We start from the raw sequence: 52023 nt of genomic DNA, 5'->3' as shown, positions 1-52023 counted from the left end.
CAAGCTTCTGATACAGAAAAGGTCTCCAAATCTTGATGTGTTAATGGAAATCAGTTCACATATACATTAAAACTGAAGCTTTTTGTCAGAATACAGCCTCTTTTTCCTGGCATGCTACTGTATATTGCCATATATAAGCATGGATAAGCTACAGCTAATGCCTGAGATAACCTGGTTGTGTAGTCCATGTGGTTTGTCCAAGACCATAAAATTAGCAGTTCTCCCCCAAAACCTGAGGGATTAATGTGAAGATTATGCAGATTTACCTCTTCCTCCTCTGCAGTATGGTGGTCCTTCCCTGTCTTCTTCAAAGAGATTAAGTATTATCACTCTCCCATCACGCAGGCAAAAGTGGTTTGGCATTTGAATATTGCACCTGCTTTTGCTTCATCATTTTTTCTCATGGAACATTGCCATTCATCTGGACTTCTGGCTTTAAGCTTGGCCTGAGTTGAAACTTACATTGTTTCTCCACTTCTCAATGTTTGCAATGAGCCTTCTTAGGCAGTAAGCAGCAGAAGTGAGGGTTGACCTGATCTGATTTGGAAATACTGTCAGGTGTGATACTTGAGGTCCCTTCTGCCCACACAAGGCAACATCTTCTAGCTGGTCCTTCCTGTTAGGTGACCTGCTTGCTTAAAGATGACCTCTGTGCTTAAAAGCATTTGACAAGTGCAATGCACACCTGAGAGTAGCACAAGGCCCACATACAGCCTCTGCAGAAGAAAGCTGCTTATTTGTTTTGAAAATAGAGACTACTGCTTAACTAAGGATATTTCAGTCACTTCCATGGCAACAGGCTCTGAGAGACAAAGCAGGTCTTCATCAGAACACACAGCAGCTTGAAAAGAGAATGGAGATAATTTTACACAGCAGCAATATGAAGTTTCCATTAATTTTTGAATTTTACCTGTTAGTTGGCAGATGATTTAATCAGTGAAGTAATGGCTATTCTGCTAACCATTTATGAGCAAATTGGCATTGATCTCTTTCAGTTGTCAGGCATCCCTTGTTTTTGTAATGGCTGGGGATCTGCCAGCACAGTGTGGTGCCCCCTTCCCTCCTCTGCCCACACAATCTGCCAGGTGCCTTGCAATGATAATTGTATTTAAGGGGGAGCAACATTTGGAAAGTATGGCCTAGTTCAATGGTACTGGAATTTTTCCATGGAGAAGTCAAAGGAATCTGTAGCAAGTTACATCCATGTTTGTGATTGAATATAAAGAATATGAAAGTAGTTGGAAGTGAGGAAACGTGGTTGATGCAGTCTTTTTGTTGTCCTCTCCCCCAGGTTTTTTTAACTGGTTCTTGAGAAACAGAGCAAGCCTTGATAGATCTTCACAAAATTATAGTTCTTTCTGCTTTTGCTCGTGGGTGTGTGACTCCAGAATTCCTGAAAAGCATCTGGGAAGAACAAGTGTCCTGATTTTCAAATTATGGGCAAATAGTGAAATTTTATCCTCTTATTTTATCATTGCATCCTATTTTGCCTAATGATAGCATCAAGATTGTAAGAACATAAAGTACCAAATTCATAATCTCTTGTTGCTCATGCTTTCAGATGATGTGGCATTTTTCAATGCAGGTAATTTTGAGAGCTAAAAAGGAATCCAGTTTTAGAGCAGAAACCCCACAATACTATTGTAGTCCTATTAAGAACTACTTAGCCATAAGGTAGCTGCAAAATCCTTGATTTTGGCCTGAAAACAAGGTCTCCTTGAAAACTGCTTCCTCAATTATATTCTTTCAGTTAAATATGTAGACCTCATAACAGAAATTTTTGGCAAACCAAAGGCTGCTATGGAAGCCACCAGCTCAGCAAACAACAGGAAATATTCTAGCTAGCTAGCTGGCTATCCATCTATCCATCTCTGCATCTGTATATCTCACAGAGTGGCTCGGGTTGGAAGGGACCCCAGTGGGTGTCTGGTCCAAGCTCCCTGCTCAGGCAGGGCCATCCCAGAGCACACGGCACAGGATTGCGTCCAGATCGTTCTTGAATATCTCCAGGAGGGAGACTCCACAGCCTTTCTGCACAACCTGTTCCAGTGCTCAGTCAGTGCAGAGTGAAGAAATTCTTCCTCATATTCAGGTGGAGCTCCCACCCACATGCCTTGTTGTTGCTCAGGCAGAAAAACTGCATCTCTGCTTTGCTGTTGCTGCACCTAGACACACAGAGGCACAGCAAAACTCCAAGTGTCATCATCACTTGCAAGGAATCTTACCATCACTTAGTCTGTCCTCAGACCTTGCTTCCATGTAGCACTCCCATGAACTTCCCTGAATATCTGCTCTAGTATCTCGTTAGTTTTCATGTTAGGAACAATTTTCATAATTCCACACATTCAGAAAATCTTATTTTCTTCAATTCTTTCACTGGGATTTTTCTTGGCTGTAAGAAAATCTGATCCTTAGATGCCTAATACATATTTTTCCCTTACACAATTTGCTGAGATGAAAAATTCTAACATTTTTATTGTATATGAACTAAAAAAAAATTAGGAGAATCTCTGTAAACAGTCTTGTATTCAAAATATTTTTTTTGAATGGTCAGAGTGGAAAAGGTCACACATATTTAATCCTTTGCTCTTCCTGCAGGAGAACTTTGTACTTCTCCTTCACCCTTTAAACAAGTAATCCCTCAAGCCTGGTCAACATTAGAATCTCAGGACAACAATATTAATTGTTATATTTCATTATCTGAAGAAGGAATGAAAGTTATTTGCATTTTTGTTGGTAGATTAGAGACAAATGATAGAGCATTCAATTTTTGTGAAGCCTGGATATTTTCAACAAGTTAGTGAAAGCAGAGTCCTTTGAAAAGCCAGAGCTGAAAACCTTTCTATTTCTCCTGAAGTAATAGTCTTTGCCTGAATGTGACAAAATTCTCACTGTGGTTAAATGAATTGTGAGGATTCTGTCCTGTTAAGCAGGGAAAGGAACCATTTTTAATTAAATTTTTTTTCATAGTTTAGCCTGCCAGAACTTTTCTGTAGGTTAGCCTGCCAGCAAGTCCACTGAGGAGCAGAGAAAAGAAAGAGAGCAGAGAGACAGAAATGACAGGGCATACTGAAAATGAGATGAAAAAGGAAACACAGGAATACTCCATTCTTCCTGTGAAAAAGTTGCTTCTGGTACTGCAAAAAAGGCTCAGCTCCACTGTCCAGAGACAGGAAAGCTGAATATATGTAATAATTACAGCTGGATGAATACCATGGATAGTCATTCATATTCTAAATGGATTTGCTTTGATTGTATTTATGTAATCTTTCTTGTTTGGTTTTGGTAGATAGTCTAGTGAGCTAGTGGTAAGCAGTGGCTAACAATTGATTAATGTAAACTCCTTGGATATACATATGAGCTTTAACAATATAGTATGAATAATTCAGAATCTTTAGCAAAAGAGTTGTAAACAAACATGAAGTACTTCCCCTGCCCACCATTCCCCCCTTCCAAAAAAAAAAAAAAATCCTTCTTCTTTCTTTCCTTTGGGGTGTGATAAGACACACAAAAATATATGTTAGTGAGGATCACTGAGAATTTTTAACAAAGAAATCTTTCCTTTTATGTACTAACAGTGCACTGTGCAGCCCCTAAATAATCCTAGCAAATCCTCCCTAAGTGATCTTCTATACTTATAAAGGTTTGAAAGTTTATTACCTTTAGAATTCTACTGACCATTGCAACAGCAGAGCTTATGAGAAACTTTGAGTATTAAAAATAGTTGCTCTTGTTGCTTTGTTGTAAGTTTGAATTTGGCACATTTGTTACAAATACTTTGTGTACTTTCTATAAAATACAGTTCTACTACAATGTATTAATAGCCTATTTTCTGTGAGAAGCTTTTATCAAATCATACTACAGCAAATCATGGAGAACCACTGCAAAAAGAAACCTTGCCAAAAATAGTGTAAATGCATAATGAGTTAGAATTGAGTGAATTAGTAGGAAATTAGGGAATCTTGTATACAGACTTCTAAAACTCAGAAGAAGAGTGCAATGTGTGTTCTGGGTTATACTCAGCTATAACTCACCCTACTGCCAGAATCTGACACAGCCACAGTTTGCACCACATCAGTCACTAGCTGTAAACCAAGTATGTTCAGCTACAGAGATTAGTCAATGTTAAATTGCATGAGGAAAGGAGTTCCCTCACTAATTGTTATATTTATGGTCCCACTGCCGGAAGTATCGATAACAGTGGGCATGGACTTAACAAGAATGCTGTTTTGCAGCTTAGTCTCCTCTGATTGTGACTTTTAATTGGGTTGTTGTTTTGTTTTTGTTGGTTTTTTCTTTTTTTTTGATAAGAGATGGGCCTTAATTGCAATGGCCCTTTCCACAATTCCTCTGACTTCCTGCACGAGTGTGCGTGTGCCTCTCAAAGTTTGATGATGCCACTCAGATTCAGGGGACACCACCAGCTCTTTTGCAGTCTGTTTTCAGGGAACAGGGCTGACATGACTCACCTGTGTCTCAGAGAAGGCAGCCAGGGTGCAAAGCAGACTGCTGAGGAGACCCATATGTGGCAGTAACAGCACAGCCCTGGTGACACTGCCAGGTCTTTTTGTGCAAGTGTCTGAGCTTGCTGAATTTGCTGTGTGGTCTGTCAAGAGACAAGACAGGTAAGGAAGATATTAACAGAGTTAATGGCTTTTAATAAGGCTGTGGGCAGCACAGGTCCCTTTGCCTCCAAGGCTGAGCAGCAGGGCCTAACTAATACTAGTTAGTGCTGGCCAGCAAAAAGCCAGTTGGTCTACACAGCTGAGAAATTCTGAGCCAGGCAGTTTTAACACTTGAATTGTTGCTACAGATGTACTCATGCTGATCACTTAAATAGAAACTTAATTGGCTCAGCCATCTGGAAAGAAGGCAGGATGAGGGAACTTGCTCTTGAGGGAGAGTGCTGAGGGACTGGGCAGGTTCAAGAGCTGTCAGGAAGGGGTAGCAAAGGATCAGGGCACAGAGATGGGAACCTTTGGCTCAGAGATGGGAACTGCTTCAAGGAACACAGAGCAGCTGGCCAGCCCTGACAGGGACAGAGGGAAAACTGTCCACGTCAGAGGGCTGTGCAGAATTTGCTCTGGTCAGGAAGCCACAAAACTAGCTAAACCAGCATCAGAAAAAAGGACTGTTTTGGAGATGGAGTGGTCCGTGTAAAAAAAAGGTAATATTTATTTATTTTATTTTCCTAGCATATCAAGTAGTTGATAATTTTCTATTTGAAATGTTAGCTGATTCACTTTATGTTATGATAAAGCCTATTTATTTTAGGGAGTAGTCTGTTTGATTGTTTTTTAAAGCTTTCAAGCCCCTCAGTTGCCTTTGAGTAGACGTATAAGAGAGTGGATTACAGAGGCCACTTGAACACTGTGGGAAGCTTGCAGTCTCATCACCCCGCTGTGATCAGCTATTGCCCAGCCTCACTAATACTAACTTGAGCCTGGTTGAAGACCAAATTGTTTTAATACAGTTTATTTCTCTCCTTGGTTGCTCTGCAACCAGCAGCAGCAGGTTTCCTGTTGTTAGATCACCCTGACACTCTGCAAAGGAATGTGGAGGCATTGAACCTTGTGACAGAGGAATTTGCAGACTGCTTGAGTAGCCAGGAGAGTTTTCAGAATCTGACAGAAACTCCCATTAACTTCCCACTGTCATTGTTCAGAATACCTGGGGAAAGTGGTGTTTACCTGCATAGCCACACAACATATTTATCTTTTAAAAGACATCATGACCACTCTGCATGCTTGGCTGCAGTGAGTTCACAGTACTTACTATCTGCACATAGCTACTGCAGAAGGACCCAAAGTGAAATGAGAGCCCCTTGATAGGCTGTTAACACAGCAGCAATCTCTATTCCAAACTGTCTTGACCTCAGCAGCCAGAAGAGACTGGTTTTGAAGGTCAAGCTATCAACCCTGCTCTGGACCAGGGCTGCAGAGCTGGCCTCTGCTCCCCACGGGCACCTCTGGGCAGGCAGGAGGAATGTGCCTGCTTGCCAATGATTGCTATTAGCTAGCAGCTGCCTCTTCTCAGGGAAAAGCAAGGAGCCTGGTGAGGTTGTCCTAGAGGGAAAGCTGATTGGAATGAGCCAGCATTGAGTTGTGCTGGTCTTATTACTGGAGACAGAAAAAGGGAGTTGTATTGCCCTCATCAGGAGTTGAAATTGAAAGCCCAAACAGTTGGTTCTGTATCAATTTGGCCCTGAGTACCATAGCTGAGAATGTGAGTTGTTTTCAAGAAGTATTTCCTTTGTGTTGATAAAAAAACTGAGTTCTACTGAGATCTTAAACTATTAATCCAGTAGAAAACAGTTTTCACAGCATAAGGGAAGTTGACCAAAAGTGTTACGGTTGTTTTTTTGACATGAAAGTTACTGTGTCACACATCAGGAAAGTAGAGGAAAGGATAATTTTGTTGAAATGCAGGCAATTTGTTTAAAGTGTATCCAAGAGTTGGCTGAGAAGCTAATTTGAGCTACTGCTGTTTGCTCTGTTAAGAGTGCAGCCCTTGGGAGCCCAGTGCTGCTGTGCCCTGCTACCCAGCAGTACACAAAAACATCTCTTACCCTGAACTATATAATTCTGTCTTCTTCATAAGTAAAGTTATTATCAGGCAGGATATGTTTTAGAAAAAAGTGACCCTGTTCTGAAAAAGTCAGGATAAGGTACAAATTTTTTGTGGTATTTTTAGGTACTGTTCCACTATTGTTGGATGAATTTCATTTCATTGTGGGGAAGAGAACGTATACTGGAATTTGCTTTGGAAGAACTGGGAAAGTAGGAAGTTTGCCAGGATATCTGAAACTCAGTCCTAGCATTTGAACCTGTAAATCTTTTACAGAGCTATATATATGTAAATTGGCTGATTGTTAATCTTTGCAAAGATTAAGAATAGAGGTAGTGACCTGAAGCTAGGTTAGAGGGGACAGTGATTGATGTCTCTCCATAACTAATTCCAGTAGGGAATTCCAGATTGCCATACTTTACATATTTGTGCTGTTGTATCTCTGTCCTCAATGTTTTTCTGGGACTTGGAAATATACAGCTGATGAAGCCTTTCATAGATTTAAAAAATATACTGTTAATTTGTAAGACATAAAAGATGTTTCAGGTTTTTTTGACCCATAAGGTATGCTCTTACCCCTTTCTTCTTGATTTACACCCAGTGGATCTGGAGATCTGACTTCTCAGATGTAAGCAGATCCTTCAGGCAAGTGGGTCAGTAGGGCTGGCAAAGGTTTTGTGTATCCAGCCCACAGGAGCTGTTAATATACAAACTAGATATTTTAATCTAGTTTCATATCAAAACTAGATTAAAAGCAAAAAATTCTTGCATGTTAGAAAATTAAGAGGAGGAACACTTATTTCAAAGGCATGAGGTGTTTCCAAAATTAAATTGTTCAGCTGATATTGGCTTTGGGAGCAGCTGCTGGGAATGTAGCCTGGCCATCTGAACAAGTTTCTATGCATTGCTGTCACTGCTATGAAAGAATCTATGGTCATTTATTCCTGCTTCATGTCTACCACACGAGGCTAATAGCTGACGTGTTGCAAATCCATCTCCTAAATTTCTCTTGGAAGCTCTTGTTGAAGAGGCCTTTGCCCACCACTGCATGAGCCCATTAACCCTGGAGGCTGGGGCTCAGCCCCAGGGACTGAGCTGGCTGGCTTGGAGCCAGCCTGCTCCAGGGTTATGTAGGAGGCTCAGAATTACATCTAATAATAAAGTAATAGCATCTTTATGCATTTTTTAATATATCCTCTTAAGTTCAATTAAGAAATCTGGTTCTTTCCACAAAAATGGCATGGCCATACAATATTAATTTAGAGCTTTCTTTGAACCTGAAAAAGGTAATTATTTCAGAATAAAGGAGAAGGGGATGGTGCAAGTCAAACCTCATGATTAGTGTTCCCTGATCTTTCATGCTGTTAGAATTTAATACTGAATCAAATTCAAATGAAACAAATTAGAAGAGCCTTAAAATATGGTTCAGTGCAACTCTGGACCTGATCTCTGAGCTTGATCTATTTTAAAATAAATATTAATGGTTAAGAAATTACTGATTAATATTTTTCTCTTCTGTATTACTTTAATAAACACATACGGAAACTGAAGTGGGATTTTTAGTGTGATTTCACATCTGAATTTTAGTCTTTATTCTCTGGAATATGTTTTCCTTGAATACCTATTTTACTTTACTGTTTATTAAATGACAGATACATATATGCTCTCTTCTTAGGAGGCTGATCTTGCATCCTACAAGAAATCAATTTTGTAAGAAAAAAACCTAATTGCAACATGGCATAGAAGTCTCATGTTGCCTAAATCATGAGACATTAAGGGGATTGCTCCCCAGCTCAATGAAACCTCCTTATCCAAATTAAGAAGGATGCATACTAATTTGTGCAGATTAATTCTGTGGATATGAGAGAATTTGCACTTGGTCAGTTTTCATCTCATGACCTTTTAAAAAATAATTTTTCAGGTGATTTTTTTTTCCTGCCTCTCCAGTACTCCCTCAGAGAATTCCTGTGAAAAGAAGTAATCTATGGAAATACATTATTATCAAGCAGAATTTACTCTTCAGAATTGAGCTTTCTTTAAGGTGACAGCAGTGGGCTTTTGGCACGGGCAATGTAAACTATGAGACAATGCAGATGCAGAGAGAAATATCCCAGCACTGCTTCTGAATTTACAACTGCTCTTAAGACATGCTATTTATGACATAACTACCCTAATATTCTATGATCAATTTCTGTAGGTTGTAAAACACATACACATGGATATAGGCATGAAGAGGAGAGAAGAGACTGTTTTCATCACTTCTACTCCACTCTGGTGGAGGTTATTTGGCTGCAGACTCCTCTCATTGCTGCAGTTTCAGCCTGAAATTTAAATTTGTTAACAGGAAATTGCTTCAGCCCTGCTTCATGAGGCTGGAGATGTGAAATGTGTACTAGTACCTTATCTTCTTATTCCAGCAGAAGCTTGAGCCTGGCCCATTTTCCTTGTTCTGCCTGGCTTGGGGCATGTTAGGAGCCCACACTCACTGCCAGTGAAGTGCTCGGTGTCCTGGCAGTGTAGGAGACACACTGCCAACCCAGGTTTGGAGAGTGTTTGATAGGTCTTGACAGAATGAAGAAAAAGAGGAATATGTACAGTGAACTCCAAGGCTTCACAAGTCAGTTTTGTTGCAATTTGAGCTTGTTTGCAGCAGCAAAGGGCAATGGGAGTATGTGTGGTTTGTTTTGATGGTAGACATCATAGAAGTTTTTTATGAAAGTTAAGATTACAAAGAATCCCTGAGTAAATACATTTGTACCTTTATTGTCCAAAATCAGGGTAAGATTAGGAAATAATGTTTTGAATAAGACATTAGACCAGCTTTGATTTGGCTATGAAATATTCTCAGGACCTTACAGAAATACATTTCTGAAACAATTTTATTGTTGAGGATAAACTGAAAACTGAAAGTTACAAGAGAGACACAGAGTGACTGAAAATTTAAGAAAGGAACAAGGGAAACAGAACTGAAGTTTGGCTAAATATATTACTGTCAATGAGAAAAATGTGGATGTGGTCATCTAGCAGTTTGATAAACTTTATTAAAAAAAGAGTACATAAAAAGACTGACAGAAAAGATTTACCCCTGAACTCAGAAGTCAAACTAGGAAGTCAAACATTTACACATTTTAAGATGCATTTATTCACATGGATTTTTTTACATGTGGAGATTTATTACAAACAGATTTATTCAGAAGAACAAAGTTTTAATGTGAAGTTTTGGGTCAAGGTGGGAGAAGACCTAATAATGAATTCTAAAAATCTCCAAAAGATAAAATAAAATTATGTAGAAACCTGATTAACAAAATATCACCTGGGGGAAAAAGTGAGAACTTACAAAGTATATTAATAAAATGGAAATAGAAATGTCTTTTACTGAAAGGAAGCGAACCGTTAAAATCATTAGTAATTTAATAAAAGAAGAAAAAGTAAGATTACATCTAGGAATGATCTGTTTAGAATAATTATGCCACTGAAAAATTGCATATAGTTACATCTATCAATAAAAAGGTCCTGCATAATTTTGACAAACTATTCAATTTTGTGTTTCACCAGAATAAATTTATCCAAGGAAATGAATTTGAACTTTGCTCTAAGTCAAGGATAATAGTTAATGGTTTTGGCTGATTATCATCTTTCCTCAACAATAACACAACCCATCAAACATCTTAGATAAAAGCCAGCATGGTTGATGACATTAGCATGTCATCATCACACAGACAACATCAATTATGAGAAGCATAACTCTAGCATTTCCAATTATCTGTCATCACATGGAATAATTAAAAATGAAAAAGCTAGCAAATGATTGGGGAAAGGATTTAAATCTTTTTCTTTCTCATGTTGTGTCTCAACAGACATCATTATGGTATTTCTGACTCACATTTTGTTTGATGAAAGTCCACATAAAAGATTTTGCTGTCATGAAGGGAAATCCCATGCAAACAAAGACACCTTTTATAGTGCCACTGTAGGCAGAATTTTTTCCTGCTGCTTTTGCATTCTGTATAAAAGCAAACAGAGAATAGTTTGGGTTGGAAAGGGCCTTTGAAGAACATCAAGCACATCTCCTGCTGATGTGGGCAGGGACATTTTTTACTAGACCACGTTGATCAAAGTTCATCCAAGCTGGCCCTGAATGTATAGACTTACAAAAATTAAAACTCTTACCTGGGAGTTATACCATGCAACTAATTTTAAAACAAAATTCCTCCTCCAAAATAATAAAAATCAGAAGTATAGGATGGTGTTTTATCAGAGCACACCTAGTTTATTTTCAGCTCAGATCGTTTGCTGACAATTGTGGACTATTTTCAGACATATTTCTTGAAATTCATCACCAAGCCATTGTTTTGTAAGTTTGAGGAATATTATTAGCACTTCTTGAAACGAAGTCTAACAAATCTGTGTTAACTCTACCACAATCTCTAGCCTTGCATGAGGAATGTGCACATTTCAGTGGGATGAGGTCTGAAAATATCTGGGCTCTTAGAGAATTAGATCATGGTCCACTTCTGCCTTTATAGCTGCTCCAATGTGCACATGAACTCTCCCAGGCTGTGAGTGTGTCACTTCTAGTAAGAAGGCTTGTCCATGCAGATCCACTGCAGGTTAAACTTTGGGTTCACACAGCACCAACTTCACATCATTCAACAAGAATAAACATGGAGCTGTATTTTAAGGAGGCAAAAAATTGTTAAATGATAAGTTAGGCCTATGAATACTTCTAGGTTTGTGTTCTGATTTTGTACCGGGGCACACGACAACAGCTCAGAGGACGTCTCTTACAGAATGGTATTATTGCCTGTTCAGTGGATGAGCAGAATATGCAGGAAGATGAAAAGCTTATGAAGGCTTCAGGGTTTTCCCAGCCCATGCTGGTAATTGGCAAGGGAAGTTTGCCAGACATGACAGGCGTCAGTTTCCAGAAGGCATGTGTCTGTTGTCCTTAAAAGGAGCACATTGGACACCAGGTACAGGAGTCTGAGGCATTCAGTGAAGCCTCTGGAATGAGGGTGGAGAAAATCATTGGGCAAACTGGAAGCATGGCAGCTCCTTCATCCAGAGGACTGAACTTACAGAGAGATCCTGGCCAAGAAAATAACATGCTGTGGAAAATGAGTTACAGTCTTGCCTGACAGGTTTCCAGGATGGGTTCTGAGTATGTGGAATTCAACTCACCTGGTTAATGTCACGCTCCAGCCAGGAAAAACTCTCAGCAGAACTTGTTTGCTGTAGGTACAATGTCTCATTGATGAAGTTAAATTGCTTTCAGCTCTGAAGTCAAACTGCTTACAGCTGCTTCAGAGGTGAAGCGAAGCATTGTCAAGGAGCTGTTTGAGAGAAGCAGATGGATGTAGAGTCAGCTTCTATAGTGAATCTCGAATAACTAAAATTTCTTAAGCTCTCAAGGTATGCTTCAAATATGGGAGACCCATCTATAGGCTCTTTATTGTTTTAAAATCCTCATTGTTTCTTTGTCTCTTACTTTTTTCATGAATAGGAAGTTTACATGTAGTTTATGTCTTGGAAATTCTCCTTTGTGTCACTAGGCAGTGATTCCAGTGGGAAGTATCACAGGAATGGAGTACCCAGAATAAATGAGAATATTGGAGAGCCTCTGTGCTATCTAGCATCATTGGAAGAGAGTGATTCGCTTTAGAAACTTGGAAGAATATATAGTGATTTCTGAAGCACTTGAACTGAAGAACTTGAACTGATTCCAAGAAAATGGCTCTAAGTACAGGTCATCTTGAAAAATCACCATACTAAAGTATTTTAGGTACAGTGGGTTTCTATTCAAAGTGAGAAGGAACATGTTTACAATGAATAGTGAACTTCTTGCTCATTAAAATTTTCAGTGTCGAGTAATTGGATTTTATTTCTTTTCAGTTTGTTTGCTTTAATGCAGTAAGGAATGTGAAAGTGTATTCAATGTGTCAGGTTCTTTCCATTCAGAAATACAGACTGAATGTAGGTATAAAATGTATTTCTCCTCTCATGATATGATGAAAATTGATTTAATCTGGCTTTGGGGAACTGCTTCTCCAAAAAGTGTCAATAATCTCTTTCAAAGAGGAATTTCTCAGATATTCTGTAGTGTACAAAAGGAAATGCAAGGAATATTATGAAAATAAATGGGGTTTAGTGTTCTTTTACCATTGCTGTTTAGTATGTCAGGCCAAAATTATAGGAATACAACACCCAAATTATTTCAGAAGCCTTCAAAGTCTCCATCTTCAATCTGCAAATAAATATCACATATTATTCAGAATTTTATGCTATTGAAATTCCCATAAGGTACTTTTGTTTTGATTCTTTATCTCCTTTTCCATACAAACCTTATTGTCCCTAACAGCATTCTGCTAAGCTTAGATGAATCTGTTCCTTAGGAGATTCTTTGAAAAAAGAAAACATACAGTTTAAAATACAATTACAGTTCCATAAAGATTTACTAACTTAGTTTTTAGAGCATTTAGAGTTGTTGGAGCAGTTGTCTGTTATTGTCTTGGATATGTACTTAGAAATTGGAAACTTCAGGATGGGACATGAGACCACACATCCAATTCCACCACTGTGGAACTGCAATCAGTGCAGCTCTGCTTTCACTTCTGTAATAAGAAAAAGGGAAAGAGAAGGAGTGTTTAATTCACTCTTTGTGCTGTATGGGCATCTTAATAGAATTTTCAGTTCCAAAAGCTTTTGTGTTTTTGAAGAAAAATAATGAGCAGCAACAATGGGAAATGGGCAAAATTTCTTGTGCTTGTTAAAAACTTTGCAGAACCTGCAAGTTCTTGAGGAATTAGTGCTTTTGACTTAATTTTCATCCTTTCTATTTAGTGAAAATTTGTTCTAAATCTTTCTAAAGGTGGAGATCAGTATTGGGTACAAAAGACATTTAATTTTTCTCTGGCAATAAATGAACCCCTTTGATCCCAGACAGTGGCAAATTAATACACAAATAAAATTAGAGATGGTTTCCAATTTTTTTTTCAATGATAAGTAGTGAAAGCTAATTATTCAACAATAATAATGAAGTTTAAAATACTGATAGAATCGTGTTTTATGATGAGTACGTGCTATATCCATTCACTTAAAACCTAAGACCAAAGGAAAGAAGATTGTTTCTCAGTGCTCCAGGTCTTTTGTAGCTGCTCTCGACTCCAGAGAGCTTTCAAGATTTTTTTCCCAAACAAGCAGAGGCTAAAACAAGTCTGTCCTACCACAGACGCCTGAAAGTTAGATGCCTTGAATAAGGTTTTGTAGTCAGTGAAGAGAAACACCCTGTAATTCACCTCAGCCTGGTTAAAGCACTTCAGTTGAGCAGGGTGGGAGTACTTCCATCTATCTGAAGATTGTGAGACAGAGGTTCTAGTGACCAATTTAGATATAGGAATGTAAAATCAGGAGTAGATCGCACAACAGTGCTTACCCAGGCCACTTCTGGAGCTTTCTTTTCTTTCCCCAGCAGAGTGGAACTTAGTAACTTCAGAATTCAAGTTTTTCTATATAAAAATGTTAACATTTTTGGTAATGCCTCTCATTTTTGTTATCAATAATTTTGAAAATAATTACTATTATTTTGTAGAAGCATAAATCTTTTGAGAATATTTCTTTGAGACTATTCTTTTATTACATTCCTTTGCCTTGTTTTTTTCCTGTTGAGTAATACCTTATCATCTTACAGTTCTTGTTGTGATATGTGGTATTTCTGTTACTATAATTAGTCATATATTGGTGTAAAAAAACTTTCCTTCTAGCTTAGCATGTTGCTTTAGTATAGTACTTATCTCATTCTATAAATCTATCCTGCTAATCCTGAATGATCAACCTTTGACAAGGAGATAATGATTTTTCTTTTCCCCCTTCACATTTCTATGGATCCTGCCTTGCTGCATGTTGTACTAGATTCTGCATGCTTTGAAATTTTCAGGAAGTGTTGCTTAACCAAAATGTTTTCCTTGGTCTGGTAATATTGCCATACTGTCTGTGATGATTCAAAGGTTTTTAAGTTCATGTTAAGATGGAGAGTGGTACTGTAATTTACAAGGCCATTGGCAAGGTGTGGTGGGTTGACTTGGTTCACCAGCCAAGCACCACACAGCTGCTCAGCTGTTCTGACTCCAGCAGGACAGGAGAGACAATAGGAAGAGCAAAGGTGAGAAAACCTGTGAGTTAAAAACATTTAATAAGCAAAATAAAGAGGAGTAATAAAATGGAATAAAAAATTAATACAAAAGTAAACACTGACCACCTCCTGAAAATAGGTTAATGCCCAGCCAGGATCTGAGCAGTGTCTCTCATCCCAAAATACTTGCCCCCCCCCCCCACCCCTAGTTTTTATTGCTAAACCTGCTTTTATATGGCAGAAAATATCCTGTTTAATCAGTTTGTGTCAGCTACCTTTGTTGTGTCCTCTCCTAACTTCTTGCACACCTTCAGCCCACTCACTGGGAGGCAGAGTGGGAATATCTGGATGCTATGGGAGGACTTCTCAGCAATAACCAAAACACAGGTGTGTTATCCACATTTTTAGTCGCATTTCAAAACATCACATGGTCCAAACCAGCACCATGACAGACTGCCATGAACAAAATCCATCCATCCCAGCTCATCCTCTAGCCCTTAGTCCATACAATGTATGCCATGCTCAAGTCTTTCACTATCCAATACAACCTTACTACGCACCACTCTCTTTCCTGCCATGTGACACATATATATACAGATATGACTCTCATAGTCTATGGATCACTCCTGTAAAATGTCCATAAAATGTCCATTGAGTTGGGTGATGCATGGCGTGGCCTTCATGTGTTGTGGTTGTTTCTCAGGAGAGGAGAGATTGGTTAAATTTTTGCCTCATGTTGGGTCATTACAGTGCTTGCCTGTCTTCTTGCAAGGCTTGTTCTCCATTGCTTCAGGTGATTCTTAACAAAGTGCTTCCTATAATACAGAAATCAAATCACATTTTATTTTCCCCCAGGGTTTAATGTCCTTGGGACATACAGCAGATATCCCCATTCTTCCACATTGCCCATGAGTTGTATCCAGGTCTTTGAGCAACTTGCCATACAGCCCCAGCTCCAACACCCCCGACCCTGCTGACCTTGGGTGTCTGCAGGTGCTTGTGCCAGAGACTCCAATGGAGTAACGCCTCCTGGCAGTGGCATAGAGGGCATTTCTCTCATCTGGTCCTGCCTGGAGTAGCCCATGGGGACTGCATGAACTATATGCTGCTTGATCTGTGCAAGGTTTGTTGCTCAGGGCTTCAGTCAGATCAGTTCTCTTGGATCACTCTTGAGAAAGAACTCACAATTGTCCTGCAATATGCATTCGACAGAAACTCATAGTGCCTAGGAAAGTTTTTTTTTTTTTTTTTTTTTATCTGTTAACCAGTGGGGACATGACTTCTGTCCCATTGTATCTGTTGAAGTGTGATGATGCCCATCTTGCCATCTCATTCCCCATAACTGGATCTCCTATCTTCCCTTGTTTTACTGAAAAATCAGCTTTTGGAACCATGAGAATTTTTCTTTTCTCTTTCTCAAACACTTCCTCTTCTTTTCTGTCCCACGCAACTATGCTTTGGAGCATACAAAGCCTTCTTCAAGTATTAAAGAGAAATAGGAGTCCCCAACCAAGCTGCAAATACAGCTATCTACACAAAGCTTCAGCATAAAAGGACCATTCCTACAGGCTTTTCTGAAAAAATGAAGCAGAAAGTTCAGCTTCTGAGAAAACACACAAGGGATGTCCAGAGTTAACTCAAGGCATAACAAAAATAAATTAAGCTTTCCAAGAAGGCTAGGGATTAAGAGATCAATGCTGACCCAGATCAGCTAACACTGGGTAGCACAACTAGAAATATTCTTTATCCTTAGAAACTCTGCCTCTTTTAAACTTTTTTTCCAGTGTTGCCAATATCCTTATTTATTTTTCAAATTGATTTTTTTTTTTATAATCATTCAGTGACACCTCAATTCACATTCAGACCACTTTTGTCTTCACATGCAGAGCCGTATGTTTAAAGTTCTTGAGCCGGATTGCATATCCTCTCTTGTTTCTTCTTCCTGCCTGTAAGGAAATTTTTGTCCCAAATCCATTCTTTCAGAAAGCCTCCAGTTCTCCACCATTAAACTTAGTCCACTGCACATTCATTGTCTTCCTAAGCATCTATCTGTCTATGTATTCTCAGGTTACCTGTAGAAGCTTGACTTTCCAGAAACATCTCAGTACAGTTTGGAAGGAGACTCCTCAGTGCAACACCTTGTTCTCTCCTGACCATCTCTGATAGCTGACCAGGGACCTGCAGACAGGTTTGAGAATTTCAGTGTTAATTATGCAGGACAATTTCTACACTTTGTCAGCAATATTTTATTTGAATCAGAATTGGAAGTGTCTTTTCTCATTTGTTCTGGACTTCTGTCTCCACGCAGCATTTTGCTATAGCAGTGATTATCTAAGAGTGCTGAAAAGGCAGATTTTATGGTTTAGTATCAGCTAGAAGGTCTTATCATTTTCCTGCTGATAATGAGTTTGTGATTCAAAAACATTAACAAAAATACAGGCTAGAAAACTAAGAAGAATAGACCTCTTAAGGATGCTATTTGAAATATCTTCAAAGTATGAAGGTATAACAATTTCAACTGCTCTTCAAGAACAAATTTTAAAAAATAATTTGTGCACACAGGCATAATTTCCCCTAGAGCATTTCTTCTGTGCTTACCTCTGACTTGCTCTTGGTTTATCTAAAAAGTTCATTGAAGTAGAATAAAATTCATATAATTTACATCTTTGGTCACTAAGTGAATTGCTCAAAGAAAAAAGAAAACTAAATTGAGTTCATGTGACATCTTTAATTTCCATTTCTGACTGATCAATCTTCTAAAAATTTGTAATACTCCAAAGTTTTTCAAGTATTTGGCATAACAAAATATATTCAAATATATTCTAAAATAGTTCTCAGATTACTGTATGAATTATCACCCATGAATTTTGTGTGAATTTCCTCTGGAACTGTTGACTTGAATACATATATTAAATCTAAATATTCACTACTCTCACCATCACTGTCCCCACAGTGTGTTCCAGTTTTCAAATTAAAATTAATTTGACTTCCATTTACCTTTGTAAAGACTCAAGCAAAGAAAATGTTGAATACTCCAGCACTGTCTGCAGTTTGTCTTCCCTTTTGCTTACTAAATAACTCTCCTGTAATTTCCTTTTAGTTATGATACCTTAGTAGAAATTTTCTGTGACTTCTCTAACTGAAATATATTTCATATCACAATCCTTCTGAATGTATCTAAATGCTTGTTTTTCCTTTATAGCACAGATTTTTCCAGACCTCACACAATTCTCTTTGGATTTTTGGATATTTGAAGGTTTCCTAAATCTGTCTCTGAATTCGTTAAACAAGTTTTTCTTAATATATTTGGAACAGCCCCTTTCAAAAGTTAGCAGTTTGCTTGAACATCTTTAATTCCTTACATCATCTTCCCATGAAGTCTCAGTCTCATCTCCCTAGGTTGTGTCAAAGATGTTTTCCCAATTCCCCAGTAGCAAGGCTGTTATTTCATTTTACTTTTTTCCGGTTTATTTCCCACCTTTGGGTTTTCAGTCAATTGCTTTCTGACAGTTAGATATGAGATACTGCTTTCCCATGGCCAAAGACCTACCTTCCTGAAACCAGAAGTGTGTACTCAACACTGACAACCTAATCCCTTGCTTTTCCTGCACCTTGACACATGAGATTCTTATAATCAAAAGGTTATATGGATAGCAAAACCACCTTTATTGGTGGTTCTGATGGCAGCTCAACTCTTCATCTGTCTCCCCTTCTGATTTTCTGCTTCATGAAAGATTCCGAGCACAAAACAATATGTTCTTCCTCCTTTTAATCTTCACCCATAGATAGTGTACAAGCTTCTTTCCTCTTTTTTCCTGTTCTTTATGTGATGCTGTTTTGTTGTATTACAAAGACAGTGCCAAGAGTTCTTTTTATTGAAAAAGGGGAAAATTCAGGCAAAAGGATTTCTTTATTTTTGACTTTTATCTCAAAAAAGTCTCCTGCTCTTAGACTTCCTCAAAACTTTATATTATGTACATAAAAAAGAATTTATCCTTTTTCTGCATGAGACGAGAAAATGAGCTATTCCCCGCCTGGCAAGACAGAAAAAAGACCTTGTTTTTCTCATATACTTTAGATTCTAGACAGATAAAAGCAACAGAAAGGCTGAGGCTGGAAGAAACTTCTGCAAGTTATCTAGTCCAACCTTTTACTCAAAGCAGAACAAAGTTCAGGGCAGGTTGCTCAGGATCTCATCCTATGAAGTTTTGAATATCTCCACGGATGGAGAAGACCATGAAGAATTTTCAATTCTGTTCAATAAAATTATCTTGTTCATGATTGCACATAAATGCCCCTGCTGGTTTTTATGTAGCCTATATTTTATGTATAAGTTTTGACTTCCTGCGGAAGTCAGCAGTGCCTGGGAGAGCACCAGAACTTTTTATTTTTCTGACTGTCTAGAACCTGTTGTAATTACATAAACTTGTTATGAGGAAGAGCAGGGAGAGAAAGTCCCGAGAGGGCTGACATCTAGCCTTGGTTTAAGGTGGACACTTATCTTATCAACCTACTGTTAATAAACTCACTAAAACAGTAAAGACCCGGATTTAATTTTAACTAGCTTTACTGGCCTGCTTTAGCAATGGCTAAAGGTGATAGCTTGGAAAAATATTAATCAGAGTCAGCTATTTAAAGTCAGACATGTTTTTTGGCAGTTTCTTCAGGAAAGTTCAACAGCCATCAACCATGAAGATTCTTAGCTACCTCCTGGTTTACCGAAGGTTCCTGCTCATTGTCCTCACCCCACTGCTTTTACTTCCACTTCCACTTATCATCAAAACCAAAGTAAGTGACCTGCTTGGAGAGATAATTCTTTTGCACCTCTACGTAAAGATTGAGATTCCCAGGCCTTTTCAGATTAACAGAATCACAAATAGTTTGAGTTGGAAGGGACCCTGAATGAACAATGATATTTGCATTGTGGTTATTTTTCTGTCAACTCAGTGTATTTTCACAGAAATGTAGAGAAGACAGCTTCAACATAAAATTCTGTACTGGATGCATGAAGCTCAGAATCACATATTTGTTTTCTAACACCTGGACTACAGTGAAAATATTGTTATCATTATTATTTTTTGGACTCTTTTAAACAGCTCTGTATGATTGACAATGGAGATGAATTGTCAGGAAAAGAGCTGCAATTACTTTTTGTTTAATAAAGGATTTTAATTTCATCACATTTTGTGTTGTCTGATAGGAAATGACTGAATTCAGTGATCTGACAAATTCCCTCTGGTTCCTAAATATAGCAAAACCTATAGTTTAGAATTAATTTAGAAATAAATTCTGGCATTCACTAACTCTTGCAACAACTCCAAGCTGATGAAACAGCTATCTAATAATGTCATTAGTGACTCTATTTGGTACAGCTCTGATGCCAGCAGATTGAAATGTAATTCTGTGATGCATTATCATGTGTGTGTTATGCATACCATCTATGAAAATACATGAAAATTTGTTTCAGAAGTCTTTGCATCATGGTTAGATGGTGGTTACAGAGCAATGTGCTTCACACTCTCACATCACAGTTCCAATATTTTAGTTTGCTTTCTGAGAGGGAACTCATGGGAAATTCTTTATGTGGTAGGACTTAAGTGAGATGAAGATTTGCCAGGTGAATGGATATTTTCAAAGTGTTTCATACAAAATACAAAATGAATGATAGCCACAGCTGACTGACTTAGGTTTAATATTGATGTTTTCCAGTCAAAGGTTCCAAGGGCTACATCATTAAGCTACTCCTTTCCCAGTACAAAACATCTCTGCTGTTGTTGAGTGATTTCATACCCTAACCAGGGGCACTAAGAGTTCCAAACCATTTTCCTTAAGAGCAGAAATATAAATTAAAAATTAAGCAAAAGAGATTTCTAATACTCTGGAAGCAACTAGATTTAATTCACTTCATTATATTTGTCCGGGGCTGCATTTTACAGACAGTATTGAAAATTATTCTCCTGGGAGGAAAAAAAAGATTAAAAAAGGAAAAGAAAAAAACTGCTGATTTTAAGGAGTTGAAGCAAAAGATATGATAAAATTACAAGCCTGAAATACAATAACTATGTTTTTTGACAGTATTGCATGATACCTTTTTTTGTTAGATGATATCCTTGCCTTATTGCTACTGATGACAAAACTTTAGGAGAGAAAAACTTTGACCAATTATTGACTGCGAGTACTCCTGTAGTCTTAAAGGTTTGCTTACAGAGGCAAAATGCTTTTGATTCATAGGAATTCATGGCCTGAGAATGCTCCAGAATGACCTAGAAGGTGATTAATTGTCCTTGAAGGAATAGGCAGCTGACTTTTTTCCCACTGTTCCTGAGTGATAGAATTGAAATAATTTTACTATCTCTTAGTAAAAAAATCTCCACTCCTATTTTATCAACTGTGTTTCATATCTCAGCAGGATTGTCAATAGCACACAATAACTACCCTAAATGCAAGTCCTTTGACTCATACTTTTTCCAGCTGTGGGGAATCTCTCCACTGATGGAGCTGTACTTTTTGAATTGTGATTTTTTTTTTCCCCCTGGATGATCAGCTCGTGTTGTTATTGGTGCCTTTTGTATTCTAGGAAGCAGAATGTGCATACACGTTGTTTGTAGTTGCCATCTTTTGGCTCACAGAAGCTCTGCCACTGGCTGTTTCAGCATTGCTCCCTGCCTTTATGTTCCCGTTGTTTGGTATAATGGGATCCAAGCAGGTAACCTTTCTTTTTCTCTGTTTTATACTCTGCATATCAAAACTTCAAAGAATGAAACACGTAATGGTGAAACCTGTCAGGCAAATGCATGGATTTGCTGAGTGCCAATCACAATAGTTCTGCCTCAAGACTTGCTTACAAGCTTTGTCTTCAGGACTTGTGCACATTTTTTAATAATTTCTTTATTAATTTCTTCTGGATAGTGGCTCAGTGTTTTGATGCCAGTTGATGGGAAAATACTAAGTAGTTATGAAATATCCTTAATATTACAGAGGCAAAATGCCACAATAATTACACCACATGCAAACTGCTGATTATACACCTTCGTGCCAAAGAGATGAAATCACAGCTAATCCTAATCTAAGTCTATGCTTAAAATTGTTATTTTACCTGTTGGATAGATAAAAAAGTCTCAAAAACAACATTTAATTGCTGATTTAGTATGCATGTGAGATGTGACTGACAATTTTGGATTGTTCTATCCGAAGCTTTTTTTTTTTTTTTTTTTTGTAACCATATGTACTTTTGTGCATTTATCCTTGAATCATTTGGTTAAATGTATTTAATAGTTCCAATGACCTAATTTTAAGAAAAAAGAGTATCTTTATTTATTTCATAATATAATCTTGCTGATTTTTTTCATTAAATTGGTATTACCAAAGGCTTAAAGAAATTCATGATTTAATTTTTAAAAATGGGTTAATATTCCTTTTCTGGTTTTGGGGTTTTTTTTTAAATTTTGTTTCAGGTAGCATCTGCTTATTTTAAAGACTTTCATCTGCTGCTGATTGGAGTAATTTGTTTGGCAACATCAATAGAAAAATGGAATCTTCACAAAAGAGTGGCTTTAAAAATGGTGATGCTGGTGGGTGTCAACCCTGCATGGTATGTGCTAAACAGTGTCTTGAAGGATAATAATACTTGTGGAAAGCTCTGTATTCCAGAAATAATTGCCTACTCCTTTTTCTACAGTAGAAATCCAGCCTTTCTTTTTTACTCAAAGCAGATATTTAAATTGATATGAATGGTTTGTAGGTGACACTTTAATATTTTGCTGAAATGCTAATTGAAAGTTTCCTGCAGGGCTTCTATTCCTAATAAGGATCCTTCTGAACAAAAAGTATGATTAGATTGTAAATATATAGGGGTCCCATTTCTTGCTGGTTGTTGGAATATTACCACCCAACGCCAACAACATAAAATTTGTTCTATGCAGGTTTTTTTTAATTTTATTTCAATAGAGTTTTAAAAATTTTGGACAGTCCCAAAAATACAAAAATAGTTCAAATACACAGTGAAGGGGGGGAAAAAATCATACAACTAAGCAGGTGGTAGGGAAGGAAAAACACATTAACATAATGTCTTTACTTAAGGTGTCTTCCTTTGTCTACATATGAAAAAACCCCAAAAACCAAAGGATAGGTACTTCCTCAGCTGGATGAGGTGATAAGGTAAAAGAAATCACACTCTCTGCTTACTCACTATCAACATATATTTTCAGAAGTGAAAAATCTTGCTTTGCTTGCTTTACAAACTTGCAGAAGGGGTTTAGGCTGACAGAGGCATCTGTCAACATTCAGGTAAGGCTGCTCATAAGATCTAGGGAGCAAATTTAGCTTCCCAGAATACATCATGCTCGTGACACCTTGCCAGGAAGCAGAAAAGAGGCAAATGATCAGAAAACCAGAAACACCAGGCCTACAAATTAAGATGCCTCTTAAGTGATTTAAATAACGACACTTCATAAGAATGCTGGAATATTTCTATTCATCAGTAATTTGACTGACCTAATTTTAAATATGAAAAATATATTTGATTTACTTCTACCTCTTTTGATAGCTGGTAGCTTTCTGTTTGGAAAAAAATTCTCCTTACATTCTTGTTCCACTGCCTTCCATTATCTTAAGCTGTATTCTTGTGCTATGCAGGTTTAGTTATTTTGACTTCTCATTTGAACACTCCTAAATTCTCATCTTTTTGCTGAAATGTTGAAAGGGAGAACACAAGTGGATGGTGTGCTGTGCTAAGCTGAACGTTGCTAGAGAACTTGCTGTGAACAGTCAAACCTGAAGGCAACATCTGAGGATACCTAAAGAAACTCCAGAGTTGTAACCCTGAGGAAGCATCCTTCTTATCTATCACATTTCCTGGTCATGACAAAGGGATGATAAGAGTATGATGAAATGATCTGTGAAGGATGAAATGATCTGTGAAGGTAGATCTGTGATCTACCCACCTCTCAGCATCTGCTGCTCACTAGCTGTGCCCACGGCAGGCACGGTGCTGCTCTGTGTGCACTCCCTCCTCAGCTGCTCAGGCAGCCTGTGCACGCTGCAGCCTCGTCCAGCCAAGGCAGAGATATCACTGCACGAGGCCGCTGCATTGCAGGTCATAAAGGGTGCAGCAGTGAAAGTAAAATAGCAAGAGACTTCTGGATTTTCCATTATGTATTCTTCTGGAGAAAGTGGTGTGTAAAAGAAATATGTGGCCAGCAGGATCGGGAGAGGGATGGTCTCCCAGTACTCGATGCCAGTGGGGCTGTAGCTCAAATCCTGTGCTCAGTTCTGGACCCTTCACTACAAGAAAGACATTGAGGTGCTGGTGCAAGTTCAGACAAGGACAATGAAGCTGGTGAAGGGTCTGAAGCACAAGTCTTATGAGGAGCAGCTGAGGGAGCTGGAGTTGTTTAGTCTGGAGAAAAAGCTTCTCAGACCTTATCACTGTCTACAACTCCCTTGAAAGGAGGCTATAGCCAAGGGAAGGTCCACCTCTTCTCCCAGGTGAAAAGGACAAGAGGAAATAGCTTCAAGTTGGGCCAGAGAAGGATTAGATTGGATAATAGGAAATATTCCTTCAGTGAATGGTTTGTCAGGCATTGGAACTGGATGGCAAGGGAAGTGACTGAGTCATCATCCGTGGAGGCATTTGAAGATGTGAAGATGTGGCACTTCAGAACATCGTTTAATGGTGGACTTGGCAGTGTTATGTTCATGGTTGGGCTTGATGATCATAATGGGTTTTCACAGCCCAGATTTTTTTGTGATCCTGTAAAAGCTTTCTGTCATTTGAGCTATGCAGTAAAGTGTGCAGACTGGCAGAGAAAGGTGAATATGTCTGTACAACCTGCAAGGGTAATAGAATACTGATTTTTTGCACTACAAAAGCAAAGAGAGACTTTGTAGTTGGATATAATGAAATAATTATCCAAGATTTTCAGCATAATATTTTTTAACAATGCCACAGAGTAAATAATACAGAAAAACTGTGCCTGAACAGAATAGGTTGTATTTTATTATTTTGCACTAATTTTTAGAGTCCCTCAGTAGAGTCCATCACATTGTATGGAATGGTCACCTGACCATCCACTATACCTGACCATGAATCCATCTCATGCTGAAAATTTGTGATGAATAGTTTTGGAATACATTAGCGAATGTCCTAATTTGCTTTTATTTTTAAATCCTCTTGCAAGTTCTACTAAAAATGGCATTTTTCATTTAAATGGAAAATGCATGTTCAGTGCGCTCATTCTGTCCCGTATTTTCTGCATCAGAAACAATTCCTCCTCAACTTCTGTCTGTGGACCTAATACAAAACTGCCTGAATTAATGGGTTTTACACTACTGATGACAATTTGTGTTGAATCAGGTCTGTGACTTGCTGGTCTACAGATCATTTCATCACTGCAGTTAAAAGTGCACTGGGAAGACAAGATTCCCCTACTGAGAAAAAATCCACTTTGAAATGTTGCCATTAGCTGAAATGAAAGGCTATTAAGAGACATTTTGATGGTATTTTTGCATCATCAAATAATGTTTACATGATTTTTATATAATATCTATATTGGCTTCATGTACCAAGTAAAACTGACTTTTTTGTGAAGCTTCTGATCAAGGCTGTACCAAGAATTTTACAAATTGCACAGAAGTCTTCTGATGGAAAGGTGCAACACCACCATCCCTCCACTAAGTTATCTTGCTGTGATGATGTATGGCAGGTGTTTAATGCCAGTGATAGCACCTTGGAGCAGGGATTTAAGAGGACTGTTCACATTTCCAGCTCCAAGAAATGCATTAAAAAAAACATTGTGACTTCCAACTTCAAATCCAACTTCACCAGATATGACATGGAATGTTTGATTTTTTTTCAGTCATTGATGCAATTCAGTGTATCGTATTACTATTTGTAGTAAACTTACAAAAAATTGAGCCAAGACCAGATTAAGAAGTTGTAATGACCCTTCTCTTTCCCATTTAATATCAAAGATGACATTTATTGAAGCCCAAATAATGCTCATACTTGGTGCTCTGAATAAGAACTAAGTATTGTACCTCTTTCTGAATTTTTAATATTTCTTCCTGTAACAACTAAACTGGTATATCAGAGAACTTAACTGTCTAAGTGAGAACTCCAGGGTTTTGACCTAGACTGTACAATATGAGATTAATAGCATCAACAGCGTAGCCATTTTAGCTCTCATTTGAATTTGTTACATGTATGGTGCTCTTTCTTTAAAGATAGTTCAAATACAGTATAGCTCTGTAAATAAATATTATTGCTTCTGCTTCACTTTAAAACATATTTGGACCTCTAAAATATGATAATTTCAGTGTCTTAGATCAAGAAAATTTTAATTCAAAAATGTTCTCAGAATTACAAGCTTAAAATTTTCAGTGTTTCAACTTTTCTGTTGACAAAGTTCTCATTTATATTAAATAGACTTGATGATAGGAGGTGTTACTGTAGCAGTCACAGACTCTTCTCTCCTATTCCAGGCTTATTCTGGGTTTCATGGTTAGCTGTGCTTTCTTGTCAATGTGGCTCAGCAACACCTCTGCTGCTGCCATGGTGATGCCAATCGTAGAAGCTGTAGCTCAGCAGATCATCAGAGCTGAAGCAGAAGCTGATGAGCTGGAGATGTCCTGCTCTAATGGCTCCATCAACCCAGGCCTGGAGCTGGACGGTAGGCATGCTGCAGTTCTGGCTTTGCCACCCTCACTGGGCAGGAAGGAACACAGCAAGTACAGTCAAATGCCAGAGAAGCACTGGCATCATCTCGTGCTTCACTGTGAGACGTCTCTTGGATCACTGTGTGTGAGCTCTCTCATGATCACAAAGATTCATTAAAACTGAGCAGGTGCAGAAGGTGGCAGCTGGATGAGAGGAGGGGAGATGGGAAGGGGCTGGCATATCAGCCTCTCTTATCAGCTTTATAAGATGGTTGGAAGGAAATATGACTCCAGGCTACAGATACGCTAAGGCTTAAATGTTAGCACAGGAAAAGAGTTCTTTAAGCTATAGGGTAATGTTGGAAGAACAACTGAATCTAAACGGATTACCTTCACAGTTAGATTGTAAATTAGAAATATTTCTCCTCATGAAAAGATTCAGATTCTGAGAAGCAGGAGTCATGAAGGAGTAGGGCACAAATCAACTGTTTCTGAGATTGATGCCTGCAAATGTATTGCTGGGATGATGTGAAGTAAGTGCATGGGATGAGATGTTGATGGAGCCTTTCCAGTTTTACTCCCTTAAATGCTTTTCTGTCTTTGTATCACTGTCTTACAGAAAATATAGGAGAATATGAAAACCCAGATGGGAAAGAGAAAGAAAAACCAGTTAATGGGTAATTGTTATTAATTTAGTAAATTCTGTTCTAAGAATTCATATAAATAGAATATCTGTTTGCTACAATACATGCCTTTGTTTTTCCAGGTATAACAACAATGTGGGTAGTACTGTATGCACAGTTGAAAAGGAAAATGAAAAAGAAAATGCACAGGTACTTAACTCGTCTTTTTATTGTGCAGTGAAACTTAGTTTTAACCTAAATTGCACTTCTATGCCACACCTAAAATGACACAGGTTGCAATGAAGCTGGTTACATGTGAATAAGAAATATAGTCAGACACATGTACACACTTTGCTTGTATAGCTATTTCATTACTGGTTTTCTCCTCCCATTTTACACAAGTTAGAGCAACCTCATCAGAGTATAAACTCTATATCAGGTGTCATTACATCATTGTCTGTATCAATCTATACAGAGGCAGTTCTGTAAAGACTAAGATCAGGGAAGGGACTTCAGGATTTCACTCTGCCTCCTTTTCCCTTACATGAATAATTGCATTACCAGTGTAACTGTGAACCAAGCCACACTGCAGACAACTTTACTGCCAGTAAATTGTCTGGTTCTTCTGAGATCTCCTCAAATTCTATTTTTGTGCCTGATGATGAGCCCTTCTTATACATTAATTAGTGTATATATTTTCTGAGCAGAACCTACCACCTGCTGAAGCAGAGAGAAAAAGCAGAAAGGACAAATACAGTGGGATTTTCAAAGTGATGTGTTTATGTGTGGCTTATTCTGCTACCATTGGAGGACTGACCACAATTGCAGGAACTTCGACTAATCTGATTTTTGCTGAGCACTTCAATTCGTAAGAGACTATATTATATTATTTGTATTCTTCTTAGTCCAGAAGTTTAACTTTCTTTCTTGAGCTCTCACATGGCTCCCCTAAAACACATTAGAAACCTTGCCCTTTGATTTGATATTATTTGTTTTTATTGCTTTTCCTAATTTTCGTTTACTGAGATAAAATGAAATTGGATATTTGTATTTACCTTACACGGGGAAAGTCTGCAAGTGATCTGCCAAGACATGCAACAAGATAACCATTGTCTGGTTAAGTAGTACTTTACTATTTCGGTAGCTGCATGGAAAAAGATTTTTTTTCTTAGAAGGAAAGCAATACTTGGCATGAACAGAACAATTATTATCTAAAGATCTGTTATTAATTTTTAAGTACAGCAGGAAATAAGTTTAGTCTGCTTAGCAAAGAGCATCAGGAGACTTTCAAGAGGCTAAGCACTGTTGAAATGAGAATTCTGGGTCCATTAATCAACAAAAAAAGCAGATAATTTCAAGGCAGTCTGAAACTTTGCATTCAATGGAACAATGTTTTAAGATTTCCAAAGCGTTTTCTGATATTCATTTTCTTTCTTAAGTAGAACTGCTTTGAAAAGAAAATTGGCAAATTTCGTTCTAAACCCCTTGGAATCCAGTAGTTCTTGCTGATAATTTATTTTTCTTCTGCAAATGACCATTGTCAGTAGTAGTCCTACTCGAATTCTGAAATAAAACAGAATAAAGCAAAATCCTTTTTTGTCCACTGTTTTGTATTGCACATGACAAAATTGTTGAAGACTAGTTATTGATAGCATTTGTAGAGTTTGCCTGCAAAGAGTTTACTGTTATTGGTACTAAATCGCTGTAGAAAGAGGATTGTTAGAATCAATCACACGTGTATGTTTTCCAGAGGAAATAGGTCTAGAAAATAAATCAGTGTGTCCTGTCCATCCTTGCTTCAGGCAAGACCTGTAGTAGATAACAATCGCAGATAATCCAACCAGAACTATGCAATAGATTATTTTTAAAAAACATTTAAACTGACCATCCATTCCACCTGAGGAATATTTGCTCTGGAGATAAGGAATACCTAACTTCAATATTCAGATTAATAGAAAGACTTACACAAATATTCATCCCTGTACAAACTCAAACAGTACAAGTACAAAACTAAACAATAGAAGTTTCAGTGTTGCTTCCACTGCTGTCTTCTACATTCATTGGACCTTTTTCATTTGAATATATTTTCTTGTGCTAAATTCTCATCTCAAAAATTCCTTTCTTTCCAGTTCTGTTTCTTTATAGTCCTAACAGCCCTTAGGTTGTGCATGGCTCTCCCTCGCTTACTGAACTCACTTTGGACACACCTCAGTCAGTGTCAGCTCCCCAGACCTGTTGCTGATCCCTTGCCCAAATAACTGGCACAGCCGATTTCTGTAGTGGTCATGATGACCAAGAAGAGAGGATGGGAGGGTGAGGCAAGAGGATACCACAGGCCACCTTATGTTGAAGTCTGCTGCCAGCCAGAAATATTCTCCCACAGAAGCTCTTCCTGGTAATTCTCACAAGTCTTTATTCCTTTGCAAAGGTGAATTAAACTTTTTTTTTTTTTTTTTTTTTTTGCTTTCATCCAGACGCTACCCAGATTGCCAGTGCATCAATTTTGGATCCTGGTTTATCCTTTCCATTCCCATTGCAGTTACTATTCTGCTGCTCTCCTGGCTCTGGCTCCAGTGGCTTTTCCTTGGGTTTGAGTAAGTGAACTGTGTAATCAATAAAACTAAAGGTTATTGATTTGAAAGATTATTTGTACCAGGAATAAATATTGCATCTAAGTTTAATAGGCTCAGTAGGAAAAAAATGCAGCAACAGTGATTTTGTAACCTTGATTACCTTGATTAGTATGGCTCAATCTCCGGATGGACAAGAATTTTCTAAAATAAGATTTCCAGACTATTCAGCCCAGTGTGAAAAATCCATACCACAAATGGGTATACTCACTCCTTTATAATACACACACATCATCATTAATCGGTGCATGTGTGCAAAACAAAAGAATACTGACATCATATACATTATTTTTTACTGGAAGAGTTATAGGAATACATCCTTTATTGGAGTGAGGCATTGGTTTGAATACTTGAACAATGTCTGTTATAAACTGGATGACTGTATTTGTAAATGTGAGGTAAGAAACTTCTGCTTTTCCTAAATCTATATGTGGTTGTATGGTAGGGTTTCTGTTTCTCCACACAGCTTGGGCTTCTATGGTTTTGGAGAGGACAATACATCTTTTGGGATGATTCTTCAAAGCCTTTTTCTCCATGAGTTCACTAACATCTGGAGAGATAGGTGGGATACCAGTATGCCAAAATTACACGGCTACTTGTGGTGCAAGATTTGAAAAGTGAGACTAGTTTTAAGCAGACAGAATCATTCCATGCTCACCACTCTATATGTGAACATTTTTAGTTTAATTTTTCTTTATTGTTTTGATAATGTTCTTTTTAACATTGTATAAGAGACTTATCCAAGAATGAAAACCTGGCTTGTAGCAAATACCCTACAGATCAATACTCAAGCTGCTCGTGTGAGAAAATCTTTTTCATTCAAAAACAAAGTAAATCAAAGCCATAGATTTAAAGAGATTCTCATTAAAGAGAGCTATATATTTGATTATTTTAATTAGTTCACATGGTAAAAGTTTCATCCTTCCTGGCCAAATGAGTTGGTCAATAACAGGACGCATTTTGTTGCTGCCTCTGTCAGTTTCCCACTGGGCATTGTCAATGAATTCCAATATGCTTGGTGTGTGATAATGAAATGGAAGATATTGCATTGTAAAGTGACAAATATACATTTGTCAAGTGCTATTAGTAACTGGAAAGGTGGGACACTTTTTTCTGTATACACTAGTATCTCATCATTCAATATTGCTGCTTTACATTCCAGTTTAAAAAACATGTTCAAGTGTGGCAAGAAGAAAACAGCTAGAGAGGAAGCCTCATCACAGGTGATTCAGGAGGAGTACAAGAAACTTGGACCAATTAGGTATTTCAAACTATAAATCTGCAAACAAGAGCAGGTAAATCTAAATGTCAATTCAGGAAAATTTATAATTCATTCTACTTCTGCTATAGCTACCCAGAAACTGTTACACTTGTCCTGTTCATTCTAATGACCCTCCTGTGGTTCACCAGAGATCCTGGCTTCATCCCAGGGTGGTCTTCACTTTTCCCAAAGTAAGTGATCTCTTTTAATAAACCAAAAAGAACTGTACTGTGCCTTAACTATATATCTTCCTTTCTTACCAATTTTCAAAAGTTAAAATACTTTCAATATTTCAGAAATATACAAGGTCAAACTTGTTGCAAACCTTCGTAGTGTATACAGAAGATAAACTCCAGCAACTTCTCATATATATGTGAGCAATAGCTGAAATGTGTAAAACCTCTTATAAGATAAAGTGCCTCCTAAGAGGGATTATTACTAGATTTTTGGCTTAATATGGTGAGGGAGAATGCATAACAATTGATGCCAAAGTACCCCACTTCCTCATCAAGTGTGAAATTAAAGAATAAATCGGGTTAGGATTTTTCGATCTACTGCCCTTAGTAACAGCACACTTATATGCATACAGACCAACATCCCCTGCTTTGACAGCTGAAATTAATGATATAAATTACTGTCCATTCACACATAACTCCCTTAAAGTCATAGTTTATTTGAACACCATAAAGTCAAGAACTATGGTAGGGTATTTTTGCCTTCTGCTGCAAGTTTTCCAGGATCATCTGGATTTCTTTCCCTAAGTAATCAGTCAGTCTTACAGGGACTTATATTACTGTGATATCTCCTTTTCTCTTGCTGCAATTACTGTAATTTCAGTTCTGTTTTTCTGTGATAAAGTTTCAAGTTTTGCTCTCGAGTGGTGGGAGGTAGTTGCAGGATTGGTACAAGTGGGACTTAACGCTGTTTGGGTCCTTTTGGGTTTAGCATTTATTACTGGCTATCCCAAAGGCCAGTTCTAGACTAGAAGGATAATTTTCCACTTTTTTTTCCTGTGTGGTTGTGATAAATGACATGTGAACACACATACCTCATGCCTTCTCTCTTTAAGTATATTTCCACCACTTACACACCTTCCCAGTGCTCTTCCAGAAAGTCTGGGAGGGAGTGTCACAAGGAATAATTGTAGCACTTTAAAGATTTAAAGTGTAGCACAAATTTTTTTTGTGCAAAAAATACCATTAAAAAGTGTATTTAAAATAGTTTTAAAATTATTTACTTTAAATCATCAGGAAAAAATTGAAAAAGAACACTTGTTTTTCCCCTATAACAGCAGAGCTGATGATCACTGTCTCATATGAAACACTCTACTCTTGAAAGGGTTTTGGAGTGGTGACCTAATTAAACGATCAGCTAGCTAAGCAATCAGGCTGGGTTGGCTTCTCTTCCTGCTTCCTATTAACACCCAGTGCTCACCCAGAATTGTTTAAAGAGCTACACATTAAACTGAAATACAGGCACTGTAAAAATCCTTTCAAATACAGGACTTAGGGTTCAAATGACTTTTTTTTCACCCAGAGAGCTACATATTCCTATTTGAAGCTGGTTATCCTTGTCTGAGGATTTTGTTCATTGGTAAAGAAAAACAGAACATTCCCAAAAATAAACAGGGTTACAGGTTCTGCACAGGGATGTTACTTTGTGGATACTCTCTACTGTTGCCCTTGGAAGGAACTGCAAGCATGCGTCATAGCACATTAGACCAAATTATGTTGTAATTTGGTTGAGGTAACCTGAAGAGAAACAAAGCTTTCCTTATGTACTTTAAGAGGAAAGAAAGCATTTCTTACTATTCATACCCTGACTATTTCTAGATAGCTTTAATTTATCAATCAATTATATTAACAGGCACAAAACCAGTAAATTAGGTTAATACTTTCTGAGCAACAAAAACTTCTCAGGGAAAATAAAGGAGTGGGGCATAGGGTCAGCATTGGCACAGCTGTGGGCAAGTCATATTCTTTGAAGTAAAACCCAAACCAAACCAGAGCAACAACAAAGAAATCTGAGGGGAAAAACCTCAGATCTTAGGAACTCTGTTTCTGACACTGTGATGTCCAAGAGGCTTGTAGCAGTGCACTGAACTGCAGACTACATCTCTCACACACTTGTTCCTTAATGCCTCTGCATTTAAAATTGCTCAGTGTTTTGGACTTAAGTACAGAGATAGGGAAGTGCATAACTTCTTTAAGTTTGTGGTACAGGAAACACCTGTAAGGAAATATTCTCCACCCTTACAGAAATCTGATAGCACTTGCTTTCCACTGGGTTTTATCCCACAGTCTCAGGAAGGCCTAGGGGAAGTTCTGCCACCTCAAAAGAGCTTTTACCTTATGAAAAGCCACAATGTTGCTCCAAGACTAGTGAGTGTGTCCTGTTAGGTGGCAACTGCAGCACCTCCAGGGTCTTAAACCAGAAAGGGCTGTCTGATCCTTTATTCTAGCATGCTGAAAATCAAAAGAGTTACACTGTTCTGTATGTTAAGCCTAGTATGAATTTACTTTATCAGAACCTGAATTTCCAGAAAGAAACCAGGCTTGATGTTAGGGTGGCAAAGCCCAGGTTCCTCAAATTTCCTTGATAGTCATGTGTGTTGTCAAACTGAAAAAGACAAACATTGCTTTCTGTCAGAATATGCTTCCAGATATCTATTTTTGTCTTTCTCTGTTGGATTGAAAAACTCTTCGGTGCTTTAAAAGTATATGTATCTCATGATTATATCACCTTATAAGCTTTGCAAATCTTGACAAACTAAATTAAATGCTTAAATCTTTGTTTCAAACAAAACTTCCCATCACTGTCACCACCCATGTTCATGTTATCAGACCCTGTGTGTATCCTCCCATTACTGAGTACCCTTTTAATATGCAAACATTGATATTTTTGAAATCCCAGCAGAAATACCACTATTTATTTATGCTACCTTCATACTTCTTAAGAGCTACTTTTTGTACTGTCAGCAAGATTTTAATCCACATTTCTGCTGTAGAAGTATTGAGTAGAGCCCATTATTTCCAGCTTAATCAGATGCCTTTCAAAAATACATTACCTCTACCGGTTTATTTTTCTTAAGAAAAAAAATGTATATTTATTAAAGACTTATCATTCCTTTGCTGTCCTGCCCTGCACCCATTACCTCCTTCTGTGAGCAGGCGGCAGGATGTTTTAATAAATATTGTATAACACTACAGAGAGCAGCACAGGGTAAAAATGCCTGTTTCCTCCCCATCTGTTGACAGCACATGATCACACATCATTTCTGCTACAGCAGTTTCCTTCTATGTCCTGGTCTGATTCCAGGCTGTCTGGTATTAGCTTCAATTAGAGGAGTTCCAGGTTGGCCTTTGGCCTTTGGGTTTATGAGCCTCATAAGAAACAGAAAGTTCAACACTGAGCTGCAGCTGATTACAGCTGATGTAGGCAAGGTAGGCTTCCCTCACTGTTCCACAGATTATTGCCTGGATGTACTGTGGTTTTTTCCTTTGTTATTTATTGCTTTCTTTACTTCTAATACAAGACCACTGTGTCTTTTTGTCCACAGCCATCTTCTCTACAATGATCTCAGTTGGAGTCATTTTGAGATCTCTTGAATCAACAGGTTTTTTGCTTCCTCGTAGTACAATCAGCTTTGCAGTCTTATAAGCAGGTAGATGTTGTATATGCGGTTGTATTACAACTTGGATAAATAGGCTTTAAAAAATATTTATCTCAAAATTTGATAATGATTGAAAAGCTTCTGTTTGGAATGGCACCATGTGCATGTCCTCATAATAGTTTGGCTGGTGGTAGGATGTTGTGTGTGTCCCAGGCAGGTTTTTTGGGAATGGCGTTTTGCATCAGGAATACTGAGTTTGTGAGCAAAAAGTTGCACTCCCTAGTGCAACTAGAGTAAGTGCAAAGTCCTGCACCTGGGGAGGAACAATCCCTGCAGGAAGGGGTTGCAGGGTCACCTTGACAATGTTTCAAACTACATGAGAGAGAGCAAAGAGGAGAGAGTCACGCTCTTCTTAGTGGGGCTCAGTGACAGGATGAGAGACAATGGGCACAAAACTAAACTTACAGGTTGCCTCCTGAACATCAGGAGATGTTTTTTAGCTGTGATGGTGACCCAGAGAGGTTTTTGATTTTCCATCCTTGGAGATATTAAAAAACTGTCTGGACATAGTCCTGGGCGGCTGACTCTGAGTGACTCTGCCTGAGCAGAGGGGGTTGGACCAGACATCATCCTGAGGCCCCTTTCAAACTCAACCATTACATGAAAATGGAGCTGCCTAGAGGAAAGTGACAGCATGGATTGTTTCTGTATCTAGATCTCACCTTCCTTCAAAACTTCTAGCAAGCCTTAGAAGAATGTAGGATAGGATGCAAGAGGAAGAGATTTTATATCTCTAGACCTGGTGCATCTGGTCCTAGGCTAAAGATGATATACAGGCAGAACCTCCTGCCTTAAGAAACCAGAAAAATATAGTAACATTATTTTTCAAAATGTATTTTCTATGCAGGCAGAGACTAGGAAGCAGGAGACAGAAAATACTAGAGAATCACTTCAACTTCTAGGGCATTTTCATTTTGTGACAGTGTTAACTAAAATTATGTTGGTTGTGGTGTAAGTCAGGTATGCATCTTAAGGTTTTGCTTGAATTTCACCTAACAAAGCAAAGGATTAGATATTTGTAGCATATAACTGAGAGAATTGGTTTTTGCTTTCAGTGAGAAGCTCCGGTTCAGTACAAAACATTAAGCTGCTGGGAAGGTCTGATGGGAAGTTATTATTGGACCTACTGTAGCTGAATATTTAGAAAGCATATGGTCTGAGGCTGAGAGAACAAATATATTGGTGTGTTGGTTCAGAAAATCTTACAGAAGAGCTTGCAGAAAATAGAAAAAAATAACAAGCTTAAAAAAATGTTTGCTTAGCTTTCTTCAGTAAAATTTCTATTCATTTTAATGAACATCTTGACTGAAATAAGACAGACTGAGATATGTCATCAGCTACCATTGATTAACAGGCTTGGATGTGTTAAAATGGCCTTACAGCTCAGCTTGGCACCTTGCCTGATCTTGGGGCAACTCTTTACAAGTCAGAAGGACACTGAAGCAGTTTATGACACAGTAGTGCAAACAGTTCTTAGGTACTGGAAATGACCAAAACAAACATGACCCTTGTGACTGTGACCCTAGTAATAACAGCCATAGGAGGATGATAATAAAGTTCTGCTGCCTTTCCTCAGCTAGAAAATGCCCTTTGTGGGTATGCACTCTGTTCTTTAAGGCCTCTTAAACTGAATCTATTGCAGAGCATATTAATATTATTAAATTTATCATTAAACTGTGAAAACTAATTATCTAAGCATCAGCTACTCCTGAATATGCCCTCCACCAGCTTGTTTCTGTGTGGCAAAAAACCACATGCTTAATCAAGATCTTTATTTAAGAATTTGTAAGGCCTGCACCAAAAATTTCTCTAGATCTGAGGAGCTGACCTTGATTGTCTGCCAGGTACCCACCCAGTGGCTTTGTCACTGCCTCTCCTCAACAGGACAGGGGATAAAATACGGTCAAAAAGCTTTTGGGTCAGGATAAAGGCAGGGATAACTGATTGCTTATCAGTAACCATTATGGGCAGACTTGATATGGGAAAAATTAATTTAACTGCAAATGAAAAATAGAGCTGGATGGTGAGAAACAAAGACAAAAACTAAAGCACTTTCCCCTCATCCTCTTTTTTCCAGGCTCAACCTGACTCCATTCCTTATTCCTCTACCTCTTTCCACCACACCTATTGGTGCAAGGGATGAGGAATAGAGGGTTATGGTCAGTCCACAGCAGACTGTGGACTTTCTTGCTACTCTATCCTCTTCCTCTCCCCTTCCCTCCTTCTCCTAACTATATTTATTTATGTGGTTTTTTTCTTGTTGACTTCTCCATAGATATAAAAGCAATATTACGGATTCAACAGCTGCCTTAGTGATAGGCCTCCTGTTCTTTATTATTCCAGCAAAAACATTGCCTAGGACATCGAATGGAGAAAACAGTTGAGTATATTTTGATGTCAATTTTACTATAATAAGGTCTCTGAGACACTACTGTAAATGTAACTTATTGCTCTGGTTAAAGGAATGTTGGTAAATACTAATGCTGAAGTCTTACTAGAGGGTATAAAGCACTGGGGTGTAAAGCATCCCTGGCCTGGAATGAGTGCCAACAATTATACAACGTGAGCAGCAGGAGCTAGTGCTGTGCAGGAAGCTGCTACCTGCACCCATGGACACCAATGGAAACCACCTGCCCATCCACTGCAATGGGCTTTGAAAATGGGCTGCATGGAGCTGGGCTAGGCTTATGTTTTGAAAATGTTACTGCTTGATTAGGGTACCCTATAAAATCCAAAATTGTACATTAATTCATTTTCATTTAGTTTCTCCTCTTCAAAATTGATTTTTTGTTTAAAATACACCTCTGACTTATCCTCTTTATGCATTCAGCTGAAAACAATGGGATCTAGGAGTTCACAGAGAATGGAAGATCAGAACCTAAATGAGTCTAAGTGAAACAGCATTTGTTCAGCAATAGCACAGTTTTACTGAGTAAATGAAACTCATTGGTATCCTACAGCTGCCTTCCATATAGGGAAGGAGGGGAAAGGGGCCAGTGCTCCACTGGTGGAAACCATTACAGCTCTAATGTCTCCAAGCCATGACAGTTTTCCCCAGTTGAAGATCTGTCCCAGGAAGTGCAGGTTGTTTCTGTCAGAGACTTTACAATGATGAAATGAAGATCTTTTTGTCTTTGAATTTTTCCCAAATGCTTCCTCAGGGCATTTATTTCAAGAGTTTGTCACTATGTTTTTAAATGTTGGTTGAGGGGCTATATATATTTTTTTTTAATTTTTTTTTCTCTAGCTGTTTCTGGTTACATTCCACTGATTACTTGGAAGGAATTTCAGTCATGCATGCCCTGGGAAATAGCTATTCTTGTTGGTGGCGGGTTTGCGCTGGCAGACGGCTGCGAGGTAATGCAATTTATAGAAGATACTGAACAAATAACGTGACCCAATCAAGAGCAATTCAGACACGCAGGGAATTCACAGTTATTCTCTTGTTTTAGCAAGTTATTCTGTAGCAACATTGAACAGGATAAACGTGATGAATATTCAAGATGTTCAGAAAGCAGGTTTAGAGAAAAAGAAGTTTCCTATGTCTTCCAAGACCATGCACAGTGATGACTACTGTTTCTTATTTAATTTACATCTGATGGGGGCAGGGGTTGTGACAACACACTGTTTCCTAAGCCTTAATGTTACTGAGATAATTCCCATGTGGAGCCTGATGGCAACTCCAGTAAATCAAGCGGCTTTGGACCTAGACTGGTTATGAAGCCTAATATATTCTTATTACCATTTTCTGAATAAGACTTCTCTAACCATCTCTGAGATGCAAATACAATGCAAATGGAATACAGTTTGCATGGGCTCCTATAGGGCACCTTTGAATTAGAAAACTGGTCTTAAAAACATGTGGTAAAAATGTGGAAAATATTTCAGATTTTTCTCTTTTACCTAAATACTTCACTATTAGCAGATAAGTTCTGTTTATATACCATTTAAAAAATGTTCCTTTCTAAATGTTCCTTTCTGAAATGTTCCTTGCTAAACATAATCATGTTCTCATGTTCCTTATGCAGGTTTCAAAACTTTCTGAGTGGGTAGCAAGTAAATTGACCCCTCTAGGATCATTACCTTTGTGGCTGATTATCCTGATATCCTGCCTTATTGTCACTTCAGTAACAGAAGTAGCCAGCAATCCAGCTACCATTACAATCTTTTTGCCTATACTATCTCCTTTGGTGAGTATAACAAGCTTATTTTTAATCAGAATCTACTCTATCACCTATGAAGTAATGCAGCTGCTCAAAGAAGCAGTTTTAAAATTCTCAGTAAAATACTTCACGCAGGATTTTTGCTGTCCTGTATTGTGTATTGGATATTTGGTTGCTTTAGCTGTCTCTAACAAGAGATGTTGAAAAATTAGTAAAATTAGATAAAAGTTCATTTTATGATTTAAAACCAGATGGCAATCAAGCCACAGGCAGCTGCTCACTCACTCCCACACCAGAGGGGTCCTGGACAGAATTAGAAGGGGAAAAGCTAGAAAACTCATGGGTTCAAATGAAGACAAAAGCGAAAGCAAAAGCCCCATGTGTAAGCAAAGCAAAACAAGTAATTAATTCACTGCTTCCCCTGGGCAGGCTGCTGTTCAGCCATCTCCAGGAGAGCAGGGCCCCATCACTCATGACAGTTACTCGAGGTAAGAAATGCCACCACACCAAACTCCCCCTGCTTTATATACTGAGCATGATGCCATATGGTATGGAACCATACCATATGGTTCCATACCATATGGCAGCTGGGGTCAGCTGGGGTCAGCTGTCCTGACCATGTCTCCTGCCAATTCCGCCCACTCCATTCCATTCTCATCACTCTGGCAGTGACAAAAATAGGAAAGGCCTTTGCTCTGTGTAAGTACAGCTCATAAAACAACCTTATATTGTTGACACAAAACATACAAGCTACTGTAAAGAAAATTACCTCAGAAAACTCCAGGACAGTTCAACATGTGAAAATCGATGCTGTCATTACTATTTGTGAATATTTGAAGCTCTTAAAAGGACAATTCTCTTAGGGTTTCTTCCAGACTGCATCTTCAGCAAAAATGGTTAACACTCCAGGTTGTCACAAAGAGAGGGCTAATAGATGTGCTTTGTATGTAATTCACATTTCTTCTGTCCTTAGATCAATTATGTTCTTTCTTTTCATCATCTTTATCAAAACATCTGATTCTTTCTTCTTCAAAACTTGTCTTCTTGTCTGTAGCTTTTCCTTTTGGCCAGCCTTTTCTCTTTCTTTCAAAGAAATGTTACTCCTCTTTTCACAGAATTACAGAATCAATTAGGTTGAAAAAGATATGTGAGATCATCATGTCCAATCTTTGACTGATGACCACTTTGCCAAATAGCCATGACACTAAGTGTTACATCCAATTGTTTTTTGGACACTTCCACAGATGATGACTCCACCATCTCCTTGGGGAGTCTATTCCAACAATCCTTTCACTAAAGAAATTTTTACTCATGTCCAACCTGAACCTTCCTTGGGGCATTTTGAAGCCCATTTCCTCTTTTCTTATCACTGGTTGTCTGGGAGAAGAGACTGACACCCACCACCCTCCTTCCAGGGAGTTGTAGAGAGTGATAAGGTCTTTCCTGAGATGCCTTTCCCCAGGCTGACCACCCTCAGCCCCTTCAGCTGCTCTTTATAAGGATTTGTGCTCCCAACCCTTCCCCAGCTCCATTGCCTTCCTCTGGACATGCTCCAGCCCCTCAATGTCTTTCTTGTAGTGAGAGGTCCAGAGCTGGACAAAGCACTCCAAGTGTGACCACAACAGTGCTGAGTACAGGGGGACCAACACTGCCTGGTCCTGCTGGCCACCCTATTGCAGATACAGGCCAGGATGGCAATGGTCTTCTTGGCCACCGGGGCACACACTGGATCATGTTCAGGTGCCATCAACCAACACAGCCAGGTCCTTTTCCACCAGGCATCTTTGCTGCCTGTATGCCCCCAGCCTGTGGTGCTGCCTGCAATTGTGACCCTAGGGCAGGACCTAGAATTTAGTCTTGTTAAACCTTATTAATCCAGCCTGTGCAGATCCCTCTGCAGAGCCTTCCTACTCTCCAGCAGATCAACACCTTCCAGTGTAGTGTCATTCACAACTTTACTGAGAGTACACACAATCCCTTCATCCAGATCATCAGTAATGTATAATATACAAATTCAGCTATATCATCTTTCTTGCAGTGTTTTTGCTATTCGTGCCTGTGCAACATTCTTAATAAATGATTTACCAAAAAAGGTGTTTTCTCATTGTTTAAACAGTCAGTTCCATTCATATTTCACTTGTGTTACTATAGGAAGATTTGTATTTCTGTATTTAATTTGGCAAATGCATCCCTTGACAGCTGTACTCTCTTTCGTTTTTTGGTAGGCTGAAGCCATTCATGTGAACCCACTTTTCATTTTGATACCTGCTACCTTGTGTACTTCCTTTGCATTCCTGCTTCCTGTAGCAAACCCAGCCAATGCCATTGTGTTTTCATATGGTCATTTAACTATTATGGACATGGTGAGTTTTAAGAAAAAGTCCTTAAAGGGGATTTTTGGCATTTAAAAATTTTTCTTTATTGTCTTAATGCATATTTCTGCTTTCTTTTTCCTTTCCTTTAGGTGAAAGCTGGCTTGGGCATTAACATCATTGGAGTTGCTGTAGTTATGCTTGGGATTCTGACATGGATAGTGCCTATATTTGATCTCTATACTTACCCAAGTTGGGCATCCAATATCCCATCTACAAATGGCACTGGGCTGCTGTAAAAAAAGAAAAATTTTCCTTTTATTTTCTCACATGTGGTGAGTCACTTAAAATGCTTTCAGACACCACAATGATAAGGATCTACGTTACTATAAATGCTGTATTTCACAGTCCTAGAGACTGATGATCCAGTATGAGAGTCTAATCAGGAAGAGTGCTAGACTTTCTAAAGATCATAGTTAGATCAGGTTTCTAATCTAGTTCAGCTAGTCTGAATTTTTATATCTTCATGTTATGAAGGAAAAAAAAAAAGTGCATAGCCATTACCACGGGCAATTTGCCCCCATTCTCAGGGTAGCAGAATAATGAAATTTAGATTTTATTATTTCAAATAAAAATCCTTGTTATTACTTTTTTGGGGGTTGTCAGAGAGCATGTTGTTTTTCTGTTTTCTAGATTCAAGCTCCGTTTGAAACAGTGTTGATCACAAACAAAACATCAGGACGGGGAATGTCTTGAACCCATAGTTTACAGAGCAGTCAAAAATGCACAAAAAATGGAGGAGAGGGGCATGACCACTTACACAGCACTTTATCTATTAAGCACCTTGTAACCTGGAAGGAGAATTCATACTTAAGCATATGTTTATGCTATGTCCTCCCAGAACCTCACCAAAATATGTTGTTGCTCTTGTAAAAGAAAAAATATATATTTCTCTGGATAGATATATATTGATTTATCTGAATTGATCTGTACACATTATCATCACACCTCTCTGCCAAAAGTAGATATATCTCCTTGAGGAATGAAACCATAGGAAAGTGCTGAAGATTTAACAGTCAATCTGTCAACCAAGAGAATCTTCACCAGAAGGTTCATGATATCTGCAGGACAGGTGGCAGTTTAAGGTTACTTAGACCATGTTAATATTGTAATGTTCTAAACAAAATAGTGTAATGTGGTCAGAATGTAAGTTGGAGTTCAAAAATATCCACAAATAATGATGTTCTGTTTGGTTGTTACACATTTTTCACTGTAAAGATTATAGCTTTACTTGTTGTGAAGAGCTGTGATAATTTGTAAAGAGCATGTAGTCTGAACATAGTCTGAATGAAAGCTGCATGTATTTAGGTTGGATCGTGCCTTGGGACATCCATATGATAGTTGTAAACATCATTCTGTCTTTTAAAGATAGTGTCCATTTTTCCTAACAACAACAACCAAAAAACGCTGTTGGTTTTTGATTAATGGTTTACATTTGTTTTTGGTACTGCATATTTAGAGATGTCAGTCATGACTTCTGTAATGCCAGAATGCAGAGTATAATGTTGTATATGTAGCTTGTTACCTGTAGTTATTAGTTGCAGGTTCAGCTGCAGCAAATTATAAAAGAAGCACTTTTTATTAATGATTTTGTGTAAGTATTGGTACATGACACCATGCTTTTTAAGTCTAATTGAGGCTGCTATCACAATTTTTTTATACAGTGGCAAAATAGGGCTATGACCATCACTGGGGCAATCAGGAGCTGCCACTATACAAATAATGTTTAGTGATCCCCTGTAGTAATGATTTTCATTACAGACATAGAACACTTGGCTAAATGAAGTCAGGTACCTGAGGGAAATGCTGATACAAGAAACTAATCCAAGATGCAAATCCTGGACTATATCATATGGTATTTTCCCATAAGCATGTAAAACAGGAGCTTGTGGCTTGTTCAGCTCTCCTGAAGGCATGGAGAGGAAGACCAGCAAAGAGTGCTCTGACTTACTTTAAGGTATCACTTTCCAATTTTGTCCGTAATTTCCCAATTATTCAAGAGCAGTGGAAAGAGTGAATCACAGCATTTCAAGTGGAAGGGATCTCAGAAGCATCCAGTCTTGCTCAAAGCAAGGTTATTACTCTGTTCAGACGAGGCTGCTCAGGGATTAGTCTAGTCATCTTGAAATTCTCCAGCATGAAACCCAAGATGCACAATTTCCCTGACTAACGTTCTCAGTGCTTTACTGGCCTTGTGATGAAATACTTTACCCTTAAACAAATGAGCAAACAAATGAATTTCAGGTTAACTGACTCATTATTCTCCCTTTTGTTTGGGATAGAGTATTTTCTGTTTTTAAAACTGGTGTTTATTTACTTTTTAATGAACCATGAAAAGGGGAAGACAGTCCTCTTTGTGGCCTTATGTTCACCACTCCCATTGGATATGGTATTTTTAATCTCCACAGGTCTGACCTGCAAAGCCTCACAATCATGTGGCAACTGCTGTTAACCAAAGGAAATCTGTTAATGCTTCTGAGCTGCCCCTGACTTTTACCAAATTTCCCAAAACACAGTTGGCTATAATTGGTTATAACCTTAGCCTTGAAAATGACAATGAGGTCTACAGGTCCATGAATGCACTTCTCCTTTAAATTAGGCTTTGACACCAGTATTCTCGCTTCAAGTTTTACATCTTCATGGAAAAAATAACCATTTTTGCATCAGTTAAGAGAACTCTTGAGAAGATGTCAACCATAACAAGTGATACAGTTTTCAGTAAAGCTGAAGCTGTTTGTGCCGGTCCCTTTTCAGCTGTTCATTTTCTTTATTTTCTGGCTTATTCATAAAATCAGTGTGACAACAAAGGCCTGTCATGTCTGAACCATCATAATTCAGACCACAGAATTTCCCAAAATTATTTTTTCAGGGAAGAAATTATAGTTAAGGATCTTAGTAAACAAGCAAAAATAGTAAAATTGTTTCATGAAGGATGCATTTTTAAAACTGTTTTCACTAAAATAGGTGCATGCAGTGGATAATATGCAAAGAGACAAGGGAGAGATTTGTAAAGCTGGTCATCTCTTGGACCTCATGTTTTTGTAATTTGTTGAAATGAAACACAGAATTATATATAAACTGACTTTCAGCAACCAGCATCTTAATTGTGTCATAATGTGCTAAGTTAATGACAAAAGTAAATGATTAAGCATGTTGGTTTTGGAGACTTTATCTTGCAAGTAAGGCAGTTATGAACAATCAGGTTGGTAGTACTGGCAAAGTAGGTTCTCAGCAGGATTATTAACTTGTTTTGCCAGAAGTTTAGAGAATGGGTCAGACTCAACATTTGAGATTATTTGTTATTATTACTAACTTATTTTTAAAGCTTTTAGGAATGTTTTAAGTAAAAAATTAACAACCTGCAGTGCAGGGATTAATATTGATATTATATTCCAAACCTGAAAGCATTGAAATGGCAGAAAAAGAAATTCAGAGTGTGGTGATCTGGGTACCCAAGGAGTGGATTTAGCTTGGACTGCAGGCACAGATCACTATGCTGATCACCAGCAGAAACACACATTTCATATGTTGCTATCATATTCCTTGCTTTGACCAGAATTTGTATTAGGACAAATGGTGCGAATCCACCTATAATTATTTTAAAAGTTGATTAATACATGATGACATTAACTATTTGTAAATTGCTTTGTTCATAATTTCCATATAAAAGGTGGTTTTGTTTTTTTTAATCAGATGAGTCTAATTAGCTAACTGTAATAGTACACAAGTAATATTTATGACTTACTATTTATTTGTGATCCCATTCCTGATGAATTAGAAGGAGCTTGTGCTATGTACTTCACTGGGGATATGTGCCCGGTCTTTGTTCTCCTTTTCTATGGTTATGCTCTATTTAGTGTATTTTCACTTTATTTTGGAAGATGTGCATTAACATTAGCAGAAACCACAAACCATGTGTACCCTGGAAGTACCTTCTTGACTTTTCTATTTTACACTCAGGCAATCAGATCAATCTTGCAGCATAAATCTCTTTATGTACTTTTAAAATGAAATGACTGTGTTTGTTTACTGCTAGGGTCTAGCTTGTTTAAAATCATCCAGCCTATAGCTCAAGGGCTCACTGAAGAGCTGTGCAGCACAGCAGGTCAGGAAGAGTGTAGCAAAAAAAACCCCTGGATTTTAATAACTCTTTGATTAGGTGTGGATACTAAATGACCTTGCAACAACAACAAAAACCAGTAACAACAACAAAAATACTCTTGCATGTTCTGTGCAGCTGCTGGCAGGACTGGAAGGCTTCTAGTGAGCCCTTAGATGTCCAGAAGTTTAGTCCAGCCCTCTCTCCTGCCCTGCCCTTGGCAGCCCACAGCAGGATGCCACTTTCTCTGATGGTGGCACCCTGCTGCCCCAGAGCACCTGAGTACATCCCTCTGTGGTCAGGCCTGAACATATATCAGATCACTTTGTAGCTGTTAGTCAGAAATTATAACTTCAGTTATCAGCTTAGTTCTTTGTCTCTGCAAACTTCATTTGATGGTTTATGGTTTTAACAATCACTTGAACTGAGTTCTTGTCAGTGCTATTCCCTAATACTTTTGCCTTTTGTGTTTGGAAGTTCATGTATTTTACCTGCACAATGTTCAATTTCTGCACAATTTTCCTTTATAATACAAATCTACTACTTTTAAAATAAATATTTTTTGAATGCTGTATAGTCCAACATGTTTATCACTAACAAGAGCTGAAGTTGAGATCTGCAAAGAAGAGCTATTTGTCAATAAAAGTGCCTAGGATTTCTTAAACCTTTTTTATTGTTATAGCCCAACTCTTCATACACATGGCAGAGGAAAATACTTGCTGAGAATAATTTAAATTTGCTGGATATTGAAAAATTCCACTTTAAAAATAATTTTTAAAATAGATCTTTCAGCTTTGAAAAGCAGTTGTAAAAAAATCTGCTCTCTGTCATGTTCCTCTACAAGCACAGAATAAATACATCACAGTCTCAAACAGTTTTGGGATTAATAAGAAATTAGAGGGTTGGAAAGCAAGGCATATACCTATGAAAAATAGCTCTTTAGCACCTGGTTTCTGATTCAGGAATAACCATTTTAGGTCAGGATGCTGGAGCAGACCCACAAGGATAGCTGGAAGAGTCACTTCCAAGCATTTCATTTGGTCAGCTTTCAGCGAAGGGCCTCAGATTCTGCCATTTTCAGTTGTAGCAAATGTGGAAACTTGGGTGAAAATTTCAGATTGCTGACCTAAGTTTGCAAAATATCTGTACAAGATGTAGGAGAAAAGGTACACAAGAAGTCTAAAGAAGGAGCAAACTGATGCACCCCAAAACTATCCAAAACAAAATTCTAGTTAAAAGCATGGTCCTGAAACTCTTGTCCTCAGGCATCAATCCAGAATGCTGCAGGGCATTTTTGTGCACCTTGCTTCCTTCCCATAGAGATTTCCATTTTCATCCTCCAACATCCTTTAGCAACACAGGAAGCATGAAAACCTTTCGTGACCCTTCCTCAAATGCTGACTAATTTGAACCCACATCTTTTACATCACAAGAGAGACCAGTGTTACCAGGATCAGCCTTCTTCTGACAGACCTTAGAACCAGTAGAGAACAATTCCTGATCCCCAAAAATAGAGTTTTAAGTAAATAGCCTGGGCAATGAGCTGTGAGGGGAAGCTCTGGTGGCTGGGGCCACGGTCACACCTCTGCTGTCTCACACTGGTGCCCCCTCCAAGGCACAGGGAGAGACTCTCACCCTGAGGATAAGAAAGTTTTGCTGTAGCTGGATTCTGGTTTCATACACCACAGAGAGATACAGGCACAGTGACATTCACAGATGTCTAAATTAGGGATCAATTTGAAAAATATAAGAGAGTAGTTCAGAGAGTAGTTCCAGGACTAAGCAGGCAGGCAGATTTACAGATTTTTCTTTGAATATAACTCTTTAGGTAAGTAATCATGCAAAAAACCCCAAAAGTTTTAAAGCCTAAAATAAAGACAGCTGATTTTCCAGGCCAGGTGATTACTTTAAAAATGAAAGTCTTTTTATTATAAGTGGGATCTACAACAGTATAATTCAACAGACTAAGAGACAAGACCTTTGTGGTACACAGAGCCCCACTGAGGTAAGGTTTTCTTCATCCTGAACATTTTAATTTATGCTATATGATGTCCATCTTCACCCGTGCTTATCATGAGCATTGATAACAAAGAAAGCATATGTACTAAAGCTAAAAACCATTAGCATCCTAGCCTTAATCTGGAATAACTAAGCCATAAGCATTTATCGTTTTTACAACTTGTCTCAGTAGAAGTAAACAACTTTTAAATCTCTTGTATTTTGTGGCACTTGCTTGAATACATAACAAATGGAAAAAGCATTTTCTGCTCTCCTAGATGATTTCTCTGAACAATTTCCCCCTTAAGTTATCTTGAAAAATTCTGTCTCTTATTGCAAAGAAATAAAAGGAAGAAATGAAGAAAAGAAAATAACTGAGAAGAGCATGGGAGCAAATCTGTGAATAAGAAGAGGAAGGAAGAGAGAGGGAGAGAGAGAGAGAGATAAGCTAACCTACAATCTGCAGTTCTGAGTCTCACCTTTCAAAACTGGTAATGATCCATGTACAAGACTGACAACTTCTCCTGACATTCTTCATGGATTTGAAAAGTTCAGTTTGCATAATATAGAAAACCATGTGGTGGCTAGTTCTTTCTTTAGATGTTATTATAATGCATCAGAGGAGAAGGAAATGGATGGCATAGATAGTACTGTAATTTTTCCTGTTCTCACTGTGAAAGCAGATGGAATTTTGCACCCATTAAGAACAAGCCTTCAATTTCAATAAGCCTTTAACACTTTCCTAGTTACACTGCATATCTTCAGTGCAGCAACTATTGAATACATGGCTTGGGCAGTACCTCATGGGTGACATTTTTGAACTCTACTCTTGAAATTCTTAAGTGTGGAATCCTCTTTATGTAAGAGTGAAATAGCCTAAAGCCTTATAACTAAAGCTGAACTCCCAGTGCCCTCTTGCAGCCACCTACCTCCTAACTCTCAAGTTGTACTGCAGTTACAGTAAGATTTTACAGATCACAAAGAGAAAATAGGTTGTGTTATACATGATGTTGACACGGTCAATGAAGGTTTTATATGAAGCTGCCAGGAGCTTAGGAGTTTTCTGCTTCTGCTTCACAGCTGTGATTGGACTAAATCACAGGAAATCTAAATCTCCTCCTAGCTAATCCAAGATGGAAACTTCCATCTGCTCTTATTCCCCTTCAAAGGTGGAAAAGTACAGTAGTAAACAGCTGAACGTGGTCCAGCCAAACAGGTTTTGTTTCTATAGTGCTCCCTCAAACTGGGTAACAGCCAAAGGCACCTAAATGTTAGTTGGACCCTAATACAAACTCCTCCCATGGACTTTGCCTTGCACTGTCACCTGGGAGCACAGTTCTTCTGACACTAGATATCCATGCAAGAAGCTTACAGTCCAAGGAGGCATCCTCAACTTCATTCAGTTTCTACAACACCCTGTAGAATGCATATCCCCTCAGCACATCTTTTGTCTTCTTCCTTGTCCACATCTGGGAAATGAGAAGCCATCTCTGATTTGAAGCCATTGAGCTGTTTTCCTGAAAAGTAAGTAGTGTTAGCAGAAAAACAAAAAAATACCAAAAGAAAACAATTGTACTAATTACTGCAAACTACTGTATTGTGTAGGGCCCTAGCAAAATTGTGAATGTTCTTTTAGGCTAACAAAGCAAATGAAAGTAAAAAACATTTTCAGAGACTGGTGACAGACAACATTAATGAAAGGTTTGAGCTATGTAGATCAGAACTATAGAAAATCCCACTCATTTTACTTTTAAGAATAGCTGCAAGCCCTTGCAATGTGATTACCCAAGGCTGTGAGCCACATCCTGCTGAAATCCATTTGTAAATAAAATTCATACATAAATAAAATCACATCACTTGATTATGGTTGCAAATTAAATAGAACTGTTTCCCAAGATATGTGCTCCCCTAGGATAAAATAATGACTTTCAGCAGGACCAAGCAATAAATTGCTAGCATTATATTGCCTTCTATCTTAATTGTGAAAGTAACTAAATATCAGTTGGAATGTGAAACTGGTTTGGGCATTTTTCCATATTTTCCTGTATCTACTAATACCTCAAAGCATAGCAATAGCAAAATGTTTTTGTAGGTACTTATTAATACAATAAATAGTCTGTGCAATTTTGATTGTAGCCAAGATACTTGTATTGTTAATACAAGTAATGAACTCATATTAACAATACTTGAAAATGCAAGAAGCATGGCAAAATAATTAAACATTTTTAATTTGGTTAACATATTAGTATTTGTAGGTGATAATGTTGCTATTAACTTCAGGAGGTACTGTTCCAGCTGGAGAAAATTCCCCAAAAAAAAGCTAGTGAGAAAAGAGAACTCCATTCAAATGAATATTAAGTTCATCTACTTGAGTTTCAAGAAAGAAGACTCTGGTAGCACAGGAAGTTGTATAACACAGATTTCAATCCGTGAAATGTCATTTAAATTTTTCTCACATAAATTAGCCCTGTCTCAGCTGGAACCAGAGGACATGGTGACCAATTGATCAGTGTTCCCTGTAATGGTTTATTTTGCATCTGTGTTTGACACTTTAGCTGCCATTCTGTCACTTACTCAGACTTCAGGTCTTGAGACTGAAACAACTATGATGTTTCTTTAAGTTCCTCAGCATGATGCCAGTGGCCAGTCAAGGGTAGATCAGCACAGAGACAACTTATACTTTACCTGGTAGATGAGTTTAATAAGTGTTACTGCTCTTGTACTTATCTGTATATAGAAGCAGCATTTCCTCTCTGAAGTTCATTATCCTCATTTACCAGATGCCCAGAATATTGACAAAATTAGGTAAGGAAAAAGTCTTGTGTTCAAAAAGTTTTATATGTTTTAAGCAAAGTGTAAATATTTATCTGACAGAAGAAAGTTTTCAATGGAATATCTGCCTAGTGGGTTCTTCATCATTAGACAGTTTTCAATTTCTAAATCACTTGAATATTTTATAAATATTACTTTTCAAAATTTTGTTCATTTGTTTGTGCTTTTCTGGAGAGTTTGTACTATATTCACATCTCTTCTAAACCCAGGTGCCACAGAGGTGGGAGCCTTTTAGGGTTCAATCATATATAGGCAGGCATTTCTGATAAATCTAGATCATCAGCTCTGAGTTCGGTAACCCACACTGCTTTTCTACATCCTAAAATGCAGCTTATGCCATTTTTGAATTCCTTTTGGAGAAGCATATTTCTCTGCTTATGAGCCACTGCAGACCCTGGACTTTTTCAATCCTACTTCTGTCCAGGTAAGAAGTTCTTAACTTCATTAAGTTAATTTCATTGGAATCCCTCATGAAGAACCTTCAGGAAATCTTTATCCTCACCAAGTTCAACAAGGCCAAGAGCAAGGTGCAAATGGATTGGAGCAAATCCTAATATCAATGCAAACTGGGGGATGATGAATGGATTTAGAGCAACCTTGCTGGCAAAGGGCAATGATTTCAACTGAAGGAGGGGAGACTTACATTGGATATAAGGAAGAAATTCTTTTTGAAGAGGGTGCTGGGGCACTGAAGCTGTGCAGAGAAGCTGCGGATGTCTCATCCCTGGAAATTTTCAAGATCAGGTTGGATGGGGCTTTGATTGTATTTCAAGATATTTACTCAATTTAGCTACCCAGTTTTGAATTCTAAATCTGTCTCCAAACAGTCCACAACCACAAAACATTTCTGTTACCTGTAGGTTTTATTATATCAGTCCCTTACATGTTATCTAAATCACTGATTAAACTAATGCTACAGGAACCCAGAACCAAAATTTTCTCAAGGATATATATCTACAAGATATATGCCTCCACTCCTTTTGGCACATGACCCTGTTTTTTAAAACCCTGATTATGAACACACTACATTTGTGTTATACCTACACTATGTAACTTTCTTGTAGGTCCTATCACTCTAAATTACTTAGGAGAATGCAGTGAAACAAAACCCTTACTAAACCCAAGATACATTACTTTTATTGCTTCTTAATTTACTAGACCAGTCTTGCTGCATAGTCAGAGAAGACGTTGCTTTTTCTGGCATGACTGGCTTTTGACAAACTAGTGCTGGCTGTTTCTTACCAAGTTATTATCATCTCAATATTTAAAATTGGTTATTTGATTGCTAAAATAGCATTCTGTGTATCCAAGTGAGCCTGACACATTTGGTTGCTCATTATTTACTCATGTCAGACCTTGCTGTGTGCTATCTTCTCACAAAGTGATTATTCAGAAATTGTTTCATGTAAATTCCTAAAATATTCAAGAGCATAATTCAATAAATTATCCCTGGTTTGAGTACATCATATCTGTTCAAATGTCCTTCACCTGTTCTTTTTCTATTCTGGATTGCTTCCTATACCCTTTATAATTCCCATTTATTGAGCATTTGGTTACAACTGACTTTTGTATGAAAATTGAAACAGAAGTAAAAGGTCAGAAGATTTTCTCTTCTTGATGACATACTGATTACACCTCTTACCCCATAAACTATGGCCTAGACTTTATACTTTATACTCCTTCCAAGTTGTTTGTTAAACAATATTCTGTTATATCTTTTATGTTCCTTGCTTCTAGGAACACATTTTGAATACTGGCTGTGGAGGGCTCTGGAAAGACAAGAACCAATAAGCAGCTACCATTAGGCAGTCCTAGTTCATGGCTCCTGCTCAGCCTGGTGTCCTTGTGCGTGCCAGGCAGCAGAAGTGTGCACATTAAAGACAGCTAAACGTTGGCACACTGTAATTGCAAAAGTCATGGGAGCTCAGATCTTGTACCCTTTATGTGTCTATTCCACAAAGGTGCACAAAAGTGGAATGGATGTGATTCATCACTAATTCTTTAAGGCAGACAGAAGGTACT

The 52023-nt window shown here is 38.0% G+C and overlaps 1 protein-coding gene across 1 annotated transcript; it reads left to right on the top strand.

Moving 5' to 3' along the window:
- The first annotated feature begins 19383 nt into the window (after positions 1-19383).
- On the top strand, positions 19384-45747 carry SLC13A1 (solute carrier family 13 member 1). The gene is made up of 15 exons (XM_059847205.1): positions 19384-19483; positions 21273-21401; positions 22150-22286; positions 26177-26364; positions 26970-27027; positions 27117-27183; positions 27681-27841; positions 29448-29567; positions 30766-30864; positions 30954-31055; positions 36813-36916; positions 37785-37894; positions 38566-38727; positions 40926-41063; positions 41165-45747. The coding sequence occupies exons 1-15, from the start codon at positions 19385-19387 to the stop codon at positions 41309-41311; spliced, it is 1821 nt and encodes a 606-aa protein (XP_059703188.1). The 5' UTR covers position 19384; the 3' UTR covers positions 41312-45747.
- The last annotated feature ends 6276 nt before the right edge of the window (positions 45748-52023 follow it).

This window comes from Haemorhous mexicanus, chromosome 5 (genome assembly GCF_027477595.1).
Source record: "Haemorhous mexicanus isolate bHaeMex1 chromosome 5, bHaeMex1.pri, whole genome shotgun sequence".
NCBI classification, from domain to species: domain Eukaryota; kingdom Metazoa; phylum Chordata; class Aves; order Passeriformes; family Fringillidae; genus Haemorhous; species Haemorhous mexicanus.
Note: the sequence above shows the minus strand (reverse complement) of the source record. Positions and strands in the feature narration are given on the sequence as shown.

Excerpts from the sequence above, each read along its gene's own strand:
- SLC13A1 (XM_059847205.1), top strand. The coding sequence starts at position 19,385 with ATGAAGATTCTTAGCTACCTCCTGGTTTACCGAAGGTTCCTGCTCATT. Across the intron at positions 21,402-22,149 it reads GTATAATGGGATCCAAGCAG|GTAGCATCTGCTTATTTTAA; the intron begins GTAACCTTTCTT and ends ATTTTGTTTCAG. Across the intron at positions 31,056-36,812 it reads TGGTCTTCACTTTTCCCAAA|ATATAAAAGCAATATTACGG; the intron begins GTAAGTGATCTC and ends ACTTCTCCATAG.